The 72,089-nt window shown below is 32.7% G+C and overlaps 3 protein-coding genes and 1 long non-coding RNA gene across 5 annotated transcripts; 1 reads left to right on the top strand and 3 right to left on the bottom strand.

Annotated features, from left to right (window-relative positions):
- Positions 1-14,055: 14,055 nt before the first annotated feature.
- LOC143056519 (calmodulin-like) lies at positions 14,056-20,818 on the bottom strand. The gene is made up of 5 exons (XM_076229600.1): positions 20,761-20,818; positions 17,725-17,755; positions 16,683-16,826; positions 15,743-15,985; positions 14,056-14,379 (listed from the first exon to the last, which is right to left on the bottom strand). Exons 1-5 carry the CDS (start codon positions 20,761-20,763, stop codon positions 14,348-14,350), a joined length of 453 nt encoding a protein of 150 aa, XP_076085715.1. The 5' UTR covers positions 20,764-20,818; the 3' UTR covers positions 14,056-14,347.
- A 12,817-nt stretch (positions 20,819-33,635) lies between these two features.
- On the bottom strand, positions 33,636-57,318 carry LOC143055892 (uncharacterized). Of its 2 annotated transcripts, XM_076228935.1 has the most exons (15): positions 55,758-57,318; positions 53,843-54,187; positions 52,799-52,857; positions 51,506-51,736; positions 50,353-50,574; positions 49,611-49,647; positions 44,052-44,197; positions 43,412-43,478; positions 42,379-42,972; positions 41,181-41,534; positions 38,462-39,058; positions 37,604-37,957; positions 36,272-36,420; positions 35,259-35,436; positions 33,636-34,040 (listed from the first exon to the last, which is right to left on the bottom strand). In XM_076228935.1, the coding sequence occupies exons 1-15, from the start codon at positions 57,310-57,312 to the stop codon at positions 33,751-33,753; spliced, it is 5,178 nt and encodes a 1,725-aa protein (XP_076085050.1). In that variant the 5' UTR covers positions 57,313-57,318; the 3' UTR covers positions 33,636-33,750. The 2 variants fall into 2 exon arrangements, with proteins under 2 accessions (XP_076085050.1, XP_076085051.1); XM_076228936.1 differs by lacking the exon at positions 33,636-34,040 and having other exon boundaries at positions 35,329-35,465.
- Positions 57,319-64,205: 6,887 nt separating this feature from the next.
- Positions 64,206-65,975, top strand: LOC143056505 (uncharacterized). Its single transcript, XR_012972381.1, has 2 exons — positions 64,206-64,969; positions 65,458-65,975. It is a non-coding gene; the product is annotated as an uncharacterized LOC143056505 (long non-coding RNA).
- A 718-nt stretch (positions 65,976-66,693) lies between these two features.
- Positions 66,694-67,868, bottom strand: LOC143056504 (substance-P receptor-like). The gene has a single exon (XM_076229576.1). The coding sequence runs from the start codon at positions 67,777-67,779 to the stop codon at positions 66,751-66,753; it is 1,029 nt and encodes a 342-aa protein (XP_076085691.1). The 5' UTR covers positions 67,780-67,868; the 3' UTR covers positions 66,694-66,750.
- Positions 67,869-72,089: the final 4,221 nt, after the last annotated feature.

Here is a 72,089-nt window from a genome sequence, read left to right as displayed (position 1 = left end):
ATAATCTTTAGAAATTTTCAACTACTGGAAGCTATAATTGCTGTTCTTATTTTTTTTCTGTTTAATCATCTCAAAATTTGTTATCATACATTTTACCTATTCATGCTATCAGGGACATAGAACACATTTGTATTATATGTCTCGGATGATGATGTACATGTATCTATAAAAAAATAATAATACTTTTTTTTTATATTTTGTGTATTGAATTAAAATCATCTCAAAAAATGTATAGCAAATTTTACCTTTGTATTCTATTCATTTACAAAGGACAAGTATATTTTCATGTTTGTTAAATGGACTATTATGCATTAAATATTAATGCATTCAAATCTTTTCAACACTTAGATTGGAACAGTATATGGGATCATTACAAAATCTCAAATACCGATGTTGAGACAAAATTTCAACAATTTACACATACATAAAATGAAATAGTCAAAATAGGTTTTGTATTGCAGGTAACGCAATTGTCAAAGTACGAAATGACTGGCTACTACATTATAAACCAGAGTCATATAAAACATTATATCGTATGTCTGCTATAGAATGTTACAGTTATCTCAGATGAATAAGCAGTATAGTTGATCAAAGACTTTTAAAAGTAAAGGACCCAACTTTACTTTTTTATGCAACAATTTTGGACTATGTGATCAATCCGGATTTTAAAATATTTAAAAATTCTAAGCTTGAGATATTGCATGAAACTAATTACTTATTATAAGTATTGTGTTTATGACGTCCAGAAACATTGTATAATTCATGCATTATTTCCCCATAAAAAGATAAAGTATTGGTTAAACGTCTTCTTTTTTTTCAAATATAAACTTCTGTATAGCTCCTTTAAGGTACGAAGCTGTATTGTATTGTAACCAGACAATAACTCTATTAACGTAACACGTTAATTAAACTCTCATTTTTAAAGTTGAAAAATAAGTTTAGGACAATTTAAACCCTTCATACAAACATGTAGTGTAGTAAACTATCTTAGCGTCAATCTGCTGCTTCAGTAAACCTGTGAAATATATATTGAGAATAATAGTATAATAATAGTTCCGGATAAAACCAATTATAATCTTTAGAAATTTCCTACTAATAAAAGCCTTTAATTTTCGTATATCTTTTTAAAATTTTTATCATACGTTATATAACCTATTTTACCTATTTATGCTATCAAGGACATATAATACATTTGTATTATACGTCTCGAATGAAGATTTATCTATGAACAAATATATATCCAGTTTGTATAGATTATTAAATGGACCACTATGCATTAAATATTATTGCATTTGAACCTATTAAACACATATATTGGGGTAGTATGACGGGTCTTTACTTTCTTTATTTATGCATTTTTGTTTTACAAAGTCTTCAATATCAATGTTGGGTCATGATGTAAAAAATAAACACAAGCAAGAAATGAAAAGTAAAAATAGGTTTAGATATGTTCCTTACGTCGTAACTACAATCCCTTCCCTTTCATGAATGTGACCTACCGAATTAGACTATTTACCGGATTTGTTATAACATGAGCAACACGACGGGTGCAACATGTGGAACAGGATATGCTAACCCTTCCGGAGCACCTGATATCACCCCTACTTTTTGGTGGGGTTCGTGTTGCTTATTCTTTAGTTTTCTATATTGTGACAAGTGTAATATTGTTTGTCTGTTTGTCTTTTTCATTTTTAGCCATGGTGTTGTCAGTTTATTTTCGATTTATCGAGTTTGACTGTTCCTCTGGTATCTTTTGTCCCTCTTTTAGTCTATGAGTTAACGAAATCATCAAAGTACGAAATGACTAGCTACCACATTATAAACCAGAGACATATAAAACATAATAATATATGTCTGCTATAACACGTAATAGTTACCAGTATCTCAACTGAAGACCCAGTATAGTCGAGTAGGGTCCAACTATAATTTTTGATTCAGCAATTCTGGATCTATGTGATAAATGTGGATTTTGAAATGGTTCAGAATTGAGATATATCATGAAACTTGATACTGTTTTTATGACTTGCAGAACCTTGATACAGCATATTTTGTTGTTCTACTGTCAACCTTCGCATATCATTCTTGCCTTATTTCCCCTTAAATAAATAAAATATTGGTTAACATCTAATTTTTTCAGATATCCACGTGTTTATAGCTCCTTCCTAAATCAAAATTGATAATACTGAAATAACTGTTTAAGATAATATAGCTTTATTAGCACTAACATTTAAACAATAAATTAACACTAACGATTACCTTTAAAACTTGCTCATTAACACCACTTCTTGAATATGTCGACAAATAATTGGTCGAATTTAGGCAACCTTTCTTTGGGTGAAAACCTGCTCGTTCTTTTCGCAGTAGGTAATCAAAAGAGTATGCAGTTCGTCTTATAATACTTTAATATCAAATTTAATCAGTTAAAAAAGATTTTATCAGTATCTTTTGCTTGAATGGTGTAAATTACTGAATAAAATTCAATTGGTACAAGATTAAGTTTCGGAACTTATTAATCTTCGGATTTCAAACGTTAGTTTTGAGCGTTCCTGATGAAGGTATATCCAAAAAAGCGCTTCGGGCGCAAAAAATTATTAAACGTGTTGTTTTCAATTTTTTATTATTGATATCAAAGTTGATTTCCACACTCTTTTAAAATGCATTTATTAAATCTTTTCCCTTTAAAAGCATTGGGGGCATTTGGATTTTTAATCGCATCCACTGAAATGACAACCCTAGTAGGCCACAGTTAATACATTTTATATTAAACAATTGAATAATCTTATACACAATTGATGGTCACTTATTTGGTTTTGATGTAGTTACATTGTAGTGTTGTGTCGTTGTTCTCCTCTTATATATATGCGTTTCCCTCAGTTTTAGTTCGTTACCCCGATTTTTCTTGTTGACCATAGATTTATGAGTTTGAACAGCGGTATACTACTGTTGCCTTTATTTATTGAGATTAATAGTATATCTACTATAATCACTTTTGATCTACAGTTATACAACATGAACCATAGATATAAATAGGGCACTCTTAATTTTTTTTGCATCGTGGTTTAAAACCTGAAAATGGATTATAAAGATGCAGAGGTAAATTCACCAAATAAGATCTCTTATCAGGTATGCTTCAGGGTGTTATATTTTATTTGGTTTGTAAGGTAAAGAATAATAGAATAGAAAATTTCATGGTAAGTTGGGTAACTTGTAACATTACACACATAAGCTCTTGAGAGCTATTTGTCGACATTAATAACAACAATAAAACATAAAATACTAAGACATATATGACATATAAAACATACGCATTATACATACTAAGTAAGACAGCTATATTGCATAACCAAAAATTTTCATATATTAAAGCAAAGTAGAAGCAAGAAAAGACTTAAACTAGATTATCAGCAAATGCAATACAGAGGGATGTTCATGTTCACATTATGCAACTGAACGGATAGGGATGTACATGTGCTCCTGTCTGTCACTTAACAATGAAGGTTGATACAATAGAACATTAATAAGAGATGGTAATTATTATTTAAAAACTCTGTACAGTATATTTCCCACTATATAAAATAAACTCATCATAAATACCAGGATTAAATTTTGTATTTACACCAGACGCGCGTTTCTTCTACAAAAGACTCATCAGGGACGCTAGAATAAATTGTTTTGTGGCTTAATAATCCTGAGAAACTATTCCAATCAAGTAAAAGAAATTCACACATTATGAAGAAATCATGACAAACTTTTGCTTTCATGTTTCAATATTAACTGTTGCATTGTTTGTTATAAAATAAAATGTTCCAATCCATGTGTTTTTGTTAATCCAGTTATAATGAGCAACAAAATGTTATCAAAACAAACAAAATAACTTTACATTATTGCAGCTGCTTTGAAACACTCTAAATGATTAAAAGTCTTAATTTTGATTTTATCGTATTTTAGGTAGAATAATTGGAAGGCATGGACATGAAATTAAGGAAGTGAAAGAAAAATCCTTAGTGAAGTACATTTCAATAGATAACGAAAAGGCAAATGCTGTAAGATTATATAATGATATGCATAGTATTAAGGTTCATCTCCTGATATTAAAGTGTGGAAATTACAACATGGTTGTCTCATTAGTCTTAAGGTAGTATGCTCACCTCTAGAGAGAAGGTTGTGGTTAAGTTTCCTGGCTTAATCAAACTAAATACAATGGTATTTGGTGCTTCATCGATAATCATAGTGCATTGAATTAAATTAGCAAAGATTTGATGGCTTTCACTCAGAATAATGTTTCTTGATAAGGTGACATATATTCATAAAGACTGCTACCATATGAACTACCTATCTACCTATCCTCTTCGCACCTGGCATAGCATAAGACCGCAACAAGATTTCACCTTCCAACTCTTAAACTTTTGTTTTAGCTTCTCCCCAGGTCATGTTATGCTCCCTCAGTTCTGCTTCAATCGTTCGACGCCAAGTGGTTTTGGATCGTCCTCTTGGTATCTTCTCTTGGGCGTACATCTAAGAGCTATTCTGGTGATATATTGACACAGGCATCCTGAGAACATGCCCCAGCAAACTGAAGCTGCTCTGTCGAATTTCTTAAAAAAGACATGAGGACTGCTCATATCTTTTTGTGTTGGATCCTTTGTACTAACCACAGTTCCTAGATTAGTAAATTTATCTACCTGTTGGATTTTCTGTGCCTTCAGCTTTTATTCTTTAGTTTGATGTTGGGTTAAGTCGCATTTCTTGGGTCTTTTTTGCATTTATTTCAAGTCCAGTTTGGATTGCAAAATGGCTGAGCCGATCTGTCTTTTCCTGCATATGATCTTGTTTTGATGAAAGGAGTGCTATATTATCAGCAAAATCAAGGTCCTCTAGGATTGTAAACATTAACCATGGGCTGCCTCATTTTTTGTCACTGTTGGTATTTGAATGGCCAATTGCAACCAGGAATAAGATGGGTGAGATGAGACAGCCCTGTCTTACTTCAGATTTTACTTCAAACCAGCCAGTTTCGTTGTTGTTATGTTTCACAGCAAATTAAAAAAAAAACTGACCATGCAAGGGCTGTATAGCCAGTCAAGGTAGATAAAAACTTCCATTTGTTGTCGTTCTTCCAGATGGTTCCTTTTATCTTTTCTAGCTCTTTACTTTCTCTGCATATTCTTTCTGTGTTTGTTCTTTTAACCTTGAAGACCTAGTGCTAAGGACCTTTAGACCATATGAACTAGCATTTATATGATATTTTCTATCACCCATTAAACTGTAACCTGTTATCATCACCTCACTACATTTTTCTGAAAAATCGTCAAATCATTAAGCTTATGGCTATTTCCTTTGGTTCCTTTAAAACTATTCATGATCGAGGAGCAAACAGCTTAAGTGGTTGAAATTGTTGAGAATTACCTACCAGTACTGCTCATTTACACAAAAACTGTCTACTGCTTATAGCTTTTTGTGTAAACAGCAAAAATGATTACACGACGACATGGTGGTTTCAACGAGCTTGACTACCCATGAGAGTCAAACACCGCCGGAATGAAATAATACTGTATCCCTGGAATTTTCATTAAGCTTCTATATGTGTTATATTCCTTATTTTATTATTTTTACACACATGTCTTTTATATAATGCAAAATTATATAAATTTAAAAGAAATAGAATTTACTTCAATAATGATCAGAAATTTAAGATCAACATAATTATTGGTGCACGAGGTGAGCATAACCAAAAAAAAAACATCAGTTGAATTATCATTAGAGCTAATGCCCTCAAATTCAGATTTTACCTATTTTACATTTTATGTTTTAGGGGTAAGGGTCTTATGCTTCATTACTGTTTTATTGTGATTTTAGACATAACACTGTTATAAATCAGTTATCAAAGTATATCAGAAAATTAGGAAACAAGGAGGAATTTCAGTGGCTAGTATGGTCTCATTATGACTTATAATCTTTAATTCAAACTGAATCATTCAAACTGAATCATTCAGGCTGAATCATTCAAACTCAATCATTCAAACTCAATTTTCAAGCTGAATCATTTAAACTGAATCATTCAAACTCAATCATTCAAACTATATCATTTAAGCTAAATCGTTTAAACTGAATCATTCAAGCTAAATCATCTAAACTGGATCATTCAAACTGAATCATTCAAACTGAATTATTCAAACTGAATCATTCAAACTGAATCATTCAAACTGAATCATTCAAACTGAATCATTCAAACTGAATCATTCAAACTGAATCATTCAAACTGAATAATTAAAACTGAATCAATATGTATTGCATCTTACTCATTTAATTTTAGGTTGTAACATTCAACATAATAGGTCATACAGAAGCAATTGAACGTGCTGTATTTATGTTGAACAATAAACTGGATGCAATTGAGGTAGAAAAATAATATTTAATTATTAAGCTATTTAAAGGGTGTATAAATTATTATCCATATATTTTTGATATGTTGTTCTCCACTTCAAAATATAATAACAAATATTTTGAAATGTTGTTTTACAAAGCCGTAAACCTGCTTTTATCATTTTCTGAGAGAAAAAACAAATGTAGTTTTGTGCCTTTTTATTTCTGCTGGTCCTTAAAATTATATGTTCTGCATAATACAGCTTTGTCGTCCTCAAAATAAAACTCCCGAAACAAACTATTAACCAGTTGTTTTTGTGATATGTAATATGAAATGCACAAACTTTGTTTATAATCATGTTTGAGCTTTTGATATTACCATTCGAGTAGGGCTTAACTTCAAGAATTTATTCGGAGCCCAGTATTTTTGTGATTATGCTTTTTTCATATACAATAAGAAGGTGAGGTATGATTGCCAATGAGACGGTAACCAACCAGGAACAAATGAGAGGTCACTGTAAGTTCATAATAATAAGAATAGTCTACATTTTAGTCCAATTGCAACCATGTTGGAAATCGCTTAAAATATAATGATTGGCGTCCTACATATGGTAGGTTCTCAACATTTCAGGTTTATACAAAATCTTGTATATCATAAATAATATATTTAATACAAGGGAGAGGTAAAACTCATTTGATATTTGTACTAGAAAGTTATCCTACATTTTTAAGTCACACCAACTATCGGTAGCAAAGACACTGGTCATTAAAAAAAAACATGTATACCTTAATTTATCATTAAGGAATACAGGGGAAAACAATACTGAGACATTATAGGCACCTGTGATATATAGACTCAAATGTTGCATGGTGTTGGTTTTAAGAAGTTATCATTTGAATCAAAATGAATAAATTTTATTATTGTTCGATTGTCTAATTACAAATTTTAAATTCATGCATTTTTCCATATATTTCCATTGTCACATTATGCTTATGCTATTACATCACAGTATATTGGGGTATAAAGAATTCTTTTACTATTGATTATTAAATCAAAATGTTTAAATGTAAGATGACTAACATATAATAATAGACTGAGCTGCACAACATTCTGGTAACTGATGTTTTCTCTTAAGCATTTTCAGCGTTATGATGCCCCCGGAGATGACGACATATGATAATAGATTTAAGGTCAATAGGTGAAAAGTCAAATATTTAGCAAAAGTTGCTTTACTGAAATTATGACAAAATTTTATTCTCTTGATTATATCTGTTGATACATAGGTGCATATCATTGTTGTTGTAGAGGTTCACATGTCAAAAGCCGAGGTCGTAGTAAATGTATGCAAGAAGTTGGTTTGTTGGTAGTTAATCAAATACTTTATATGGAACTGCAATCTGCTCGGCCGTATATCATTCACACTCTTCGATTTTAGGATGTCTAAGGTCAAGGTCATCATATCTAAATATAGACCAAATTCGGCACACAAAAAATGGTTTACTGTAGTTTTTTACATACATATGGACACATTTAATGAGAACAATATCCCTATTTATTTACCAGGTCATAAGTTAATGTGGTTGCTAGCAACCGTATTTTATGAATTTACTGCTTAAAATGTATTTCAGAACTCAAAATCAAATATTTCATAAATGTTTTAAGTTGGAAAAATTAAAAAGAATCCCTTTTGAACTTGAAGGCACAATTTAAAAAAATAAGGTCTAAGGTACTGAAAAAGACCAAAATTTGTAAAAATGAGTGAATATAGGGAATGTGTCAAAGAGACAACAACCCTACCAGAGAACGGAAATCGACACAACGAGAAAAACTCGCACCCGGAGGCATGCTTAAGACGGTCACTAAACAAAAATGTATACTCCATGTTATAAAGGATGTCATTCTAAACTCCGAAGATATAAATGAACTAAAATTAAAAATCATTCAAGATTAACAAAGGTCAGAGGCTTCTGACTTGGGACAGGCGAAAAAATGTCGTGAGGTTAAACAGATTTGTGAGATCTCAAACCTCCCATTCACCTCTAGTCAATGTAGAAAAACAAAAGCACAGCAATACGCACAGTAAGACTGTTTAAATTGTTACGGCCAGAAATTACCTTTAAATTGTAGCCAACAAAAGACACAAATCAATAATAAAATTTAACAATATTTATTTTACAAGGAGTATTACACAAATTTTACTGTCAACTTAACTGTCAAAATATGAGTTCAATCTTTTATCTTTATCTGTATCCGAATATCTTTCGGAATCCAGTCTGAGTATTACAGTCACAATCCAGTATGATGTTGTTTGTAGAATAAAAGTGTCAATGCTATGAATGTTAATGTCTATCGATGTCTAAGTCCAAGTGCAAGAGTGAGTCTTTAACTTTAGTGTCTGTATATATATATATATATAACAACTATCAGGCCATACAACACAAATCAGGCCAACATAGATAAATACAATAATTACAATAATTACAATATCATAACACTTCCCCCCTTAAAAGAAGTTTTAGTGTAACAAAAACTTATCATGAATAAAATGAACAAAAATATATATTGTCTATGGGCAATCCTTTTATCATACATGAACTACAATAATTACAATATAATAGCAAAATGAAGTTCGAGTCCTATGTCCTCATAGGTAATAAAAGAAACTAAATATAAATAACATTGATACATGTGATACATACACTAACAAAGAACTACTAGCAGTTACTGATATACCAGCTCCAGGCCTCAATTAAACTGATTTATCATATGAATATCAAGCACACTCCCTCTCGTTAGGGTTTTAGGATAATACCATCATAAAATATATCCCGTATCATGCCAACAACTGGTTTTAAATAAATATATTTTCATTTCCGATACAAAGACCCTATAATTGTATCAATATTAAAACCAATACATGCCATCTTTAATGACATGACAACAGTATCCATTCTTAATGAGTCTGTTTGAAGGTTTGGTTAGCTTTTGTGGGGAATGCTGAAATGTTTGTGCTTTGTAAAGAATATTACCATACATGATTTTATGTGAAATACCTGATCGTATAATATGTTTGCACATATTGTGCACATATTTCTCCTATGGTTGCTAAATCAAATACTCCATACATATGATAACAACTTTCTTTAAGAAGAGCAATATCAGATGGTAGAAGGAAGAGCCTATTGATTTTGAAGTCATTAGTTCTGAAGCTAGGGTCATGGTTAATTATAATGGATTTTTAACAAACAATATTCCTGTCAAATATCCCAATTAAAAATGCTGAAGTTAAACATAAAAAGAGTATGCCAACAAGTCTCCCTTCATATTTGTGTTAAATCTGTGGAGAAACACATATTAAGCACCGTTGTATATATATATAATAAACTGTATTTTTTAAACTAGCTCACACATTGCTTTGAACATTCTCATTGAAAGCCTTTTCAATGCTTCATGCATAATGGTGCACCAAGAATACTAGTAGGTTTTGTATGAAGACACTTAAGGCATTATTGAAGCTTGTATTTTAGTATATATATCTTTGTGCTTTTAGTGTACCAACAAAAGAATTCGAAGACAACGTAATGAATCTAAAGCAGACAAAAAGAAATTATCTTCTAATGGTGGAAGAGGAAATTCTTTTAATGGAAGGAATAATGTGCACAGACGTCAAAAACAATGGAAAAAATCACCTCGCTCAAAAACTCCACCTGAGGATTGTTTTGTTTTTTTTTCTCAAAAACAAGATTTTTAGGAGAATAGATTATGATAAAAAACAAAAACAAAATCAGCGTACTCTCCAAAAGTCAAGTAGGTGTAATGTACAAATGCAGCTTCAAGGTCAAAGAAACTTGACTACACGAGAACTTCCCATTGATTTCCAACTACTCATTGCTGAAATTGTTTACCCCGATCCTCCTGTCATAGAGAAAATACAACGTGAAGATCAACATAACTGTTCTAAAAGGAAAACGGGAAAAGAAAAAGTTTATATTATTAAAACAGATCATGGACCAATAACCCTCACACAAGCTAGATTTTACGACAGTTGTCTTGGTAAATATATTGAGGCAGCCATTACAAAGAAAGGTTTAAATAGAGCATTGAAGGTTGCTACTTGGACAGACTGTGATGATGACAGAGGAACTTGTATAAGCTTGGAATCTCTTGAATTTTTTAATGAGGAAGGAGACATTTGCTTCGAATGTATGAAAAAGGAAAACAGAAGGGCTGAACAACAACAGTTCAGTGTACCTCAACAGGCAAAGGTAAAAGCAACAGTGAAAAATAAGACTATTGAAACAAATCATAGAAAAAGAAAATGTTGTAGTAGATATTTTGAGACAGCCATAAAAAATAAGGGTTCATTGAAGTTTGGTACTTCCACATATTGTGATGGTGACAAAGGAATCTGTATTCGCAGGGCTTTTCCTAGGATTTAAAATGAGAAAGGAAAAATTAGTTTAAAAAAATACACAGAAAATGAAAGCAACAGAGAAATGAACAATTTTGGTTAGAGCATCAAGAGATAAAAGATTCATGGAAAATGTGGTATTCTGACGAAGAATCTAGTGAATACACATAATTAGAGGAGTTTAAATAGGGTGAAATCACTGCAACTAGTAATTGTTTATCTAATAGTTAAACCAATCAATTATAAGCAGCTCATGATGAAATAGAGACTTTGGTTGCATATAGTCCGTTGATAGTACCATAGAGACAAGCACTTCAGATGTTGTTGAAAACATCTTATCAGTTGAGAATAGTGCCGAATTTTCAGAAAAAAGTAGTAAACATGACAGTTTATAATACAATCAGTTTACATTGAGAGCTCATTTGTCCTCTATGTGTTGAAGGGGAAGATTTGAAACTAGTTATTAATAAATAAATCTAATCTGGTGACAACATTTAAAATGTAAATAATTTATAGATTCAAACTTTTAAAATGTTTATTTTTGTAATGATAGTGTCATGAGAGTTATGTTGTGGAATGGTTTTTGATGAGTAATTTCCGTTAAGTAATTGTTAAAAATATACATTGCATTTATTCATTAAAGCTTTAAAGTTATTGATAGTATGATGTAATTGTATGTTAGAGTCTTTAACTTTTTTTTTTTTTTTAAAGCTATTGATACTTTTGATTTGTTTGTTAAAGTTTTTAATAGAATATTTGAACAAACAAAGTATGCATTTTGATATTTTCTGAAATGACGCCTATAGAAGAAACAGCTTATTAGAATTTAACATGAATACGGGTACTAGTTACAAAAGATTCACCAGTGACGTTCGAATAAAATAAATCAATAACCAAAAATGGTATGAAGTTTAAGAGCATTAAAGGCAAAAAAAAAAGAAATGTTCAAAGGAAAGAAAATCCTTAGTTTTCGGAAAAGTACGGGTTTTGTGAACGAGTTGTGAAGTCCGTATTTTGTACATGTTTGATACATGTCTTATAACAAGTTTTTCAATGAGTAAATATGTGGAATGCACCTAGAAATTGTCATACTTTTCTCATGAACTACTTAACAGAATCGATTCATGTTTTGGTTAACAGTTCAACAGTAATGAGTTATAACGTACAGTATATGACCTTTTTCGGATCATCAAACACCTACATGTAGTTACTTCTTTTTTCTCATACGTCTGGATTACCAATGTGGATGTTCTAACACAACTCGTACATAATTGCTATTTCTATTCTTGAATAAAAAGTCGTACATACAAAATGAGGTAAAGGTCAAATGACACCTGCCAATTGTACATATACACCCTATACAATCATTCCATACACTAACTATAGTAGACCTATTGTCAAAAGTATTAACGTACCTCATATAAGTTTGATTAACTTGTGTCTCATCCCTTTTGCACATTTTGGCAAATAAAATATGTTTAAACTAAACTACCTCATTTACTGATCCGTGATTGAGTTCGAGGGCAGATGAAAACTGTCTGACAGGCACGATGACCTTAAAACGTACGCACATACTAGATATTATATAGTTATCTTACGAAACTTAAGATAAAAATCAACATTACACAGAATCTTATTTTCTCAAGAAGTTATGCACTGAACATGAAAATGATGCCAAAGACACTGGACATCTTCATATTAAAGTATGAATCATCCAGGTTTTCAACCTTGTAGAATATAAAGCTTTCAAGTAGTTAGTAAACGCCACCACCAGATCACAATTGTTATACATTAGATGATGTTCTTTCACTAAATAATTCAAAATTTGGTGACTATGTTGAACGTATCTATCCAATCAAACTAGCGATAAAGGATACTACAAATACAGTTAAGTCGGTCTCATATCTTGACTTACATCTAGAAATTGACAATGAGGATCGGTTGGAAAAAAAACTTTACGACAAAAGAGATGATTTCAGTTTTCCAATTGTGAACTTTCAATTTCTAAGTAGCAACATATCAACAGCACCTGCATACGGGGTATATATCTCCAAATTGATACGATATTCCAGTGCTTGCATTTCCTATCATGATTTTCTTGATAGAGGGTTGCTGCTCATTAGGAAGCTATTAAATCAAGAATTCCAAATGGTGAAGTTGAAATGATCCCTTCGTAAATTTTACGAACGCCATCACGAGTTGGTTGACCGTTATGGAATAACCGTTTCACAAATGATATCGGATATGTTCCTTACGTCGTAATTACATACAACCCCCTTCCCATTTTTGAATGTGACCTACCTAATTAGATAACAAATCCCATAAGCAACACGACGGGTGTCACATGTGGAGCAGGATCTGCTTACCCTTATGGAGTACCTGAGATAACTCCTAGTTTTTGGTTGGGTTCGTGTTGCTTATTTTTTAGTTTTCTATGTTGTGTCATGTGTACTATTGTTTGTCTGTTTGTCTTTTTCATTTTTAGTCATTTTTAGCCATAGCGTTGTCAGTTTATTTTCAATTAATGAGTTAGACTGTCCTTCTGGTATCTTTCGTCCCTCTTTTATACCTGTGTCGAGTTGTACATGTTGTATGCACAAATGTTGCAGGCTCGAAAATAAAACTAAAGTTAATTTTGAACACATTTCGACAAACTAGATGTAATATACGTATTGATGCATGTTTTTTTTTTTGTATTCCAAATTTATAATCCTACAAAAGTGCACATGCGCAAGAAGATGAGTTGACAGCAACCAACGACAACTTGATTCTGACTTGAGATTTGGAAAGGTACTTAAAGAAAATGGCGGGGGCGCCGAAACAATAAAAAATAAATATAAAAAAGAAGATGTGGTATAAGTTTACGACCGATCACCACTTTCCTAACCCTTTGACAATGATGTAACAGAATATTAACATATGAACAATTATATATCAAAATCCTTTAGAAATGGGTTGACACGAATTATAAAAACAATAACTTACAAAGACAAAAGATTCGTAGTACCGTTCCGTACTCTAATCAAATTGTACGCTAGTTCAGTTATAATGATATTAAACTTATGTAACCAATCAGTATACATCCAACGGTTTACAACAAGACGTTATAAACTGTCCGAGAAAAGCATGACTTTGTTCAATGCTTAAATGTATACATGTATACTACTAACATATATTTTATTAGATGATCTTCCTGGATAACTATGATTAAAACAGTTACACAGGGAAACTTTATGTAACGCTGTAAGCTAAGTAAATTGTTTTAATAACAGCACATAGTGACATGTCGATTATTTAATTATCAGTACATAATATCAACAATGTATAATTTTATTCAATGACCGAAATGAAAACAAAGGGTATTTTTGTATCTATCTCCCTCTCACTTTTGTCGGTGTTTGCTAATTTTCCCGCCAAAAATATTCAAAACAAGAATAGTGTATTTGTTGTTCAACATTTGCGTTGTTCACATTTCTGTTTCGTTTCGTTGAACTTCACTTCATAATCAAGAAATATTGTTGAGTCATTTTCAAGCTAATGGTTTTGCATTACCAATCAATACAAAAACGACTTTACTCTGTCGTAGTAACTATTTTTATGAAATCTGAAAAGAGACGACTAATTCAATTAATTTAAAAAAGAAATTGCTTAAATAACTTAATACATGTATTGTTTTAATAAATATTGCTACAAATGTATTCCATAGAAATATCAAACCATAGGATTACAGATGAATATGACACACCAGCAGCTGCAAGATCGTGAATTTTAAACAAATCGCATAATTATAATCGATTTTTAAATGTTTGAGGTTTGATTTTCTCTTTTATACTACAACCATGGACATTTTGAATGTTCCTACATCGACTTTATATATACATGATTACCAAATAGAGGAACAAACCTTACACAGTATACAAATTTTGCTAGAATAAATCATACTTGGCGTCTGCTTAACACTTTTTTTTTTAAATCATCCTCTTTTTTTAAGAATTGTGTCACCATATTCAAGTAACCTAGGTTGGTGTGGTTTCGTGTTGCTCAATTTTTAATTTTCTCTGTTATGTTTAAAAACTTTTTATTTTTTTTTGATATTTGTCGACATAATGTTTTTAATTAATACATAGTTCAATTTCCCTACTCTTTTAATTGATTGCTTGAAAATTTTACAATTTTTCAATCTTTAACTAAGGCTTTGAAAAAACTAATTATTAAAGAGTCACCGTGCAAAGAAGGTCAAGACAAGGTGTTGTTGTTTAATTGAGTAGTTTGTAAAATTTTGCTTTATTGCGATACTAGGGTTATTAACCATTATTCCTTTTATATGATGGACATTTTATCCGTATGAAACATTGTCCTTTCTTTGAAGGGCACTTTTTTCACTTCTGTGGACATGATTTCATAGGGAAATATATTATTGTCCGGATGATATTTCATAATACCATTGTGTAGACATAACTCACTGTGAAAATGTGTCCGATGGACATAATTTCATAACGGACAATTTTTACCCCTACACCGTGTCGTAAATCCATCTTTCCCAAACATTGAAAGGAATTGATTCTTTATAGAGTTATTATTTTGGGCATTATTTCATTAAACATTTCTATTGATTGTACACCAGAACAGTAGAAAAGTTCAGACTTCAACTTTTAATTAGGCCAAATAAAATAATATGTGTTTTTTTTCTATTAACTCTTTGAAAAAATAGGGTATGTACAATGTAGCTACATGTACATTTATATAGGTACGGATTTTGTTTTATTTAACAAATTATGTTTTTTAGTCTATCGGTCCGGAGAGAAATTCTGACTTTAACAATGCTTATTGAAAAATGCCCCCCCCCCAAAAAAAAAAAAAAAAATAAAAATAAGATAGGCTGTTTCTCAGCTTAAAATATAGGGTAAATAGGGAAATAGGAAACACACATATTTTTTTGTTGGCCTTGCACAAGTAAATATGTGTACCGTCACAAGAAATTTTTCCATCACCATCCGTGTCGACCTCTTCTATCATCTCCTCCGTTTCTTCCCATGTCATTTTCTCTCCAAGATTTCCCATGATGTGCTGAAACTCTGATACTGTGAGATAACCTTTTCCGTCTTTATCGAAAACTCGAAAGGCCTCTCGAATATCCGCAGCGGTTTCTTTAGAGCATAACTGTTTTGTCATTATGGCCAAAAATTCTTCAAATGTCACTGTTCCATCACCTTAAAAATATGTGTGTTTCTTTGTTTTTTTTTAATATAATGAGACCTTAAGTTATTCAACTGTTCGCCAAGTGCATTTTTTAATTGAAACGATAAGCTACGCCTGAAACCAGTTATCTGAATAGCTTGACACATAGATTCTACTGGAGAAATATATAAATATATACAATACAAGTACATTGTAGGAAAATAATTATGTTTAGAAACGGGACGAAACGCGAGGCTGAGCTTTTCACTGGTTTCGGAGCGAGTATTTAAAGTACAAATAAAGTTTATGTTTTTCGACAAATTCAATGCACATATAATATATTGAATTGTAATGCACACCCGGCACTTTAAGGGTCAGTTGTTTAAGCAAAATAATTGTATCGCTTTCCCCCCCAGAAATCGACAGTTTAAATGCTGCCCCCAAAGAGGGCAAATAAAGCAATAACAATAATTTATCCGTCAGGCCAGTATACATATACTCTAAATAAAGTAAAATAAACCAAAATGATACAGAAGTTATCAGAAAAACAGATCTAGACATGATAAAAAAGGGGACGGACATCATTGTTGAAGGCCGAACTTTGACCATAATGGTTTACTTTTACAAATAGTGACTTGGCTGGAGAGTTGTCTCATTGGCATGCATACCACATATCTATCTTCGTATACATGTATCTATTATAGGGGCCCTCTATTTTATAGGTATTACCATCTATATCAATCTCATCTACAATTTTTTTCAGGTCTTCATCTGTTGGGTGTTTTCCTAATGATCTCATGACAACACCTATCTCATGTGTTGTAATAGTACCGTCGCCATCTTTATCAAACAAACGGAAAGCTGCCCTACATTCTGAAAATATAAAAGTCAAGGAAACAATCAGAGTTCTTATGACCACATGACAACCCCTATCTTATGTGTTGTAATAGTACCGTCGCCATCTTTATCAAATAGACGGAAAGCTGCCCTACATTCTGAAAATACAAAAGTAAGGGAAACTCTAAGAGTTTATAACCTACTGAAAATAAATGATTTTAACATATCTATACTTCTACAGGAAGATATATAAAAAAGAAGATATGGTATGATTGCCAATGAGACAACTATCCACAAAAGTCCAAAATGAAAAATACAGTATAAGAAATAGATAATTAATCATGATAATAAAATAAGTAGACAGCTCTCTCACAAGCAAAAAACCCCTAACTGTAAAAAGAGACCAATTTCATTGAGCCGTCACTTCTCTGAAACCTTACTAAGTCTAAAATATTTGTGATATGACGTATACATGTGGTGTGTTTTGTACTTCCTTCCTTGAAACAACCTTTTCCCACAGAAAACGCAAAATTTAGAGGAAATATCCAAATTCGCAAATATTCAAATTCGAAGAGTTATTGATCCGTGTCATATACGCTTTCGCGCATGATCAGTCCACGTACTACCGCAGTATTTAAAAACTCTTTGTATTTTAACACTTGGCATATTGTACCAAGATTTCGCAGGCATCTTCTAGTAAAATAACAATGAAACTAAAACCAAATAGAAAAAATACCAACACGAGTCTGAAAATCAAAGCTTTAATTTAATCCATGGAAGAAGCGATCTTGGTATAGAAGCGTTTGTCTAGATAAAGAGGGGTTTATTTAGCTGATAATTGTCAGTAATATCAAGGAAATGTGGATATCGTGTCACCTATTATATTTAAATCAACATTATTTGTTCAGAAACAAGTTGTGTTTTGGTAACTTACCTAGAATTTGCTCTTTGGTTAATTTGTCAACCTATAAAATATTTATTACACAAATAAAAGACATTCATAATACTACCAACACACATGTAGATAAATAATTATTTTGCTTCCATCTAATTAATAACTTGTAGAAAAATGATACGATAAAATTCAAATATTCAGCCACCCCATGTTTTTAAATTTGAGAGTGATAATCAGCGTTCAGGAAGGACTATCAAAAGCGGCCAAATGGGTATTTAGGATACTAGCTCTTCGAACGTACAAGATTTAAAAAGTAATTTTCATAGTTATAAAGGCTGTCTTTAAATTCAATACAGGCGACTAACTATAATTTTTATGATACACGAAATAAAATTGTAGTTGTACGTACGTACACAACCTTTATAAATTACTCATAACTTCATAAATTAAAACGAGGTTTTTGTTAATGGGTAAAGAACGACTTGAGTATAATGATAAGAACTTGCATTCTGATATCTGATACGATTGACTTTTCCTAAAATCGAAAACAACCCGACGTATGTTTACCATTACAACTTCAAAAAACCACAATGATAAATACTTGAATTGTTTTTGGAATTAACAGTAAAATAGAGAATGGAAATAATTAACAAGAGACAACAGACCGACCAAAAGAACAGTAACACAGGCGAAGGCCACCTCGGAGGCATGCTTCAGCTGGCCTCTAAAAAATTGTGTATACTTGTTCAGTGAAAATGGACGTCATTCTAAATTCCAAAACATATAAATGAACTAAAATTAAAAATCATACAATAAAATTGAGAATGGAAATGGGGAATGTGTCAAAGAGACAACAACCCGACCAAATAAAAAACAACAGCAGAGGGTCACCAACAGGTCTTCAATGTAGCGAGAAATTCCCGCACCCGGAGGCGTCCCTCAGCTGGCCCCTAAACAAATATATACTAGTCCAGTGATAATGAACGCCATACTAATTTCCAAATTGTACACAAGAAACTAAAATTAAAATAATACAAGACTAACAAAGGCCAGAGGCTCCTGACTTGGGACAGGCGCAAAAATGCGGCGGGGTTAAACATGTTTGTGAGATCTCAACCCTCCCCCTATACCTCTAACCAATGTAGAAAAGTAAACGCATAACAATACGCACATTAAAATTCAGTTCAAGAGAAGTCCGAGTCTGATGTCAGAAGATGTAACCAAAGAAAATAAACAAAATGACAATAATACATAAATAACAACAGACTACTAGCAGTTAACTGACATGCCAGCTCCAGACTTCAATTAAACTGACTGAAAGATTATGATTTCATCATATGAACATCAGGCACAATCCTTCCCGTTAGGGGTTTAGTATCATACCATCATAACATATATGAGAAGAACATAACCCGTGTCATGCCAATAACTGTTTTTAGAATAAATGTGTTTAGCTCCGATGCAAAGACCTTATCAGTGACTCAATATTAACGCCAAAATATGCAATTTGTAATGACTTGACAACAGTATCGTAATTATATCCCTTCTTAATAAGTCTATTCAAAGGTTTTGTAAGTTTCTGAGGTGAATACTGACACCTTTGTGCTTTATAAAGAATATTTTCATAAAAAATTGGATGTGAAATACCTGAACGTATTAGAAGTCGGCATGTTGAGCTATATTTACGAATGATGTCTTTATACCGATGATAAAATTTAGTAAAGGTTTTGACTAGTTTGTGATATCGAAAACCCTGGTGTAATAATTTTTCCGTAATACATAAATTTCTCTCGTTAAAATCTAAAACATTGTTACATACACGAGCGAATCGTACAAGTTGAGATATATAAACACCGTAAGATGGTGACAAGGGAACGTCACCATCTAAAAACGGATAATTAACGATAGGAAATGAAAAATCGTCCCTTTTATCATAAATTTTAGTATTCAGCTTTCCATTAGTGATATAGATATCAAGATCGAGAAAAGGGCAGTGGTCATTGTTAGTATTAGCTTTATTTAAAGTAAGTTCAACAGGATAAATTTCATTAATATACATACTGAAGTCGTCATTATTGAGAGCCAAAATATCATCCAAATATCTAAAAGTATTATTAAATTTGTTTATCAGATGTTGTTTCGATGGGTCTTTGCTTATTTTTGTCATAAATTGTAACTCATAACAATACAAAAACAGGTCCGCAATAAGTGGTGCACAGTTAGTTCCCATTGGAATTCCGATAATCTGACGATATACGGAATCCCCAAAGCGAACAAAAATGTTATCTAGTAAAAATTCAAGGGCATATATAGTATCAAAGCATGTCCAATTAACATAGTTTTTTTGTTTATTGCTACTAAAAAATGACCTAAAAGAGTTTGAACATATAAATTCACATTCTGATTTTTTGAATGCCCATTTAATTAGGTGTGTGAATTTTTTCTTAATGAGAATGTGAGGCAATGTGGTATACAGGGTAGAAAAATCAAAACTTTGAACAGATTCAAAATCACCAATATAAGCATGCAATTTATCAAGTACTTCCAACGAGTTCTTCACACTCCAAAAGTAATTTATTCCACTATTTTCGAAGGCCTTATTTGAACAATTTATTATCAGGTTTTTAATTGTACCAAGTGTGCTGGTAAGAAGAATAGACAATTTAGTAGTTGAACAATGGCTTGAAGACGAAATAAATCTATATTTGTAAGGGGTTTTGTGTAGCTTCGGCAGCCAATGCATAGTTGGGACTTTCATTGTATTTGGCTCTGCTTGTAAAGTCTATCAAATTAAGGAGTTAAACATGTTTTGTGAGATCACTAACCTCCCACTATACCTTTAGCCAATGTAGAAAAAACAATTACACAGCGATACGCACTGTAAAACCCGGTTTAAAGAACGTTCATGGACTTCATGCAGATATATTATATATATATATATATACCGTCAAATCCACAACAAGCACATAAGTTGGTGCAAAAATATTGTTAGTGCGTACATGTATGCAAATTATTTTAAAATTTGACATATTCTGATTTTCAAGACATTTAAAATAATCTATATTCAAAACTCACCATTATTGATTATCTCAAATAATCTAGTAGTAGGATACGTTGAAGCTAAGCGTTTATAATTTTGACGTCATCAAACAACTATTACTGACGTCACTAACAATAAGTTCACGTTACAATGACATTGTATCGCAAGAAGATTGTCTGCACCGTTTTATATAATATAAGAATAGATGAAACTATATGTGAGTGTTACTGTCACTGTATGAGGGTTTGCATGGGGTTAAATGATTAAAGAATAATGCCCTAAAAAATGAAGAATAGAGAATAACGGGTAAAAAAAGTTGAAGATTAGAGGAAAAAGGGGTTAATTTGTTGAAGATTAGAGAAAAAAGGGGTGAAAATTAAATGTTTACAGAATAACAGACACCCCCCCCCCCCTCATCCAGACCCTCCTGTATGATCCCGCTAAAATTCATCACTTCTTACACTAGTTACAGTCTAAAATATAGATCTTTTTTTTTTAATTTTTACAAGAAACTGAAGAAATATTCAAACTCATAAGTCGACAAACAAAGAAGAGGGGAGGTAGAACCTTTTCGGGACGTCGGGATCGCCTCTGGTTTTTTAAGCTCGGGATTTCGGGATTCATCCTTTTCAGTGGGTCCGGGAATTCTTTTGAATTTTGGGATGTCGGGATTTAAATTTCTTTAAATTCGGGACCCCGGGATTTCATGTTTATGAGCCCGGGATTTCGGGATCAGGACCCCTCCGCCCCCTCAATTAAAGAACGCCATGACAAAAACGGCGAAAAAAGTCTATAAAATATAACATAGAAAAACTAAAGACATAATGTGAACTCCATTAAAAAATTGGAGTTGATCTCAGTTTATGTTCTGGAAGGGTAAGCAGTTCCTGCTCTACATTTGGTACTTATCGAGTTGCACACGTACATTGTAAGTCACGATGTACATACACATCTCTTGATGGACTTATCTTGAACTGAATTTTAATGTGCGTATTGTTATGCGTTTACTTTTCGACATTGGCTAGAGGTATAGGGGGAGGGTTGAGATCTCATAAACATGTTTAACCCCGCCGCAATTTTGCGCCTGTCCAAAGTCAGGAGCCTCTGGCCTTTGTTCGTCTTATATGATTTTTAATTTTAGTTTCTTGTGTATAATTCTGAGTTTAGTATGACGTCCATTATCACTGTATTAGTATACATATTTTTAGGGGTCAGCTGAAAGACACCTACGGGTGCGGGAATTCTCGCTACATTGAAGAGTCATTGGTGGGCTTCGGCTGTTGTCTGCTCTATGGTCGGGTTGCTGTCGCTTTGACACATGCCATATTACCTTTCTCAATTTTACATAAATTTGGGAATACATTTTTTTTTTACTATTCAAATAAAAAAATATATTGAAGATTGCTCCCCAATATAACGATTCAACAGAAAGTGTTTAATTTATTTAAAAAGGTAGAATACAGCAACGACACAATACAACAAACATTAACAGTAGTGTTTTACATAAGAAAACGCAATTACCAAACAAAATAATTCCGTTAATAACAGTTGTAGGAAAAACGATTATAACTGTTACTATTACAGTAGAAAACTTGTAAATTAATACGAAACATACGGAGACATTTACAAAGAGTGACATATTTGTTACGGAAGGATATGATTTTCCTAAGTCACATTATGTGAGTCACAAAAAAGTACCTTTTTTTGTCTCAATACATGACCTTATTTTCTTGGTGCAGCTGCTGACGTAGTTTTCACGTCCGCCTCTTAATATTTGTTTATAAAAGCAAGTCGACAGAGTAGTATAGTCAAATGTCGTAATAGTATAGACAATTACCTTTAGTGATTTGATTGAATTTGTCATAAGGTAGCTATGGCGTTCCATATTTATTTAACTGCAATCACGCTAAGACTTAACGAATTCAAATAAAAACTATAATACTGAGACCATTTTAATAAAGGCGGGAAATCAATCTAAACTGAAACAAGATCTTTTCTCGTTATCACATGACATGTAAGTAACCCGAATAAACATTTGATTAACGTGTTATAGTTGTATGATGGTATATGGATTAACAACATAGGAGATATGGTAGTGATATGACTAAACACTATTTGTTTGGAAGAAATACTTGATCCTCAGTCGTTATCAAAGTCATGTAAGAAAACCGGATTGGCTTTCAACTTCAGTGTCGATATTTTATTATTTGGGGGCAGGGGTCCCGGACCCCCCCCTTTTTTTCGGAAAATTGATTTGTTGGTTTTATAGAGAATCACTGACGCATGACGGGAGCGGCACCCTCTTAGCCAGTCAGTGGGCCTCCACTTATGGAAATTTCTGGATCCGTCACTACATACACTAAAATGTCCTTTGTGAAAAAAAACCAAGTACATTGTAGTATAGTAATCTTAATAGTGAGCCAAAGTGAATGTAAGACTTAGTATAAAGTTTTCAGAAAATTGAGAACAATAATACTATTGTTAAACATGTTAATAAAACATAAATTAAGACTTCCATAAAATTTATATTTATATTAATACAACTGTTTATTTATAATAAATAACTTGTAATAAATCACCTGTTTGGTTAATTTATAAACAAACATTCTAATGCAACAACGTTTGTAACGTTCATTTTGATTGGATAACGTCACTTTCTTACATGGCACCAATTGACAATTGATGCTATGGGACGTACGCGCAAGCGCAGACGTCATATGACAGACTTTAAATACATGTTTTAAACGTTGTTTTCTGTCAGTTTCATTAGAATGGAGATAACGCGTCGCCAGTAAACTTAATTTGCGACCATCAAATCCCCAATTGATGCTGTCGGAGCTTAAACTACAATACAGTTATCTCCTAAATATAAACCTTCAGTATTGATAATACTTATGGGAACTTTAAGTATACAAAATTCAGTGAGTTGACCAAGTTAAATACTTCAAACAAAGAAAAGCGAATTTTTTTAACGAATTAATTATAACATTTTTATTTCCTTTTTACCGTCTTTAGGTCCTGTTACTTCGAATATTTGCTTAGTTATGCATAAACAAGACTAAGGTGTCGCTCTGTTATGGTGCATATACAATACTTAGGTTTCGCTTTGTTATAGTGTGCATAAACAACACGAAATTGTCGCTCTGTAATGGATCATGTGCAACACTACGGTGTCGCTCTGTTATGGTACATAAACAACAATTAGGTTTAATTTCCTCTGTGATAAATCATATACAACACTACGGCTTCGCTCTGTAATGAACAACACTAAGGCTTCGCTCTGTAATGAACAACACTAAGGCTTTGGTCTGTACATTGATGAACAAACAACACTAAGTCGTCGCTCTGTAATGATGCATAAACAAAACTTAGGTTTCGCTTTGTTATTGTGCATAAACAACAAAAAATTGTCGCTCTGTAATGAATCATATGCAACACTTCGGTTTCGCTCTGACATGGTACATAAACAACAATTAGGTTTTCCTCTGTAATGAATCATATACAACACTACGGTGTCGCTCTGTAATGAACAACACTAAGGCTTTGCTCTGTATTGAACAAACTAAGGCTTTGTTCTGTATTGATGAACAAACAAAACTAAGGCGTCACTCTGTAATGATGCATAAACACACGAATGAACAATACTACGGCTTCAATCTGTAATGAACATCACTAAGGCTTCGCTCTGAAATGAACAACACTGAAGTTTCGCTCTGTAATGAACAACACTAAGGTTTCGTTCTGTAATGAACAACACTAAGGTCTCGATCTGTAATGAACAACACAAAGGCTTTGCTCTTTAACGAACAACACTAAGGTTTCGATCTGTAATGAACAACACTAAGGCTTCCCTCTGAAATGAACAACACAAAGGCTTTGCTCTTTAACGAACAACACTAAGGCTTCGCTCTTTAATGAACAACACTAAGGTTTCGCTCTGTAATGAACATCACTAATGCTTCGCTCTGTAATGAACAACACTAAGGTTTTGCTCTTTAATGAACAACACTAAGGTTTCGCTCTGTAATGAACAACACTAATGCTTCGCTCTGTAATGACCAACTCTTAGGCTTCGCCGCTCTGTAATGAACAACACTAAGGTTTCTCTCTGTAATGAACAATACTAAGATTTCGCTCTGTAATGAGCTACACTTAGGTTTTGGTCTGTGTTGATGAACAACAACAATTAGGCGTCGCTCTGTCATGATGCATAAACACAACTAACGTTTTGCTGTGTAATGGCCAATACTGAGGGTAATGATGCAGAAACAACAATAAGGCTTAAAGTTTACTCCGTAATGATGCATTAACAAAAATAATGCTTTTCTCTGTAGTGATACACACACAACATGAATGCTTCGGTCTGTAATGACGGATACACATCATTAAGGCTTTATAAGTTACTTCTGTAATGATACATACACAATACTTAAGCATGGCAGTTTTCACACTTGAATAAATGTCATATACCATTAACATATCAAAGAAAGAAATAGTAAAAGAGTAAAACAGCTTTTAGGAAATGAATTCACATTGTACACTGCGTTTAAAAATACCATATTGAACGATCAGCGTCTTGGCGCATGTTGTCATGCATATTTCAACGTTTTCACACATTGCAGGACTGAATGAATTTATGTTGATAAGTTGTCTTTAAAAGATGTTCTTTCGAATAAACCACAGAAACCAATAAGTTCATTCGACTAGGGATCAAAACTAAAAGTTAATTGATAGTTTAATATGTTCAATCGTCATTGGTCATTGACGGAACGAGGAGGGAGGGGAAGTGTATGCTTGTTTTCTAAAAATTATTCTGATCCCATATTCTATGTTTTTTTTTTAAATTCGGAATCCAGATTGTTCCCATACCCTCAAGTCACTGGGGTAAAGCTGATGACCGTAACTGCATTCACGGTCATCCCAAGATGTCGGATGAAAAATTAGTTCAGTATCTTTATTGTCTGTTACAGTGTTTCTATATCATTTTCTTTACAAAGTATACATTGATACGATGTAAACTTATTAAAGATTCACACAGAAATCACAAATTATTACCGAAAAATGTTCAGGAAACGCGAAATTCAATTTGAAAAAATCGCTAAGATGTCCGTAAATCATTATCAAAATATTTTCAAGATGACCGTAACATAAAACAAGGATGACCGTGATTGGTAAACAGATGACCGTAACTTGTAAAAGATGACCGTAATTTGTAAAGAATGACTGTAATTTATAAAGGATGATCGTAACTTTTAAATGATGACCCTCAATTCAAAGAATATCCGTATTTGTATTCATAGCTTTTTGTTGTGTGTGTCTCAATAGGGGCTTAGTTAGCGGATATAAACATGTTTCATCAATTTATTTTTATTTGTTTGTCGTATTTTGGGTTCATGACAATGATAGTAAATTGCAAATTTCTCGTAAACAATGAAATATTTATTGATAACGACTTTAAAGTTTTAATACAAATTGACAGAGATACGACGAAAAGTTGAAGAAACATGAATGTGTTCCTCTGAGGTGTCTCTAGTACAAGCCTCATCTACACTATAATTTTCTATGTTCAGTGGACCGTTAAAATGGGGAAAAAACTGTAGTTTGGCATTATGATTTGAAAGCTCATATCATAGAAAACATGTGTACGAAGTTTCAAGTTGATTGGACTTCAACGTCATCAAAAACCTCCTCGACCAAAAACTTTAACCTGATGTGGGACAGACGGACGAACGAGCAGACGAACGGACGAACAAACGAACGGACGCACAGACCAGAAAACATAATGCCCATGAATGGAGCATAAAAACACTAATCAAACATATGAATATCCAGTAATCGAGCCTGTGTGTATGGTTCCAGAGGAAGCAGATTAAAATCTTTGTTTGTCTTTATATATATATGAATAACATTGCTGTTTATACAAAATGACAAGGTTCCCCTCAGTGGTGGATCCAACCAAGGAGGTCCGGGGGTTGGAATCCCCTTTTTATTTACCGATCAGTGCATTTGAATGGGGACACATAGTTTGAGCCCCCTTTACCCTGGGTTTGGACCCCCTTTTGTTAAAAAGCGGCTTAATCCCCCCTGCCCCTTGTGATACGCTATACGCACAAGACTATTTTAAGGATCTATTTTGCTTGAGCTCGCCTTCACTAGTTTGGTCGTAGTATTTTAAAAACAGGTTCTGTTATTTTACTTGCAAGACAAAATAGAAGACAAATCAAAGACGATATAATATCAATAGGTGTACATCCATTGGCACTTTAAAAAAAAGTGCATTTATTATATGTCATTACAAGGAATTCCAGAAATAAAAAAAAATCTTTTGGCTTTTAGTTGGAGGCTGTGCAGCACACTTTTTTTTTATTATACTTGTAAGGTGTCATTTAATCGCGCTTTGTTGCATGTTTTCCCCGCTCTTTCATGTGCATGTCTTGCTGTATGTTCATTTTAAAAATTATACCCTCTACCGTAAAAAAAGATATATATGGTGAACTTTGTATTTAAAGCACGTCTTATTTTCTCCTACCTATAGGATAATACTCTCATATAAATACGTTTTATATCAACACCATTAATCATTTGATACAAAAAAGTAGTCATACAAATACGGATATTTCTTAGAATTGACGATCATCCTTTAAAAGTTACGGTCATCATTTAGAAATTACGGTCATCCTTTACAAATTACGGTCATCTTTTAACCAATTACGGTCACCCTTGTTATGAATTGCTGATTCTGTTACGGTCATCTCGATTGTGATTTACGGTCATCTTAGCGATTTTTTTAAATCGAATTATCTGTTTCATGCACATTTCTCGGAAGTAATTTTTTGATTTCCGTGTGAATCTTTTATAAATTTACATCGTATCAATGTCTCCTTTGTAAAGAAAATGATATAGAAACACTGTAACAGACAATACAGATACTGATCTATTTTTTCATCTGACATCTTGGGATGACCGTGAATGCAGTTACGGTCATCAGCTTTACCCCAGTGTAAGTGTCAAATTTGAAGAAAAAAATTGATTGATGGCGTTAATAAACTAAATAGATTTTGTTCCCAACCCAGAAGATAAACGGTTGCCCCCTTATCACTGCATACCACACTATTGCTCAATGCACAGATGAAGCGTGATTGATTGAAGCAATGTGAGCAATTTTGCTCTATTAAAAACACCTTAGTAACTTTAAGATTAAAATAATTACATCCCGCTGTTTCCTTAATTTTGAGCATGTGAAATGATTAATGTTATGTATTATTATGATACGCCATAGATATGGAAGGTCTAGAGAAGATTTACAGAATTGTTAGAGAATAATGGACTAAATTTATAGACATATTGGCTAAAAAAAGAATAAAATTGAGAAAGGAAATGGGGAATGTGTCAAAGAGACACAAACCCGACCATAGAGACAACAACCCCACCATAGAGCAGACAACAGCCGAAGGCCACCAATGGTTCTTCAATGCAGTCAGGTTTCACAAATACGTACCAGAGATCAATTGTCATGCCAATAAATAACAGTAAAACAGTTGAAGTTATTATCGCCTGGTCATAAGATGATTATGGACTGAAATGCAGGGGATGGGTGGGAGAATAAAAGGAATGTTATCCCTTGAAAACTGGTGCATGAAACCTGTAAAGAATAAGCCTTAGAGATGAATTATATTCTTTGTTGATTTTGTTATACTTACAATTGAATTCTGCATGCTGTATTTTGAATACTAGTAAGTTAGTTGCAATTTGTGTGCAATGTGCAATATAGTTCTGATAAGTATTTTAGTTATTTTTTTTTTCATTTTGAATTATATAGCAAATGATCTTACTATGTTTAGTTGGCAAAGATTCCTCCCTAATTCTTTTTGCGTAATTTAAGAAGTTCGCCGTCAACTGAGGGAGATCTCAAAAGGAAAATCGCCATGTAAAATCTATTTGAAAATACTAACAGTAACAGTAACAGTACAGTTAAATAAATTTCAGCATGCCTTATGTTGACATTTTAACGCTTCACCGATTACAAGTGAACTCATTTACTTTACTAATATGCTAGAAGCTCTATTTGTTATGTTGACGAGTTGTATAAAAAGAAGAGGATCGTAGTTACCACCCTTTACTTCACCCCGTTAGATGTTTTTAAATAATTCAAAATACTGGAAACAATATAGCTAATTGAACAACAATTATAATAGGAATCGCAACAATTTAAATTTAAGCGAAAACAAAATGAAATAGATTCTCCTTTACAATTTAATTGCAAAATGTAAAATTTTAAAACACCGTTTAATATGTTATTTATAGTTATATACAATATAGTGTCTGTGTTTGCTATTGAATTTGTGCTCTTACCTAATGAAGGAAAACTGAAGGTAAGGGTATCAACCTTTCCCAAATAATGGAATGCAGTGGAGTTGTCCCCAAATGACTGTGGTATCCACAGCCCCGAGGGAGTAGAACCCCTAAACTGTCACATCCATTGGAATTCTCTATGCTTGCACCCGAACGGGCAAAGTGCTCATATCAGGGATGGTAACGCATGGAAGAGAACTCATTGGGAGAGTGCGAGTGGATGGGTCAACGCGAGTGGTGGGTGGGGTCGGTCAACGCGAGTGGTTGGGGTTGGTAAACGCAAGTGGTTGGGGTCGGTAGTTGGGGTCGGTGGTTGGAGTCGGTGGTGGCAGTCGGTGGTTGGAGTTGGTCAACGCGAGTGGTTGAGTGGTTGATGTCGTGTCGGTCAACGCCAGTGGTTGGGGTTCGTGTCGGTCAACGCGAGTGGTTGGGACGCAAGTGGTTTGGGACGTGAGTGGTTGAGGTCGGTCAACTCGATTGGTTGGGTGAATTGGGTGAATGAGAAAGTGAATGAGATAGTGAATGAGATGGGTGGGTGAATGAGAGAGAGGGTGGTGAATAAGGGTGGATGAGAAAGAAGGGTGGGTGAATGAGAGAGAGTGGTGGGTGAATGAGAGAAAGGGGTGAGTGAAAGAGAGGGGTGAGTGAATGAGAGGGGTGAGTGAATGAGAGGGGTGAGTGAATGAGGGTGAATGAGAAAGAAGGGTTGGTGAGTGAGAGAGGTGGGTGAATAAGAGAGGTGGGTGAATTAGAGACTGAGTGAGGGATGGTGAGAGAGAGGGGTGAGTGAATGAGGGTGAATGAGAAAGAAGGGTGGGTGAGTGAGAGAGGTGGGTGAATTAGAGACTGAGTGAGGGATGGTGAGAGAGAGGGTGGTGAATAAGGGTGGGTGAGTGAGAGAGGTGGGTGAATGAGAGACTGAGTGTGAGTGAATGAGAGTGAGTGAATGAGGGACAGAGAATGAGGGACAGAGTAAATGAGACACAGAGTGAGTGAATGAGAGACAGAAAGAGTGAATGAGAGACAGAATGACTGAATGAGAGACAGGGTGAATGAATGTGTGACAGAGTGAGTGAATGGGAGACAGAGTCAGAGAGAGAGTGGTTGCATAAAAGTGGGTGAGAGAAAATGACATGGGTGAGTGGGAGAGCGAGTGAGTGAGAGTGCGAGTGAATGGGAGAGAGTGGGTGAATGGGAGAGAGTGGGTGAATGGGAGAGAGTGGAGAGTGGGTGAATGGGAGAGAATGGGAGATGGGAGATAGTGGGTGAATGAAATTTGAGAGAGAGGGAGTGGGTGAATGAGAGAGAGTGAGAATGAATGGGAGCTACAGTGGGTGAATCAGTGAGAGTGAAAGTGAAAGTGAGAGGGAGTGGGTGATTGAGAATGGGTGAATGAGAGGGAGAGTTGTTGGTGCTGGGTGAATGAGAGTAACCTTGGATGGGTAAGTGAGATTGGGTGAATGAATGAGATTGGAAAGAGTGGGCAGGCATGTGCATTAATCAGAGTGGGTTGGTGAGTGAATGAGAGTGGGGGAATCTTACTTAAAAAAAAACCTGAGTGATCACTAGCCTCAGTTGTACAACATGATCTGCATGGTAGAATGAATTGATTCCTGGTGGTTATTTGTCTTTGAAAATTCAAACAATAGTCCCGAATCAAAATCCAAAGCTTTCTTTAACGCATCAAAAAAATTCCTTACTTGGTAAAGGTATTTTCTTATGTAGCAAATAGTGAATTAATCCTGGTTTTATAGCTAGCTTAACCTTTCACTTGTATGAAAGTCGCGTTAAATTTCTTCAAAAAAGGTTTATGTTATTATTCAAAACACGAGTTTTTCAACTTAGTAAAGTCTTTTCCAAGGTTTTCATGGTTTGAATGTGGATTCGATTGTCATCCAAATCTGATGCTAACCATGATAGAATTCTGGATCCAACCAGGAATTGACCATATGCTTTTTCTTATCACATTATGTTTGCTGTCACTCCTAACTTGCACATGTTGATCGAACATACACCATACACTAAAATTTTTGCTTGTGATGAATATAGTATAGCTTGTTTATTCTATCTGTAGATGACGTGATTAGAGACAAATACCAGATTTTCATAGATATTAAAGAAAAGTTAAAGTTCAATTACATCGGAATAGCGGACGAGGATGATGAACAGTTTTCAAGTCATGTAAGCATTTTGTTTAAACATTTATATTCAATAGATTTATATTTGACACTCACTTTTTTTTATTAAACATAATTCTTTCAACAGTTTTCACTAGAAATGCAGTAATAAAAGAAAAAATACAATAACAATACTAACGAGGCTATCTAAAAGATACATCGGAAAAACACTGGTAATATGTTGAAGTCGATGAAACAAAGACATTTTGATATCTTAAAACAAAAACACGCGTATGCAAACACAATACATAGACCCACAAATGTATGATAAATTGATATCAATTGAACGAACATTAATTCAGCAAATTCACACCAGCTTTATCATAGTATTTATCGGTTGTTTTTTTTTTACTTTTCAACGATTTATAAACAATGTTCTATAAATAGCAAAATCGATAGTTTTCGATTGCGACTAGAAGCTACATTGCATATTTTTTATTAATGTACAAGTGGCTATCATCGGTACCAAGAAATGTACGGTGGACGCAAAGACCCTGTTGGACTTTCAGTTAGGTCACACGAAGGTCTGATATAAATTCAACTATGATTAGCAACGCTTCTTGAAAAGGAAATATCAAAGTAATTCGAAGCCCGACTTTGATTGTTGATGTCAAATAGACTACTGTAAACCAACTTATTTTTGCGGATACTTTGTTATGCGTTTATCAATATCTAGTCCATTTCGCGGCAATTTAATTTCGCGATTTTATAATTTACTTGAAGTGGTTTGATAAGGAAAGACCAAAGCTAAACATATTCACGACGATTTAAATTTGCGTTATTTTTCTATTCGCAAAAGTCGCAAAAATAAATCGCTCGCGAAATCAAGTTGGTTTACAGTATCATAGTAAAATTGAAAATCAGTTTTGAGGTGTGGCATAACCTGTTATTTGTGCGCCCAAACCACCTGCTTTGTTAATCTAGAACATATTTCGCAAAACAAAGCACACAATAAAAAACCTGGGCACTGTAGCAACTAACCGATATCAACGTGTCTTACCCTTTTGTAGATTTTGCTCGCGCAAACTATTTAACCTCTAAATGTATAATTCATATATGTTCATGTCACACATTATGTGTATGTCCCTGGTAAATTTAACCAGCATATGTTTATTGCTAGAGCTTTATGGACATGCAAGTGTATTGCTACATGTCTTTGTGAAAATTTCCAAATATATATGGTTCTTCACTGCTTCATGATTTCAATGCCAAAAAAAAAACTGAACATTTGCTTGCAATTATCTTTATTCAGGTTATCTCTATTTCCCTAAAGTCAAAATAGTTATATATTCTTTATTGGTAATTCTGTATTTTTAAGACGGACCAAGATACAACTAGACGTTTTTACACTTGTAAGAAATTGTGTCTACCACTATTTAAAATCACACAAGTTCCTGCGAAATTTGAAATCCCAATTAAAAAACTTTAACGTCATAAGTAAAAGTGGCTTGACGTCGGAACTTTCAGCTAACTACCAGTAGTGTATGTGTGTTATTAATTTCATAAGACTATTATGCTGTTGTTACAGATCAAGTTCTTGAGCAAACACTTTTTACTCCCCAAAAAGAATTTGATATGCAAACTAGAAACGTTGCGAACATTCACTTTTCAGTTTTCTACTTTCCGAACTTTTTAGCAGTACAGAAAAAAACAAATTACATTTTTAAAAACCAATGGACATCTGATGAAAATTTGAAGTTGTGTGTTTGTTTTATGACATGTCGATATATACAATGATTTGTATAAATAAATACTTTTCTTTCTAGGTTCTAGCGATTAAAATATTCGAATTCAATTGTTTAGTCTTGAAATGCACTGGAAAGGCCATTATTTCTGTTTACGTTTATAGAAAGTAAATCGGTGTATCCAAGAAGAAAGACACATGTGCATATTGTTTACAATTAATCGTAAAAAAAATCTTGCAAATCTCGCAAATCACCAAAATGTGTTTAGTGACAGAAATATTGAAAACAAAAAATTAAACATATCACTTTAATAGACATCTTCATGCTTTCAGTCTGTAATTAGTAGCAGTTATGATTGTCCAGAAAAGTAAATAATATTTCACTGATTCCAGGGAATTTTTAATATAGAATACCCATACAATGTCTCAAAATAGATTCTTTTTTTTAAATGTACAAGTCTTAGGAACTGATAGAAAGGGAAGCTTTTCCGTGAACCTGTTTTGAGCTGAGTACAAATAAATATTTTATTTTGAGACAATCTTTACTGCATCTCCTACAACTGTTCCAAATGAACGTCAAAACAATGACATAAACAAATCAGTGAATGTATAAAAAAAAAATGATCATACGGTCAATGAAATAAAACCGTGGAAATATGACAGCTGCAATTACTATAACAAAAAATTACTTACACAATTCATCTATCGTCTATTTGTTTAATATTATCACAAAATAGTTGTATATACAGATTAATACTGTGCCATATGTTAAGTGCATCTAACTTTGTCAACCATTTTGCAACAATGTTTGATTATCGAAAAACAACGAGATACTCAGGATAAGCTTGCGCATCGTGAAATATGACAAAAATTCTTGGTGATGATGGCTTGTCAACAACGCTATCATATAAAATGTGTGATCCTGATGCCCCATATTTTGGTGGAGGAACTCTCATATCCTGTTGTCCTTTAACATACTCGCCGACGAGAACTTTGCATAAATATACCCTTTTACTCTTATCATGGTCAGGCGTTGAGTATTGTGACTTTGTTGAATATGATGAATTTACTGCAAAGTAAACTCCATTGCCATAGGAAGCAGCTGAAAAGAAATTTTACTTAGAATAAACACATGATTTTATAAATATATGTATACGTGTGATAAATATGTCACAGCTTATCAAATGATCCTACATTTATGGCAAGATTCTACTCTTTTATACATTTTACATAGAACAAGCAGCAAAAAGTACTTTATCAACAACACAGAATTTATCGATTATATAATATATATATATATATATATATATATATAAGTCTGAAAATTACACCAAACAGTGTTAGAGTTAGATTTTTTATACTGACAAATTTTTGTCCGTCCCTCAGCGGGATTCGAACTCACACCTTTGATACACTACAGCACCAATCGCTTAGCCTCATGTCCAGCGCTCTAGACCACTCGACCACATCCGCTATATTAAAATATAACTTCAATAGTCGTAGTGTTACCTTGTCACGGAAGGTGAATCTAGAGATAGACATGAGACACGTGTTTTTTAAGCGTGTGTAGATGTTATATTATTATTTTCATACACAATGTATTTATTATTTGTCAGCAATCTAACTCAACAATTTTTATATATCATATAGGATCATGATTCATTTCATTATACAGTCACTAGAAATAAGTATATTTTACAAACAAGTCTAAACAAGTGACAAACCATACAATATACATGTCCACTGGATCTAAGAGTGATATAGATACAAGGTTAATGCAAATATTTATATAAGTCTGAAAATTACACCAAACAGTGTTAGAGTTAGATTTTTTATACTGACAAATTTTTGTCCGTCCCTCAGCGGGATTCGAACTCACACCTTTGATACACTACAGCACCAATCGCTTAGCCTCATGTCCAGCGCTCTAGACCACTCGACCACATCCGCTATATTAAAATATAACTTCACATATATATGTCGTGAACATGTTATAACATATACAAAAATATTGGACATGTTATTACTTGTTTGAAGCTAAAATACAAGTAATGACATGTACAAAAGTACCTTGTACTTGTTTTAACACGTACACAATATTGCTTTTTATATCATGTAAAAATATTTTTGTACTTATAGAAATAACTCGTTATCATCCTTTTATTCTGTATTTTGCAACAACAAAAAAAAAACACATATTTCTGATAATATCATGAATAAAGTTGTGGAAACTTAATAAATTATATGAATACTAATATAAATACAAATTAATAAATTATATAATTACTAATATACATATAAATTATATAAATTACTTTACCATTTTTTCCACAATAACCTCTGTTGAAACCATATGTATTTATACCATTGACTGCTTGAAGTGTAGTGCCATGCCATAATTTTCGTTCATTGTTGAAGCAGGAGGGGTTAATAGAGTCCATTAGTTTCTTTCTGGCGTTATATTGCTGGTGCAAAGTTCTGTTCTGTATTCTTTCAACCTTTCAAGTTATACCACAAATAAATATTTCTTAGAATCAACAGATATGAAAAAGATAAAATCAAGAATTTTTCTGCTAATGATTTATCATATCAACTTCCCCGTTATCCAAATCATGCTTTTGAGTAATGTTACATCTACCTTTTAACTTTTTTTTTGGTTTCGAGCGTCACTGATGAGTCTTTTGTAGACAAAACGCGCGTCTGGCATAAATACAAAATTTCAATCATGGAATCTATGATGAGATTATTTACAACCACTGGATTGATACCACTGCTTGTGGCGTTTTTATTCCCCGATGATATTACCAGACCAGTAGTCAGCACTACTGTGTTGATATGAATTATCATTGATCATAATTATAAACTAACTGTTTACAAAACTTTGAATTTTTGGAATACTTACTTAAAGGCTTTTCTACATCATTGGCTTTCAAATATATGACTATCAAGGTTACTTCAATAAATGCGCTTTGGACACATGGAATTGATATAACGTGTTGTTTTCAATTTTTTGTGTCAATTGTATCCATAGGAGTATTTAACGCACAAAGAAGAATATGCAGAAGAACTAGCAGAACTTACCGAAAAAAACATTTTTGTAATTGTTTAAAACAAATAAAATGACTGACTGACTGGACTGTAGTCATGACAATTGAAAATATCTGTCGTCATCTATTGCATAACTCGCACTTGCGTCTGCAAAATGTTCGAAGTGAAAAAAGTGAAGTGGATTTATAATCTATATATATTCATTTTCTTGAATAACGCGAATTAAAGTACTGAGTAAACGAAAAAATATTATGTGTATTATCAAATTTTTAAAGAGTTTCATACCTTGATAATGTCATAATGTCTTTCAGATGTTTGTTTGAATTCGGCTACAACATCTTTATATTCCTGATCATATGGTTGTAAGATAACTGTTGTAATCATTTCATTTGCATCCATGTCTGTCCAGTTTGAAGGAACATTCTCGGAACTATCTATAGAAAATAAATTAAAAAAAAAAGCGTTTGTGTTATTACTTGAAAAAAAATTAAGGAGCACAAGTCTCTTTACAAAGCAATTATTGAATATGTATATGAGTTCCACAATGTATTTATTTTCCTCTCATAGGTTTTAGAAATTAGAAAACATTTTTGTAATTGTTTAAAACAAATAAAATGACTGACTGACTGGACTGTAGTCATGACAATTGAAAATATCTGTCGTCATCTATTGCATAACTCGCACTTGCGTCTGCAAAATGTTCGAAGTAATGACTTGTATTTAAACACATAAGATATTGTTCCTACATATCCCCCTTATTAACAGTGGTGTAACAGTACAACATAAGAACGAACTATAAAAATCAATTGAAAAAGGCTTAACTCATCAGATGGATTATACAAATACTACAAATACGAGTTAACGTGGCAGGGTACTTGTACATCGATCCCAACAACAAAAAAGACACTTGTGCACTGATCTGAGAGTACTCACAGTTACTGACAGCTAGTTCAAAGCCACTAACAACTAATGAAAAAAATCATGCATCTAAGATTACATTACAATCAGTACACATCCAACCTCCAATGGATTTAGTGTATAGACGTCATAAACAGTCAGAGAAAAACATGACCTTGTGCAATGCCAAGATATAGGTATCGACAGATTTTAGATCAATAAATGTGTGTATGTATATTACAAAAAAAAAATAGTTTGCTATTTATGTACTGATAACAAAATCAATATAAATACTTTCAATGATCTAATTACAGTGTTGAATTGGTAACCTTTTAGAATAAGTTTATTTAACGGATCGATAAGTTTACAAGGATAGTGTCTAAATGCTCATTTCAATATGACCTAAATTCGCTTATTTTCAAAATATTGAAACAATAATGATTAAGTTTTAAATTCAATTAACATTATTTCTAAAAGAATAATGTTAGTTTTAATAATCAATGGGACCAATTAATCCCCCCTCTTTTGACCGTGTTTACCATAATGTTTACGACATGTCACTTTAAAGAAATAAGGTATCAGACATGCTGTTTCATTAAAACTAATTTACACACTTATGAACATGTTTTAACTGATCTAATTATGTTTTTCTTGCTTTTATCAAGTAAATGCAATGTCCTTTAGTGATGAAGTATAAGTAGTGTTTTGTATTATACAAACCTGAAAATAAATCAGGCATCGATTGATACATTTTGAATTTGCTAGTCTTATCACTGATGGTATCGCTTACTGGCAATTTCGAAGTTTCAGTGTTAGTTGTAAATGTATGAAACTCATTCCTATCTGCATAACCCAAAGTTTCACTTGTTCTATGTTTTCTTTTAATGCGGTCATCAGCATAGCTATCGGGAATTGTTTGCAAAAAAGCCGAATGAATCGCCTCCACTTCTGACTGATCGGTATGCACAAAATGTATTTCTTTAATACTTGATCGCAAGCCAGCTGCTGTGCTGTATTTCATAACGTTTTCTGGGTATGCCTTAACTATACTTGTATTCAAAACGGTATCAAATCCTGCAATTAAATAAAACTAAACCAGTGTTCACATTTAAATGCCTCCTAATTTCCAATATTAAAACAAAAAAAATGATAATGAAAGTTTCTGTATTATACTCTTAAATGCCAATTTAGTGTAGGTCACAATATCGGACTAATTTATAATACATGTTTATTCAATTTGTTAAATCATTTTATTTACAAATTATTTGGTAATGCTACGTATTTTTACTTTCCCATGTCAACACTTTAAGACAATTTATTGAGGTAATGTTAGCAAGTTTTTATTCCATAAAGTAAGCGCTTTTGTTTGTCATGTTAGATATGCGTGGCTTGAGGATTGAGAGTCTTCTTAAATAAACAATATATGCTGAAAAAAATGTAGGTTGTTTTGCTGTGTTGGTTTTGCTCATATTTGTTAGGGGACAACATGGCATACATACAATTGTAGTGCTTTTACAAATGGCATAACATGTTTCAATTGGTTAGGAAAGGAGGTTACCCAGTTGTCTATATACTCACCTAATGTGATAAGAGGTGGAAGAGCTATTGAGGTCATATTATCCATGTTGGCTTGTGACAAGCAAATTGTTATTGCGGCCGAAACATTTTCTGAAATTGCATCTACTGTCAAATATTCATTCCATACTGGTGCCTTTACGTGAAGTATTTTCTTGTAGTGGTTCAACTTTCCAGCTGTCGTAATGCAAACACAATTTTCAGGTAATACTCCATGGTCTCTTATGTATTGTGAGCATTCTGTTTTTAATTTTTCTCCAGCTTCTAAGAAAATATTTGTTAAACCAACAGATTCATTCAGTTTACTACTGGACGGATTTACTATGCAGTCTACTTTACTAAGATAACATATATCCGCCTTATAGACAAATACTTTAACTCCTTCTTTTGTTATCGTTATAACCGAGTCTTGTCTGGGTCTATAAAGGGTTGATGATCTTACCCAGGACTGACAAGGTTCTATCTTGTGGTCGTTGATGAGTGGTGTGCCAGACGTATAGAGAGGATTTAAGGCATATGCCATGCTTTTTCTTTTATTAAACGAGCCAACATTTAAATCATCTGTTGCATTCATAAGACGCTGTTGATATTGTATATCACCTTGAAAAGAAACAATGATTATATGTTGGTAAAAAACAAAATGACAAAATAATCGTTTTGGTTCATCTTCTTGACATATTCTGTTGATAATCTTTAGTCAGGGGTACAATGTGTGCTACCAAGGATTAACAAAACTTATATTAGAAAAATAATTGAAATAAAAAAACTAGAGGCTCTAAAGAGCCTGTGTCGCTCATCTTGGTCTACTAGTATGTGAATATTAAAGGAAGCAGATGGATTCATGACAAAATTGTGTTTTGGTGATGGTGATGTGTTTGTACATCTTACTTTACTGAACATTCTTGCTGCTTAAAATTATCTCTATCTATAATGAACTTGGCCCATTAGTTTCAGTGGAAAATGTTAGTAAAAATTTACAAATTTTATGAAAATTGTTAAAAATTGACTATAAAGAACAATAATTCCTAAGGGGGTCAATTAACCATTTCGGTCATGTTGACTTATTTGTAAATCTTACTTTGCTGAACATTATTGTTGTTTACAGTTTATCTCTATCAATAATAATATTCAAGATAATGACCAAAACAGCCAAATTTCATTAAAACTGACAATTCAGGGTCAGCAACCCAACAACGGGTTGTCCGATTCATCTAAAAATTTCAGAGCAGATAAATGTTGACCTGATAAACAATTTTACCCCATGTCAGATTTGCTCTAAATGCTTTGGGTTTTGAGTAATAAGCCAAAAACTGCATTTTACCCCATGTTCTATTTTCAGCCATGGCGGCCATCTTGGTTGGATGGCCGGGTCACCGGATACATTTTTTAAACTACTAACCCAAAAGATGATTGTGGCCAAGTTTGGATTAATTTGGCCCAGTAGTTTCAGAGGAGAAGATTTTTGTAAAATATTACTAAGATTTACGAAAAATGGTTAAAAATTGACTATAAAGGGCAATAACTCCTAAAGGGATCAACTGACCATTTCAGTCATGTTGACTTATTTCTATTTCTTACTTTGCTGAACGTTATTGCTTTTTACTGTTTATCTCTATCTATAATAATATTCAAGATAATAACCAAAAAACAGCAAAATTTCCTTAAAATTACTAATTCAGGGGCAGCAACCCAACAACGGGTTATCCAATTCATCTTAAAATTTCAGGGCAGATAGATCTTCACCTGCTTAACAATTATATCCCTGTCAGATTTGCTCTAAATGCTTTGGGTTTTGAGTTATAAGCCAAAAACTGCATTGTACCCCTATGTTCTATTTTTAGCCATGGCGGCCATCTTGGATAATTGGCCGGGTCACCGGACACATTTTTTAAACTAGATACCCCAATGATGATTGTGGCCAAGTTTGGTTTAATTTGGCCCAGTAGTTTCAGAGGAGAAGATTTTTGTAAAAGTTAACGACGACAACGGACGACGACGGACGCCGGACGCCAAGTGATGAGAAAAGCTCACTTGGCCTTTTAGGCCAGGTGAGCTAAAAAGGACAATACAATACACAAACAAAACAGCTTGGTGCAGACCAAGCAAAACATGTAAAGATAAGAATACTGTTAACGTGACGTAAAATAATTTGCACAATTCACAAAAAGGTAACGCGCGCTTAATCTAAATTAATTTCTGTATAAACATAATAATATAGGGTACATTGCTTATGAGAAAACTATCTACCAAAGTTCATAAAAAGTTGATGTAAGTTACTATATAGTACAACCGTACGGCCTTAACCTATGAGAAAGAAAAGAAATACCGCATAGTCAACAACCAAAAGCCCCGCCATAAAATTTTTTTTGAAACAATTCAATTGAGCAAAAAACGGGTCAAATTTATAATCAAACTTTTCGCGAAAAAACAAATATGATGGACACGAACCATCTACAGGCAGCTGATTTGAGACAGACGTATACAGATAGAGATATGTTAAACTAATTTGCTGGCGCCAAACACTCCGATAAACTTTGACAGAGATATGACAGTTCAAAATAAAAACAAACTATTTACAATCAGTTGACAAAGGCTAATTTATGATAGGAATTGATAAACCAATTCCTTTCTTTAAAAAATCAAGGTCGGCACTAAACGTTACCCGGCAACCTTATTACAACTATATAATGTGAAAACAGCAAAGTTTTAATGTTATACCAACCTGAAAATGAACCAGGTATTGGTTGATACATTTTTACTTTCTCAGTCCTGTCACTTATGTTTTTGCTTGCTAGGAATGTCACAGGTTTAGTGCTAGTTTTAAGAGTATGAAACTCATTCATTTCTGCATACCCCAAAAGTTCATTTGCTGTATCCTTCTGTTTAATGTATTCATCGACATAACTATCAGGAATAGTTTGCAAAAAAGCCGAATGAATCGCCTCCATTTCAGCTTGATCGGTATGAACAAAATGTATTTCTTTAATACTTGATTTCATGCCAGCTTCATTGCTATATTTCATAACGCTTTCTGGGTATGTTTTAACTATATCTGTATGACAAGCTGTATCAAATCCTACAAACGAATTTAAAAACAAATAAGTGCAACTTGAAAACTATCAAGCCAACATAAAAAATCTATATATTGATATAATAAAGCAAAGGTCATTTTAGAATTGAAATGATATGTATCTGTTCTCAAAAGTTCTCTTATCATCAAAATAACGGTGGTTCACGTATTGTATCATAATAATGATAATATGATAAATGTTGATTTTTTTTAAACATTTAAACAGTCATTTTGTTTCCATGTTATGTGGTAGCTATATATACGTATTTAACGATTCTAATTAAAAATTGGGAATAGGTTATTGGCATTTTTTGAAACAAAGTTTTGTTCCATAAACTAGGCGTTTTTGTTATAAACAAATGTACCGGGTTAAAACATGTAATGTCTTCTAAATAAAACATTTTATGCTGAAGTATTCATTGGTATCCATGCTGAAGTCGTTTTGCTCATTATATTGGAAGGCCATACGATCACGTTTAGTTGTCTACGTCTAATAGATATAGGAAGATGAGTGCCAATAAGACAACTCTCCAACTTAGTAACAATTTATGAAAAGAAAACCATTATAGGTCAAGGTACGGCCTTCAACACGCAGCTTTGGTTCACACCGAACAGCAAGCTATAAATGGCCCCTAAAAATTACCAGTGTAGAACCATTCAAACCGGGAAACCAACGGTCTAATCTATATAAATTTTTCATTTAAGTCATTTTGCTCTGATTAGCAAGCATATCACATGTACATCTCCTTATTAATATTAAACCTAATTATGCATATTGTAAACTCAAATGTCATGTATACTAACTACTCTTGGTTAAGACAAGAGGTGATTTTTTATTTCTTTAACTTACCTAGTGTGGGAAAGGGTGAAAAGGCTATTGAGGCAAAATTATTCATGTTGGCTCGAGATAAACAAATCCTTATTGTTTTTGTAATATTTTCTGTAAGTGCAGCAATTGTCGAATTTTCATTCCGCGCAGGTGACTTTACGTGAAGTATTTTCTTATAGTGGGTAAAACTTCCAGCTGTCGTAATGCATAAACGCTGCTCACATATTCCATGCCTTACGATGTACTGTGTGCATTCATTTTGCATCTGTTCTCCGGCTCTTGCAACAATGTTCGTTAAACCATCGGTTTCATTCATTCTTCTAATAAATGGGTTTACTATGCAGTCTACCTTACTTAGATAACATATATCCGCCTTATACACATATACTTTAACTCCTTCTTTTGTAATCATGACTATCGCGTCTTGTTTTGGTCTGTAGAGGATTGATGATCCCATTGGTGTCAACTGAGGAATTTGCAACTTTTTGTCATTGACACATAATGTGTCAGGCTTCGAAAAATTGTTTGATGAATTATAAGCCATGTTTATATCAAACGAATCAGAATTTATATCTTCTGTTGCGTTCAAAAGATACTGTAGATATTGAATATCACCTTAAAATAGAAAAAAAGATACGTTCAAGATTGTAAAAAAGTGTGACAAAATCACAACGTATTCGAATCTTATCTTCTTGACATATTCTTTTGATAACATGCAGGCAGGGATACAGGGTGTCCTACAGTGAGTTACAAATCTTACATTAGAAATATAGTGACTTTAAGAAAATAGTCAATTTATTTCTTTTACACAGCTGGTTGTAAACCAAACATAGTTTGATGTGCAGTAGATACCGCGTGTAGAGTAACTTTTGAGATAAGTTTACTAAATTTGAATCTATTCGAATGTTCAAATGTGACTATAAAATCGTAAGGTATTAATTATCATAAGTATTTGGTAACCGAAAGATACAGATAAGTAACGACATACATACTACATTTCAATCACCAAAAATGTACGAAGCACAGATTTTAAATCTTATATAAAATTTTACACCTTTAGGATATTTGCTATCTTGCTTGTCACTTGCTTCCAGCTTGGCTAATCTGTTAGTTTGAATTCCCTAAAACAAAACATATTTTGCCCGTTAATATCACTAGTAGAATTACTTCTACAACTTTTTTAGAAATTATATTTGCATATTAAGTGAAAGCGTATCAACTGGCAAACAATTTTAAACCACGGACAAAAAGTGAGGAACAAAACATGGAATAGTATCGTTTTTAACCTAAAATGCTATACTCTAAGTATGTAACAAGTCTTTATTTTAAGCCTGCTTAATAAAACATGAAATATAGCAAAATGAAATCAATAAAACAGATCCAATTATCATAAGACATCGTCTTTCTGAGTTATTTCTTTATACTATTGAATGACTTTCATCTTTTCTTTGGAGCTTAAAACTCATTGAATTAAATGCAGCTAGCTATAGTTCACTGTATTAGCAATTATACTATATATAGTAACACTCTTTTCTTTCAATTGTAAATGAAACAGGAAATCTCTTTCAAATTTCAATAATTTAATCTAACGCATGAACAAGAATGTAAAAAATGACTCCTCAAACACATTTGAAAAGAAATTACTCATTACTATAATAAATAATCTTCTGGCAGTATAAACCGATTATCCATACCTCGTCCGTTATTCCATTCGTATTAAATGACTCTTCTATCTGTTTAAAAGTGTCGTGTACCAATTCATCACTAGGACCAATTACTTGCACAGTGCATGTTGTAAAATCAGGGCCAGCAACAACAGAATCAACAAACATATTACCCACTGAAGCAAAAAGTATACAATAAGAGATTGTTTCTTGAAAAACAAAATGAATTTGTTATCTACGTCATTAGGTACAGATAAGAGATTGTTTCTTGAAAAACAAAATAAATTTGTTCTCTACGTCGTTAGGTACAGATAAGAGATTGTTTCTTGAAAAACAAAATAAATTTGATCTCTACGTTATTATGTACAGAGTGTTTGTGATTCCTAGTACGATATTCGTGGTCATTAAACAAAAACATCGAAACACTATCGTTAAAACTTTTTCGCATGTTGAGCGAGCTCTTGAAAAAATGTGATGCTATATTGTACCAATTATTCGTCAAATAAATTCTTGTGTTTTATAATTAGTACTGCTGCCCTTAGGGAAATGTGCCTAAATAGCAACAACTCAAACATTAAATAAAACAGCATAATAACGACAACAAAGATGCTTGATGAACTTAAATATTGACGAGATACAGTCGATTCTCTCTATTAGTACGGCGGCTTTGTGAAAAATTGTGCACATCCTGCTACAAGCATGACATTTGGCATAGACCTTCCTCATCTATTACTCTTTTATTTCAGATAGGGAGGCATTTGAAAAAAATGTCGCACTTTCGGTAAAATCAAAAATGGCGGACTTCATACTTAAATCAGCTCAATATCGAAAGCTAGTATGTGAAAAGGTGTTAGAATCATGCTACTATCATAATATTTGGTACAAACCTTTGTCTTTTACTACCTTTGGATATATTATATAGATTAGATGTCTTGAAAAACCCTACTTCCGGTAAAATCTAATATGGCGGACATTGTACTAAAATAAGCTTATTTTTTAGGGAGGGTAATTGAAATATGTTTAAACATATTGCTACTATCATTACATTGTGCAGGAACCATTTCTTTGGTACTTCTCATGGATACAATGTATAAGACATATTTCTTTAAAACCCTTACTTCCGGTAATATCCAAAATGGCGGACATAGAAATATCAATTTATTTTTTCATTTGTTCAACTTTTTTCAAAATGTAAGGAAAATGTTGTTTATTGTGCTGGCTTTAAGTTATCCTCAAAACCCCTAATTCTACTCTGCTGTAAATGTTTATCACTTCCGGTAAAAAAAACCAATCTGGCGTAAATATCAAAGATGAGTCCTCAATCCATATCTTCGATGTAGAGTTTTGGATAGGTTGATTAAAACAAAATAAAATTACTTAAGTACTAAAACATTTTTAAAACTGCTACTACAATTCGGCCAAAAAGACATGTTCATTCACGATCACCACCTCATGCACACAAGGCAGTCTACGGGAGACACGATTTTTCACATTATCCTTTCTAACATCCACATGTACAAGCTTCTGACAAAATATTGAGGCCTCAGAAAGAGTTTTTTTTTAAAGGGATCCTCTTTGTCCCTTCGCGATCCATTTGCGCCTGGACTGGGTAGCATAACAGCCAATTCCAAGCTCGCCCCCCTAAATACCTGTCTTAGTATCTTGCACGTTTTACATGCTTGGAAAGACAAGATCAAGTTGAGGGAATAGCCTCAATTAGCCTTCCCTTTTGCGCAAACAGTTATTTTCTTGCTTTGTTAACCATGTTAACCCCATCTGTTAAATTTGTGGTGCGATCTTATAGTAAAACCCCGGTAATTTAGGTTGATCAATCATCATTCTTTATGTTAAAGTCACATTTGCAAATGCCATCAATGTCTCACACGCAGTCTTTTTTTTTCAAGCAAAGATAGAACTGTATCACAACTGGTAAAGGCATGGATCACAATAAGTGTGTGTGTGATCACTCATTGCCTAGTGCATTTGAAAGGTCATTGATAGATATTAATTCAAAGTTTTTTGCCCTCCCAAACACAATCCATAGTTAGTCTACCCCTATGTCACGGAGAAGCGAAAAAGTAATGACAGCATCATCAGTAACGACTGTTCGAATCATGACTCGTTTAAGTTCGTGTTTCACTGCATCAGACACATGCACCATGATTCTAGTGTCAGCCTCTTAATGTGAACATGGTGCTAAATTTGAAATACATCACGTGGTGGATAACACTGAAAATCATGAGCATTTGTTGCTACAACTACCATACTCATAAAATATTTCATCCACTCTTTTCAGTATTGTTTATGTATGTATCCGAGACTACATCCACTATTGTTACAGTTTCAAGGTATTTTATTAAGGTTAGGACATAATAATCAGCATACTCGTTAGGAAACACCTTGAAACTGTAACAATAGTGGATGTAGTCTCGGATACATACATAAACAATACTGGTAGTTTTGATACATGCACCATGATTCTAGTGTCTTCCTCTTAATGTGAACATAGTGCTAAACTTGAAATATATAACGTGGTGGATAAGATAGAATATCCTGAACATTTGTTGCTACAACGACCATACGCATCCGATAATTCATCCACTCGTGTTACAGTTTCAAGGTATTTTATTGAGGTAAGGACATAATACCCAATCAGCATACTCGTTAGCCCGCAAAAACATGTTTATTCACAATCGGAGAGCTAAATTTCCACATTTACAAAGACTGGTATTGTTTCTTACATCCATAATGTACAAGCTCCTGATAAGATGAAGAGGCCTCACTAAGAGTTCAAAAGGGTTCCCATGGTGTTTCTTCGCCATTCATAAGCGTCTGGACTAGTTAGCATAGGAACCAATTCCAAGCGTGTTACTCATTCATAGCCGTCATGGTATATTGCACGCTTTACATGCTGAAAAAGACTAGACCGAGTCGTGGGAATAGCCTCAATAAGTCTTTCCTCTTTCACAAACGCATGTTTTCTTGCTTTGTACTCATTCTAAATGCTTAAGTCACATCTTCAAACGCCATCCATGTCACCAACGCAGTTCCTTTTCCAGCAAACGTGTAATCTCTCAATGCCTAGTGCATTTGAAAGGTCACGTATAGATATATATCTAAAGTTTTTCCCACTTCCAAATGCAAACCAAAGTTCGTCTGCCCCTATGTCACGGAATAGCGAAACAGCAATGACATCAGTATCTACTGTTCGATAGTGTTAAACTTGAAACATCATCAAGTGGTGGATAACATTGAACATCCTGAGCATTTGTTGCTACAACTACCTTTTCCTTAAAATTTTATTGAGCAAGCTGCTATGAATGAAAACTAAAAATTTCGTATTGCCGTCATCTCTCAGAACACTTTGTCAATTTTGAGGAATTTGTTTTGACCCTGGATTCGTTTGTGTATTCTCTTTCCCCAAAATGTAGCTCTTGTTTCTTGTAGCAGCCTTCAAACTACCAGTATTGTTTATGTACGTATCCAAGACTACATCCACTATTGTTACAGTTTCAAGGTGTTTCCTAACGAGTATGCTGATTATTATGTCCTTACCTTAATAAAATACCTTGAAACTGTAACAAGAGTGGATGAAATATTTTATGAGTATGAGTATGGTAGTTGTAGCAACAAATGCTCATGATTTTCAGTGTTATCCACCACGTGATGTATTTCAAATTTAGCACCATGTTCACAGTAAGAGGCTGACACTAGAATCATGGTACATGTGCCTGATGCAGTGAAACACAAACTTAAACGAGTCATGATTCGAACAGTCGTTACTGATATGATGCTGGCATTACTGTTTCGCTATTCCGTGACATAGGGGTAGACGAACTATGGATTGTGTTTGGGAAGGCAAACCACTTCGGATTACTGTCTATAAATGGTCTTTCAAATGTACTAGGCAATAAGTGATCACACACACTTATTGAGATCAATGCCTTTACCGGTTGTGATACGGTTCTCTCTTTGGTTGGAAAGAAAAAAGACTGCGTGGGAGTCATTGATGGCATTTGAAGATGTGTCTTTAACATAAAGAATGATGATTGATCAACCGAAGTTACCGGGGTTTTACTGTAAGATAGCACAAACTTATCAGATGGGGCTAACATGGTTAACAATGGTTAACGAAGCAAGTAAATAACTATTCACACAAAAGGGAAGGCTGATTGAGGCTATTTCCTCAACTTGGTCTACTCTTTTCCAGCATTTAAAACGTGCAATATACTAGGGAATGTGTTTAGAGGGACGAGCATTGGATTGGCCCTTATGCTACCCAGTCCAGGCGCGAATGGATGGCGAAGGGATAAAGATGATCCCTTTTAAAAAACTCTTTCTGAGGCCTCATCATTTTGTCAAAAGCTTGTACATTGTGGATGTAATAAAGGATGTCTCGGTCGTTGTTAATGTGGAAAATCGGGTCTCCAGTGCACTGCGGTGTGTGCATTTGGTAGGAACTTTGTATAAACATGTATGTTTGGCCAAATAGTAGTAATTTTAAAAATGTTTTAGTATTATCTGTTTTTTTTTAATCAATCTATCCAAAACTCTAAATCGAAGAAATGGACTGAGTACTCATCTTTGAAATTTACGCCACATTTTTTACCGGAAGTGTCAAAACATTTAACCATTTACAACAAAATAGAATTAGGGGTTTTGAGGATAACTTAAAGCCAAAATATTAATGACCAGCACAAAAAACAACATTTTCTTTACATTTGGAAAAAAAGTTGAATATTTAAATAATGAATTGATATTTCTATGTCCGCCATTTTGAATATCATCGGAAGTAGGGGTTTTAAAGACAGATTTTTTTATACATTGTATCCATTAGAAGCACCAATGAAAGGTTCCTGCACAATGTAATGATAGTACATTGTAGCAATACGTTTAAACACATTTCAATTACCCTCCCTAAAAAATAAGCTTATTTTAGTACAATGTCCGCCATGTTGGAATTTACGGGAAGTAGGATTTTTGAAGACATCTAAACAATATAATATATCCAAAAGTAGTACAAAACAAAGATTTGTACCAAATATTATGGTTGTAGCATGATAATAACACCTTTTCAAATACTAGCCTTCGATATTGGGTTGAATTAAGTATGAAGTCCGCCATTTTGGATTTTACCGGAAGTGCGACATTTTTTTCCAATGCCTCCCTCTCTGAAAAAAAAGAATAATAGTTGAGGAAGGTCTTTGCCAAATTTCATGCTTGTAGCAGGATGTGCACAATTCGTCTGAAATATGCTTGTAGCCGCCGGACTATATCTGAAAAAATGCTTTATAAATTCTCATAGAATTGACTTAGCGATACTGAATGTAGCACAGAGGATACACATGAAAATTGACAAAAAAGACGAAAGAGAACTTGATAATGCATTTTTTAGTCTGGTCATATCAACATGACCGTTCGTTTTGAAATGATTTGTTAAGTAAAGACAGTAGTGTCTTATTAACTTAATAAAAACTTATCGTTTAAACTTTTCTTGATTTCTTTATTTCTCCAAATTCTTTATTGAAGTTTAAGCAAAATGGTAAAAACAATATTTAGATGATTAATCTTTATGTCATGATATCTCACCTGTTTTCTTTCTGTTTTTTTCTACTGCTTCAAAAACCTTTCACACAAAATAGGAAAAAAATGGTGATAAAATAACGTATACAGGTACAAATATGTTCGTATATTTACATATTAAATATTGCAAGAAAATCATTCTACATGTATTTAAATGTTGAAATTACACAAAAAGGGCATGCTTGTTGCAAGTATACCCATAAATCGCTTACAAACTATTGTCGTCTGGCCACAAGTGATATATGCTTAAAACATTTGCAAAACTGTTCTCGAAATAATCCGTCAAGTTCAGTATAGGATTGACGTCAAATGATACATACACTAAAGAATATTGTAAATAGAAAGAAATTGAGGGAAATGCAATTCAATATTCGAAAATAAACTGTCAACGACATAGCTAAAATGGAAGACGACGAACAGACACACAATTGTACATAAACTAAAGACTGAGTAAAACGAACCACATCGAAATCTTAGGTGGTATCAGGTGCTCCAGAAAGGTAAACACATCCTGTTCCACACGTGGCATGCGTCGTGTTTCTCATGTTAGTACATGCATTAAGTATAGCTACGCAAATATAACTCCTTGTTGTATTTGGCAATTGTTTTTAATTCCACTATAGGTCTAGGCTATACAGTGCCTCTTTTTTCAGATCTGAACTTTTTGCAGTTGATGAAAACTGTCTTCCTGATGTATTAAAAAAGGAAGTAATTATGAAAATAAGTTATAATCTGCAATGCTACATACCTGTAATACGCCTGTATCAGCTGGATATATGACAAAGTTTATTTCAGTAAGAGATCCTATGTTGTTAGCAGAGATAAATTTGTCCGCTACCAGAAACATCGAAGAGGCGACAAGGTTTGATGGATAAATGAGGTTTCCTGTTCCAAGAGCAGGAAATGCGATGCTTCTCATGTTTAAGTTAACCGCTGTGTTCAGGCAATTCTTGATGAAATATTCAAACTGCTGAAGTTAGAATTAAATGAATACCTTTGAGAATTGTGTATTATTTATAAATGTATTGTTTGTCGAGAAACATCAGGATCTGGTATAATATAGCTTGTGTTGAATAGACGGAAAATGGTTATCTTTAAACTGATATCTTTGTCATTTGTTCTCTAGTGGAGAGTTGTGTCATTGACAATACCACATCTTCTTTTCTTATATGTTAGTATTCAAAAGATATATAAATTCATCCTAGACAAAGGCATCATTGTATTCGAAATTCACATCTCATAAATCGACAAGAAAGAGAAAAATAAAGGTTTTTAACAAACATTGCGGAAACTATGAACCCACACAGGAGCCGGATCAGGTTTGGAATAAATGCAAGAGTCTGCTGATATGTATTCACCGCGCCTTCCAAATCTTTATTTAGTAAAAAGTCCCCAATCAGCATAAGGAAACATTTGTTAAATTGTAGACCATTTGTCTAGACTAGTATCTGGAGATTTTCGACCACTCAAACATGACGCGCGTGAGACGATATACCCACACAGTTATCAGCCAACTAATTCGTGAAATCATCATAAACAAGCTCAACTGAGATTAATATATACGTTAGGGCAGAGGTAATGGGAAGTTAATAATTGGACTGTTTAAACCATTGCGTTTGTTTTATGTTATAATTTTATATCGTAAAACATTGTCGAGGAACAGAACAACCTTGATGAAGTAGACCTTCTACATATTCCACTTTCGGTACTTCACAGAAGTTGTATGTTAACTACTAATAATGGTGATCAATGCCATTCAAACCATTATTGGCGAATGATATGTAAATAAGAACTACGTTTTTCAGCTATCATGAAATTTTGATTTTATTAACGAGATAATACTTCACTAAAATAGGTATGCAGATTACAAAAACTAAAGTTGAAAGATATGTTTGTTGTACCTGCATACTGCTCTCTGATTTATATCTTGGAAGAACCCCATGAAAAATCTTTTTCGCTGATAAATTGTATCCTCCTGTTACAACTACTTCAGGGAACTTTATCTGTCTACCTTTAAAGGTACTTTTGCAATCATGCTGTAGTTCAACACCAGCAGCTTTGAGTAATGCCTTAGAAACCATTCCTCTTGATAAATCAAATTCACGATTGGTGGCATTCACAAGGACGTCACACTGTTTGAAGAATATATTAATGAAAACATACTTTTAGTCTTTAAACAGTTAAATATTGAACTAAAATGATTCATCCCTTACAAGCAAAGTAGTTTGATAACAAGGGATCAAAATTATTTGTTTTCATAGACTTTATCTTATAAAAATGTTTGTATCCATTGTCATTTCTTAATTATTATCATGGAAGTACAAACATTTTTAAAAACACAAATTAATTCAGCTGTTTTTATATTTCCTTTATGCTTTTAACTTCAATCTTGTTTAAATCTTTATCAACGTTACAAGATTATAGTGCACTAATGGTTTGTGTGATATTATTTAGCAATTGATTTTTTGTCAGATTTGTTTGGCAGTTTACATTACCAATTTTGAATATTGTTAAATGATTCATTCAACAACTACAATTCTCTTTTTGGTACTTTTTGGTATAGTATATACTATTAGAAAAAAAAATGAACAAAATATGTTTTTGGAATGTTGTTATCATAAACATGTAACAAACTTACACTGCAAGATAGAATCTTTATACATGTATTGACCATGATTGTATATACATTGTAATATTGACGTAATGCGACCCCTAATGAGAGGAAGTAAATAACTGGCAAACAGTCCCGCGTTTCATTTCAAAATTGAGCGATATATAATGGGAATTGGACATGAAAAAATAATACTTCAAGCAATATTATTTTAATAAAATCATGTGTTCATCATGTTAAGAATTCGAAACTTCGCTGAATGCCATCCAGCCATACATGTAACTCGTTGTTATTGTAAGCAATTAAACCTGTGTTAAACGAACATAAAATATATGATATATATTTCTCTTTATAAAATGTGAAGACTAAGTTGGGTAAAGTGTTCATAACAAAGCGAATTCGTAGATGTCGCAACTGTATACAACATCAGACAAACTAAACAAATATCGATACATCAACATGCTCCTCAAATCTAGATTTCCGTGGATAATGTCTATATTAGGTTCCTTATCGTAATGAGCTTATAACAGTGATATATTCTTTAAACCCTCGTTCATTTTTATGATAAAACAAACCAACTTACTCTCATTTGGGCCAGTTCGCCTTTCACTATATTTATCTTAAGTTTTTGCTTCGAAGATCCTGAAATAAGATGAAATAGATGACTAAGGTTTCGGAGTTACGCTAGCCATACAATCAGATTCAATGCATCATTTTTTTCGTAATATGCCTGTATGTTGTAAGGGATATAAAAATAGTTCCTGGTCGTTGCATTGTTTGATATAATAGATAGTTAGATTTGCCAATGTTTATTATTCAAAAGATCAAACTGTTAAAAATAGTTAGGAAAACCAACTAGTTGATCCTTCGAAACTGAATAAATGAATAAAATTATAAATCTAAAGAGTTTTTTATTCTATTTTCTTTTATTATATTGATTTGAATATTTGTTAGATAAAAGAAAAATGACGAATTTAGAAATACGGGATATAGCTGTATTGTCACAGTCAATTTTTTTAATTCTTTTTTCACTATTCACCGCTTCAAGTTGAATAATGAAACATAAACTATTTCATTAGTCATTATTCATTTCTTAACATTGAATAGTGAACTATTTCATTATTCATTATTGAATTTTGAATAATGAACTATGAATAATGGCCTTACTTCAGCGCGGTGAATATTTTACTAAGATTGGTACGTTTCTATCATGAGCAGATATAAAATGAAAAAGTCAATGCATATTTGAAATAATAAATCGGTAACAAAGACAATATGCTGTATTTTTTCTCATGATAATTATAACGGATCTATTAAAGAATAGTTGAAACAAGTTGAAGAGTATAAATGATTATTTTCTGCTTACAACATGTATGCGTAGTGGTGAAACAAAACACAACACATATCTTACAGACAGTATCGTCATTAGATAGTTTTTGGTTCATTTTAATTGACGTTATACATGTAAGCATCATACTCTTTCTTTCAACCATATGTCATATTTTAAGATAATGTTTGTAAATATAAAACAGATAGATGGAAGTAACTAAATAAATTAGCAAACAATACCATTTGGATGTTGGAATACATATATTAATTGAAATATGTCTTAATAATAACAATATACCTTTTTTCAACTGACACCATTGATTTATAATGTCGGAACTTGGCTCAAATATGTCGTCTGATGGTGCAAAGAACTGAAAACATGTTGGTCTGCTGCAATTTAGAGATAATAAAATAGCTCCTAGAGATCGAACGACAGGCCATCCAACTTTTTCAACTATAGACAAATCCAACGACATAACAGTATGTTCTTGAAGGTTTGCTGATTTAAAATAATCTTTCATTTCTGTCATCAATTTACGCAGGTTATCATTTTCTTTCGCTATCTTCCAGATAGGTAGGTAAATAGTAGCATGGTCATGTTGAAATGCATTTACCATACATTTGATAGTGGATGTATCACCACCTTGACAAGTAAAAGAGTAGATAAAGCATAGTTAATATGAATTATATTCATAGTGAATATGAATTATATTCATAGTGAACTAAATTATATCTATTGTATTTTGTTAATTTGAAACAATCAAAGTTAAAGAAGAGAACAAGAGTCTTCCAGCAATCTGAATCGCTCACTTAAAAAAAACAACATTTCAATTGCAACTAACCCTTAACTTTGCCACTTTGAATAATTAAAATAAAATATGCAAACCAAAACAAATCAATATAAAATATGCAGAATGCATTTCGGATACAATAACTCTTCACATGGTAAAACGAAAGGCTCAAATATAAAAACAAAACCAATTGTTATACTCCTGATTTGGTACAGGAATTCCTTCTTTTATATAAAAAGATGGATTTAACCTGGTTTTGTAGCATGCAAAACCTTTCACTTTAATTACAGCATACTACAATTCCCCCAATAAAAACAGAAGTAGATTTGAACATACAACATTTTTGCCTTTTATATCTTCCATTTTTCATTATTTTCCAGATATGCTTTTATGGTATAATTAGTAATCATGTTTTTGTCTATTTAAAAGAGGGACGAAAGATACCAAAGGGACAGTCAAACTCATAAATCTAAAACAAGCTGACAACGCCATGGCTAAAAATAAAAAAGACAAACAGAAAAACAATAGTACACACGACACAACATAGAAAACTAAAGAATAAACAACACGAACCCCACCAAAAACTAGGGGTGATCTCAGGTGCTCCGGAAGGGTAAGCAGATCCTGCTCCACATGTGGCACCCGTCGTGTTGCTTAAGTGATTACAAATCCGGTAAATAGTCTAATTCGGTAGGTCATATTCATGAAAGGGAAGGGGATTGTAGTTACGACGTAAGGAACATATCCGATATCATTTGTGAAACGGTTATTCCATAACGGTCAACCAACTCGTGATGGCGTCCGTAAAATTTACGAAGGGATGATTTCAACTTCACCATTTGGAACTCTTGGTTTAATAGCTTCCTTGTGAGCAGCAAACCTCTATCAAGAAAATCATGATAGGAAATGCAAGCACGGGAATATCGTAACTATGCAAGGAAACAGGCGTTTGATTTGTAATGCCAGATAAGCTTTTCGTATATATTAGACTTAGAATAATTCGATCCAATAAAATAGCCAAATCAAATAAGAAGTTAAAGAACATTGATGTTTGATTCGACTGATAATATTAGGACAGATAGAACTTAACCTATTTAATATATATGTTTACCAGTTTTTAGATTTGCCCTTAATGCTTTAGTTTTAGAGATACAAGCCATAAACATTTTACCTCTTTGTTCTATTTCTAGCCATGTCGGCAATTTTTGATTGGTTGGCGGGATCAGCGGACACATTTTTTATAACTAGATATCTCAATGATTATTCGGCCCTGTAAATTCAGGGGAGAAGATATTTGTAAAAGTTAACGAACGACGAGGGACGACGAGGGATGACGGACTTCAGGTGAAAAGCACACATGGCCTATTAGGTCATTAGGCCAAGTGAGCTTAAAAAACGTTTCGTTATTTTATAGCAACTTACCAGCATTATGTCCAACATTCAGAATCAACGTATTCTGTCCTAGCCAATAATTATTTTGCAAACTGCACTTGTAAATCTTCACAGTAAAACCATCATCTACTGTAATACTTCGACATCTAGTATGTTCTCTAAGGTCAACTGGTATTATTTGCATTTCGGATGGCGCTACTTTGGCTGATGAAAGAGAAACACTACACCCGCAGCTTTCTGCGATATTCTTCACCCTTAATTCCAAATCTGTTACTTTATCCTCAATAATGTACGTCTTGTCTTGACCATGCAGCATTTGTTGTAGATTCAACAGTTCTTGATAAGCAGCTTCCACCGCTGAGTCTTCTCCTTTAACAGTCAATTTACATAATGGCTCGTCTTGTTCGTATACATTTACTGAATAGTGATTCTCAATGAAGGATTTGTAGTTACTCAATAGCTTTTTCATGGTTTTCTGTTTTTGGTTTGGAATTAAAAGTCTCTTCGATGTGTACATATATTCAATTTGAGTTGGATTGAACCAGAAGTCATCCGTTCTTGATACACTTACTGTTGACAAGTCTGTGCTCAGTTTGATTAACAGTTTTCCGTTACCCTTTTCTTCTAAATTGGCTATTTTTTGTTTTGCGTCCTCTCTACTAAAAAAACGAGACGGCACAGCAATGATGTCTTCTTTGAACGCACCTTTAATCACCCCGTATGCTTCATTAAGTTTTGATTGGTTTTCAGCATATAATGTCATAGTATTTTGGCTGTTTTTAAACCATACACATTTATGATATCGTAATCTAAATAGCAGAAATGCATGTATAGTATCCCTTTGAATCAACTGATATAGACAATCACTGAATGAATAGTTATTGCAGGACACAGTGAGATTACTAGTTCTGATTGTACTCTTTAACTCATTCTCAATTAACAGTTTTGTACTAGAATCAGGAACTAAGATCTGTAATCCGAAATGTTGATGACTAATGGCAACATTGTCTGTCCTGAAACATTCTAAATTTAATAAGTCATAAATCCATACAATTGCTTGGTCCTCTTCTGATAATTCGACAAAAACCTGTGTTGTTTCCTTTTCTCTAGAAATATTTAATCCGTCAAGTTTTGCATAAATACTAGTTGTTATACTACAACGAGGAATTTTGTCTTTCAAACATTTAACAACTTCGTCTAAAACTAGCGTATGTCCGACAACCCACACAGAGTTTTTGCAATACTCATTAATATAAACTCCCACTTTATGTTGTGCAAATTGTTTAGAAGTAGCGTCTATCTGATTTTGTACGATTGAAAGTTCAATTATTGGTCTGATTTCTAAATTCTCTTTTTCTATCAATTCAAAAAATGCTTTTTTAATAGTCGTATGCACATCCACATCAGTTCCAAAACTAAAGGCTATAGGATCAGAAGTGTCATAGTCGCTTGAAATACTTATCTTTTCAATATCCAAATATTCTTGAATGTTCGTTTCAAAATTCACCCATACGTGTTTCCATAGACATTTTGATTGCTGGTCATTACAGAGATCAAGGACATGTACAGCAGGTCTTAATGACATGTTTTCTGAAAATTATTAATATAATTAAAGAATAAACTACTGTACTTGAAATATGAAATACAACTTTATCTTAGATAAATCAATATGAGCCATTAGTATGACATGTGTAATAAAATAAACGATTATTTTTGTAATAAAATTAACGGTACCAATTTTCTTGCACCAGATGCACATTTCGACAATACATGTCTCTTCAGTGATGCTCGTGGCCAAAATATTTGAAATCCAAAGCTTATATAAAAGATGTAGAGCTGTAAACTATGAGTGATACTTTCAGAAAATACTTTAAACAAGAGTAAAACAAACTTCAAACTTCGGCATTTGTTTTACTAGTTTTATGATCCTTTTAAACAAAACCATAGTAATAAGATCTGAAAATCAATTATTTCATGTTCACTATTCTTATGTGTTGTGGCTAAATGTGTATTTGCATAGCAGATAATGCAATAATCAAATATATGTAAAAGGAGCTAAGGTATGAGCTGGTTGACCGTAATGGAATAACCGCTTCACAGATGATATCGGATATGTTCATCATGTCGAAATTACAATTCACTTCCCTTTTCACCATGAATACTGTGGATTCATTTATTTTTGTTGGTATAGTTTTCTTTCGTGGATTGCGGAAAGCTTGCATGTTCGTGGATATCTGATTTCGTGGTTTTGCCGAAGTCTGCATAGAAGCTTATCGAAATTTTTTAATCGTTAAACATGTAATTTCGTGGTTAACCTATACCCACGAAAGCCACACAAATCGGTATCCAGCTAATAGTAATGAATCCATAGTATGAACTACTGAGGTAGACTATTTACCGGGTTTGTAATAACATTGAGCAAAACGACGAGTGCTACACGTGGGCCAGGATCTGCCTTCCCTTCGTTAGCACCTGACATCAGCCCCAGTTTTTGATGGGTTGCGTGTTGCTCAAAATTAAGTTTTCTATGTTGTGTCTTGTGTAGGTGTAATACCACCAAATCATGGTACGTCACATCCGGTTGTATACGAAAGTACGTCTAAAAATATATTCCCTTGAATTTGACAGTTGTAGGTAATTAATCCTACATTTTATTGCAGTAAAAACATTTCTGTGTCATAAACATATGTCTTGGGTATTTCAAAACACCAAAATTTTTTATTTAGGATTTCTATAGAAAATTTTGTAATCATGAGGTTGCATGGTGACTAAACCTTGTACACAGATAAAATAAGGGGAGACATTTGATCGGTTAACTTCCAACGATGGTTATTTTCTTATATGCAATGAAATGTTATGTGAATTTTTTTCTATAGTACTGGACAGGATAAAACTTTACTCATGCCAAGTATTTCTTTATTTGAAACAAAGATAAATTCTGCACATTTTTTTTAAAAGTGCAAATTTAACAAAGACCAATAGGGGACAATCAATTGTGGTATTACACCTGTACTTTTATTTGTCTGTTTGTCTTTTTATTTTTTAAGCCATGTCATTGTCAGTTTATTTTCAATCTATGAGTTTTACTGTCCATCTGGTATCTTTCGCCCCTCTTTTATAGCTCAATGCAACAATGCTTTTGATACACTGACACATACTTTATCTTTGCGTTATGTTGGTCAAGTAAACAATAATACCATTTATTTTTGTAGATATTACTTAACATAGGTGTTTGGTGACCAAATTAATATTTATTTGTTTGAAGGCATCTTTGTACTTGATTTATAGTTATTATAAGGTAACTGAGCCTTTGAGATCGACTATACATGGTATTAGATATTCTCATTATTGAAGGTAGTACAGTTGTCTATAAATGCTTTTATCCTTTTCATTTAAATTTCGTGAAGAACTGTCACGTTTGCAATCATCTAGGAATGTTTAACATTGCCATAAAGATGGCCGATTTGGCTAGCTTAAAAACCAAGTCCCTCCCCTATGTTCTTAAAATGTCCTGTACAAAGTCAGAAATGTGTCAGCTGTTTTCAAGTAATCTGTTTCTTTGTATGCTGGCGGTTGTTTTGTTGTTGCAATTCAGTGTTTCAATCAACTGTTAATGTGTTTTCGATAATAGTAGATTTGTTTTCCTCTGTTTTGGTATGTTACCCGGATTTGTTTTCGATATTATCTAGTATAAATAAATTACAAAATTCAATCAATTCTATATAACAACAATAATGATTTCTGTTTCAGGTAAAATGATTGACTTTGTGAACAAATCCCTTTTACGAGGATCAACTGAATTCTCCTTTATTATTTATATAATTTTATGTACTTCATTTAAAGAAATCTCTTATCTGTATTTATAAAATCAATAGATGTAATTGATAAGAAAAAAATATTTTAAAACTACATCATGTACGTCATTTCATTGGTACCATTATTTAGTTGGCTCTAACAATGTTTGTCTACAAGGTTTCATGAAAGACATGCCAAAACGGTACTACTTTGTTGTCTCAAATTGAACAAGGGCTACTTTTCTTTTAGCTATTAAGTCTTCATGCACTATTCTTTCATATTGTTTCATATTCCTGTCAAAATCCAAATTGTTAAAATAACCGCTAAACTTTGGTTTTAAATTTCTTGTAACAAAACTATGTTCATCATTTCGATCTTGTAAGCATCTTTTCTCACTCTTGATTGAATTTGTTTTTTTTTTAATTTGAAATGTAAAACAAGCAAATAAAGGGTTCAACCTTCCAATATAACAACAATAGACATAACTTAAACTCAAATAAAGTCACAATAATACCATTAACAAATCTAACCTCGAATCTTTTTATTCGAGAAAGGTCCTCAGACATACACAGGATAACCGAAACTATACCTAACATATATGGATGTTTTAAGCGATATAGTACAATGTAGATAAATAAATCACGATATTTAATTTAAAAGGATTTAAATTTAGAAAATCAATATTTGTAATAACGGAGTGTTAATCAGGTCAGGTCAAGGACATAATAATTTCAAAACAAAAAGGAACGAAAGCGTTTTTTCAATTATTTCCTATAACTTTAGGTCGATTTGTTTTAAAATGATTATTCGTTAATTGTATTAATCATTATACCCAATGTGTGTTTGTTTGTCAAATGTTTATGACTTCTATTTCTAACAAAATTATACTAATTTGATAAAAAAAAATAAGATATTATTAGTTCATGAAATTATCAATAGAAGTAAAATTAACGGAAAAGTTGTTATTTTTCAATCAAGCGCACAATACTATAATATTTGCGTGTATTTGTTTTTATACACAGTTGGCACAGTTATCGATCCGTAAATAGTTTTTTTTTTTAATTCAGGTAAGTGTGCTTAGGTTTTTTCATAAGGTTCGATGGAGTAATCGTGATTTTGAATAATAATTATTTAATCTGCAAAAATTAAATGTTTAAGATATTTACAGTATTGAGCGCTTACCCTGACTACGTACACAGCAATGATAACGAAAGTAGAAACAATTACGAGCATGCGTATCTAAATATCTACATAGATATTTCTATAGTGTTAAAGTACTGCGCTTTATTGTACATGTATATAGTTTTGTCTGCTTATACTGGATAATAATACTCTCGTAGTGTTTTGTTAAATGTATTCATTTTGTGTGACAATATAATAACATATCATTTTATATTATTTAATATTAATTGTACAATTTTTTAATTGTGTTGTGTGTCTTTGTCAGCTATTCTACGTCGTTTTAAAATCCTCCCTAAGTTCTTATAAATCCCTTCCAATATGTGTCATTTATTTTCTTACAAGTACAAAGTTGAAGGGCATTGAGGACCCAAAATAGATTATCTCATCCGTATTTGGTACAACCTTTTGGAATTTTGGATCCTTAATGCTCTTCAACTTTGTATTGTTTGGCATTTTAAATATTTTGATATGAGCGTCACTGATGAGTCTTATGTAGACGAAACGCGCGTCTGGCGTACTTAATTATAATCCTAGTATCTTTTTTTTAATTTAATAACTATTGACACCACTGGGTCGATGCCACTGCTGGTGGACGTTTCGTCCCCGAGGGTTTCAACAGCCCAGTAGTCAACACTTCGGTGTTGACATGAATATCAATAATATCTGAATATGGTCATTTTTATAAATTTTCTGTTTACAAAACTTTGAATTTTTCTAAAAACTAAGGATTTTCTTATCCCAGGCATAGATTACCTTAGCTGTATTTGGTACTACCTTTTAGAATTTTGGATCCTGAATGCTGAAAAAACAACAAATCAAAACGGTCGAATAAGGCGATATTAAGTAAGTAAAAAAGTATGATTGCAAATGAGACATAGTCAGCATTTTGATGTTCACTTTTAAAGAATATTACCTAGAATGCATTATACTTTGAAACAGCGAATTTTCAAACAAGGAATGCATAGTTTGTGTCGTCAAATAAGAAAATCACAGCACTTATTTCAGACACACACAAAACATTTCATTATGTTGTCTCGTAGTATAAAAATAGAGACTAATTAATAATGAAAAGCTAATTTAAACGAAAGATTATCATATTGACTCATTATCTTCCAACATTGATGTACTTTTGTATATGGATACTCTCAAAACCAAGTAAAACATTACATTTAACAAAAGTATTCACTATACCGTACATTTGACATTAACATGCATTTAAATATAGATACTTTTGTGTACGACATTCGGATACGTAGAAAATGTTCGCTGTGTTGACATGAGTCATCGGATATGTAGGAAATTGATATGGTAATAATTATAAATGTACTGTTTACAAAGGAAGGACGAAAGATACCAAAGGGACAGTCAATCCTTCGAAAATTTAAAATTCTAAGGCGTTTCTACTATAGAGAATAGTCGTGAAAGTCTGTGTACGTCTGGTGCAATTTCTATTATGAATTACAACATACGTTGAACCACAAACGTCAAAATCATTCAGTCGCGTAGTGGAATTAACTTTTTTTGGAATCTTATAAATTCTATATATAACTTTTGGACTAGTTTAAATCTCGGTCTATTTCTGAAATTTATTCTTACATACTTTTGATTTTTTAACCCTGTATGCTAACATTCCTATGTAAATTTTAAAATTGTATGTATGCGCATTGAACGACAAATTTATGTGACGTATAAAATTTTCTGACGTCAGACACTCAAATCAATGAATGTGTTCGTAGATAGTAGATGTTTTTGTGTTCTGTTAAATTGTTCCTTTTAAAATTATTTTACGATGATGACTGATGTACCCATATTTTGACCATTTTATTTATTGTCTGTTTATTTAACGCATCCATGTAAATATATCGAAAATTGATGAGACTGTCATTAAAGTGAGAGGGTTAGCGCTATAGAACCAGGTTTAATCCACCATTTTCTACATTTGAAAATGCCTGTACCAAGTCAGGAATATGACAGTTCTTGTCCATTCGTTTTTGATGCGTTTTGTTATTTGATTTTGCCATGTGATTATGGACTTTCCGAATTGATTTTCCTCTAAGTTCAGTATTTTTGTGATTTTACTTTCTACCTCAGGAATAGATTCCCATATCAGTATTTGGTAAAACGTTCAGGAATGTTTGGTCATCAATGCTCTTCAACTTCGTACTTTATTTGACCTTTTTTACAGGCGTCACTATTGAGTCTTTTTTGAAGATGAAATGTACGTCTGGTGCAAATACAAAATTGCAATCATGGTATTTAATATGAGTTGATAAACAGCTATGTGCATTTTCAAAACATCCTACTGATTGACCAATTGAAAAGAGTGTAACTGCGAAGAAAGAAAAAAATAAATACTAATCAAATTTATCATCTATATTCCAAATAAAGCATGGACAAGCAAAAGCATCATCAAAAGAAAAAAAACTAATAGTCCATAAAAAAATGAAAGATCCGGACGGTTTTATAGGATTTTCGCTTTTTAAAGTACTTGTTAGATCAAAACAAACCTTGTACATACCGTCACGGTAGTTGTTTACCACATCCTATTTACGACAAAAAAATACTGTTTGTTTACTTATAGATATATATTTTATATACCTTTTACACTTTTAGTTTAACAGTACACCCGTTTCACTGAATTTGTGGGTGAGTTTTTCAATTCAAGTTATCTTTTCATGTAGATATTTTAATTCTACATTTGAATAATATTTTTGAACTACTGAGATTAATCTTCCTAGAATAATGTTTCAAACAAGAACCATTTTGAACATGTTGAATTTTACAAGAAAACCACCGTATATCAATCTCGAATATATTATTGACGTTTGACGTTTGATATTGATATCGTTTCTAGATATCCTACATTGGTGAATGAAATAAAACATTATGTAACATCAAGAAGAAAACTTTATAAATCTTGTTTACATCCGCATGTAAATTCAATGGATCAGCGATGTTTGATGACCCCCTTTGATACCATTGTAACACGAGCCGGTTAATTGTTATACTTCTATATCTTGTCAGCCAACATTTTGTGAACATGTTTTGTTTTTTATGATGAACATAGATAAACTCGATAACACATTTATATTTGCAAACACTTTTTTCCGTTTGCCGTAAATTGGTCTATGTAGCTGCTATGTTTAAACATTTTCCCCCGAAATCAGACACAATCAGTTAGAGATTTTTCTCATTGACAGCATACACAATTTGCTTATCACTACTCGATTTCTAACAATATTGTGTTGGTTCTCAAATGAAGGCCTTATTTGTAATAATGGGTAAATATAAAGTTTAAATGCCACTTGAAGGTGTGAGTACTTTCTCATGTTTTAAGAACATAATTATATAACCCTTGGCAATGCTGTTGTCTTTACATTAAACATGACCACGTATTGTTCGTCATATAATCCAACTGTCAACAACATGTATGTATGAAGATTAAAAAACATATCAAAGAACATATCTACGCTGTCACTATAACAAACACAGTAAGTTAAAAACATATGTTGTTTTATTAACAGCCTTCAATTTTTGTTGTGTTTCTTAATTTAAATTACTGCCCCAGAATAATAAATGACAAGTCTATTTTGCTATTTTTTCGAATCATCTTAGCTATATAAAATATTTTTAGGATGACATTAAAGTAAAAATTGTTTCCATCGTAAAATGAATTAAACATATCAGTTTGCATCGACAAATGTATTTTAACATCCCATAGCATTAACGTGACGATAACGTACATGAGTTGTGGGATGAATTGTCTATATCGACCCTGTATTTCGACCCTGGCAACGCTCTTGGTTTCGTTGATTTTGTGTATATATTCGATTATCTCGGTTGTTGTGTTTTATCTGGATTTGTCTCTTCTTATTCGATGTACGGATATAATACGAATCTTTTCACGACTAAACTTTAGTGACGTCACATTCAAAACGAGTCATCAAGGACTGACCAATACTATTTTGATTTTCTAAAAACCTTGGTAAATTATGCTATAAAATGAGACTATTTATGGCATCATAACGTGTTACATTTTGAAAAAAATTACCAAAACTAAATACGCCTCAATATTCACATTCTAACTTCATTGTTATTGCCGTAAGCCGGAATCTTTGCAAATAATCTTTGGCAGGTTGTAAATGTTGTTTTTTCTTTTCTTTCCAAAACTGATGTCAAGTAAGAGAGCTTGGAAAAACTCAAATTTAAAATTACTTTGATTTTTTTTAGGTTGTTGAAATCAAAGAAAACATTGAATATGTCAAGTAAGTATCAAAGGGGGCCAAAAGAAACCAGAGGGACATTCAAACTCATAGATCGAAAATAAACTGACAACGCCATGGCTAAAAAAGACAAAGACAAACAGACAAATAATAGTACACCACACACAACATAGAAAATCCTTTTTTTTGCATTCCAATTGTGTTAAATTGAACGCCTCTGATGAGTTTACTTAATATAAGAGGAGACGAAAGTTGTACGTCTTAAATTATAAGCCTGGAATAGGGAATGTGCCAACGACACAAATAACCCGACTAAAGAGTAGCGGAGTCATTGTCAATATCAAGTTTAACATTCTCAAGTTAATAACAGGAAAAAAATGAAATAAGAAATTATATGAATTTCAAAATGCATATAGTTACTGTTATCTTTATACTGTTGACATCATTATCAGTTTAAATAACCAAAACGAATGTAAATATAAATATATATGTATCATGTGTATATAGTCACGTTTTTTTGTCATCTTTAGGTGAAAATTTTGACAAGATAAAAAAAGAATCTAGTAAAAAATATAAGCATGCAGATAAAAGGGAGTTTAGGAAAGTTGGCAAGAGCAAATATTTTTTGTCCAGGGATATGGCTGGCCACGGTACCTCATTTTGCAAGCTATACGTAGAAAAAGGAAGTTCTTTGGATTTTGAAGGATCTGTATCCAAACAGATTTTCAAAGATGAAGTTATCAAAAGTGAGTCACGCTTAAAAGATGCATTTTCTAAACCAGACCTTAAAGATTTTGATATAATTTCGAAGCATGAATCAAGAGAAGATACTGTTATAAAAAAGAAAGACCTCAACGGATAATGCAACGCCTGTACATTGTATTTGCCACATGAAGGATGCTGTAAATTCTAGGCTGTGTATAAAATATGCTACTCATGTGATCAATGCCTGATGTGCATACTGCTTAATAAACATCAGCAAGCAACCTTGCTCGCTTTATTTTAGCTGAAACATTATTTCATTTGTTACAATAAAGATCAAACAATATAGCGTTTTAATTTACTTAAAAAGTTGAATTACTTCGTCATTGTATACAAACATTTGATTATAATTTGATATTGCAGCGGCAAATATTACAGTAACACTATTTATTGATGATTGATGTTTAACGCCAATCAATATGACCCAAAGACGAGTGCATCTTTGACATACTTTGAGTTCGAACTAAGCAATGCAGCGACATTGTTTTATTAGAAAAAAAATCCTTTGTATTTTAATCTATACAGCTTTCGATCTGTATGTAGTTTTGTTATTCATTATATACATTGAAGATGACAAGATCTGCTCAAAATTAAAGAATCGAGGGAGAAAAAAAACCAAATTGATCTATAATAGGCTGCAGCATTAGCCAGGTGCATTGTTTATTCAAAGCTTCTTTAAACTATAACTCCACAAAATTTTGGTAATAATTTTTAAATCGTGTTTTGTTGGTTATAAATCAGCATGTTTGAAAATTACAATTTATATAATCAAATTCATTAATACATTTAGTTCTACATTAATTATTTCATTTCGTAAAATTGCGTCTAATCATAAAATGTAAAGTCGATGTATAAATTGTTGAGTTCATTTTTGTGCTTGTAGTTAACAGCAAATTTCAAATGTTTGAAAAGTAAACTATGCATGTTCTTCAATGATAACAGTGCTTCCTTCTTTTATCCATAAGCATGCGAAGCGACAAAAGCTGTTATATATATAAAAAATATTGACACACAAGCTTTCATTTTAATAGCCTCGTTTTGATCAAATGATTTTATACTTTTTAATGAGTAACACCTGAATCCGACTCTATTGATTTGGTACCTCTAGTTTCATCGTCGGTTTTCTTTTGGAGCAATCTGTTAAAAACGATTTTCATTTCGCGCCTAAATTTCGTGTCCAAAAAACCATATATGAAAGGATTGACAGCGTTATTCAACAAAATTGAGAATACAAATGTATAATACGCAAATCCTTCTGAAAATGTCATTTTACAGTTAAAGTCCTTCTGAATCCGAGTTGTTACAACCATGCTGTAATGTGGAATAGCACTCAATAGGAAAGCTGCCGACACAGCTAAAAGTGTGACCGTTGTTTTCTTAGTTTTTACGTTGACGCCGGTTTTTCCATGTCTATGTAGAAACCGTAGAATCTGTGTGTATACGCCAAACAAAACAGGAACAACTAGAAAATTGAGGACGTACAGTAGAATATAATAAACGCTCGGGTACACAGTGTTTTTGTAGGCGTCATCTGTCCAGCACCGAATGCCTTTAACCCCGGGAATCGCCGTATTGACAGTGTAAATCCCGTATAAAACCAAGCATGGCCATGACGTCAAAAGTCCTAAAATGGTTGCAATAATACAACACACTTTCGTATTTTTGTAGGAAAGCTGCCATTTCAAAGGCCTGCATACTTTTCTGTATCTATCAAACGCTATCACCATTAAAATATAGGCGGAACAATTCGTTGTAAAGACATTTATAAATCGACCGAATTTACACAGCCCATATGACGGAAAGATCAAGTAATGGCTCATGTAGTAAATGAGGAAAGGCATTCCAATACATGAGTTTGCAATGTCCATGACGGCCAGCCATATTGTGTAAGTCCTATAATTCGATACTTTGAATCTATGAACATAAATCCAAAGAACAACAAAGTTACCGAAGACACCAATTATCATTAAAATTGCTGTAAAAACTATTCCTCCTATATGCCGCTCTGTGAACTGGTTGTTCAAGTCTGTAAGCGTTGTAGAGTTATCGACTTCAAGCCATGTAAAACACTGTTTTCCAGTTTTGTTCATAATGGCTATTTCTGTGGAGGCAATTCAAGAAGAATTCTTCTCGTTATAAAACTTATACTTAAATTTACGTTGTAAATATTTATGATTTTAATACTTCCCTCTTCCGTATGCGTTTGTTATTTATATTACTTAGGTTGAAATTTAATAGACGCTTCGGAACAATACACATATTCAATAAAACCATTAATCTTTTATCTATTGAGGAATATTCGTTTGAAATACATTTATAGATGTACTGTTATGCTAACTTCCCAGTGTTTTCCCATTTACATTTTAACGTCCTGTTAATTTATCAGTATCTTTGGCACTTCTGTGTTGACATGATTTATAAATGATAAGGTCATGTACTTATAGATTAACTTTTTACAAATTGAATGTAAAAACTTCGAAACTTTTGTAATTCGAAAAAAAAAAAATCAAGTTAGGGATAAATTACCTTAGCGGTATTTGTGGTATTTTTTTTTATAAATTATGATGTGTCAACTTTGTTCTTTATTTGACTAGTTTATTGTTTGATTAGAGCTTCACTGATGAGTCTTTTGTAAACAAGACATGCGTCTGTCGTACAAACTTTATAGCCTTGCATCTATGATAAGTTTATTTAGCTTAAAAAAAAAAAAAAAAAAAAAAACACGATTAAAATTGATAATGTACAAAAAAAATAAGTTGAATATCAACAGACGAAAACGCCAAAAAGCAGATTTGTTTAAACTTGCTTAAAGCCCAGTGGCAAATATTTCATTCATATTACGGACGATAACCAATGAATCAATTAATACAACACTTATTGCTAAAATTTGTAAAATATGTGAATATGGACGAAGGACGAAAAATTGGGACGGTAGCAGGGAAGTGAAGATATTCCGGTCTGGATACTGGCAGCGGTTAAATAAATGTCTCATGCATACTCAGAACGGGAATCAATCATGAATCAGTTGATACAACAATTGTCTATATGCTTTGGAATGGGGTTGGACATGGACAAAAGATGAAAATTTTGAATGATTGCTGAAAAAATGACAGAGGTCTACTGGATACTGAAAAAAACATTGGCTTTAGTTTTTACCAACAGCCTCCATATGATTGTAGATTTAAAGTTTAAATTATACAAAAAATATCAAAAAATAAAACTGCGGTCTGTGTTGTCAGTGTTTTTACAACAAAACATTCTATAGCGAGTATTTATAAACACTTCGTACAATTCTGAGGAAAATGCATCAAATTGGAACCATGCAACCTGCCTTATAAAAAACACATGTCAATAAAGCAGATTATCCTTAACTTGCCTTAAGGCTTGTTTACAATAAAAATTAAACCTCAAATACGCTTTAGTAAAAATAAAGCATAAAATGTTTATTTTGTATTGTTATTCATCACAAAAGTCGATTGTTTTAATTACACCTTATATAAGAAAGCCAGGTTTTGATTAGTTGATAGCCAGTGTATTTTTCGCATATTCTAATATTTTTTCCTCATTTCAAACGAATTTGCCTCTTTTTCACCACTCCCGGTGGTGAATTTGCCTCAAATACCATGATCCATTTTGGGCTTTTTACCCTCTCTAGCATCTTCCCGCCAACTTTTTTTGGATATGTCGTTACACAAAAATGAAAGCTAACGCGTATTAGTACATGCACAATTCCTGCGGTTCTATGATAATATCCTCAAAATTATGCATGAACAATTACAGCTTTCAAATAATTATTATTTATCTTCAACTGTATATACAGAGAGTTTCAATCAGAATCTTTTCGGTGTAATTAAACAAATATATCATATTATGGAGGGGTATTTGCGAAAAATATCAGTCTTGGGACCGAATTTCCCCCTTCATAACATGATATATATGTTCATAATAATAAGCTATACTATTACAGGTAGACATCCCGTTAAGAAAAGAAGATAAAAACGAAAAAGAACTACGGAAGTTTTTACAAATTTGACTATCTTAATGTGTACATAAAAAAAAGTCATATAGATGGCAATTACTGCGATAATTCGACGCGGAAACATTGTTGATGAAATTTAAAAAAAAAATTGAAAGTCGCCTTAAAATTTCCTTCTTAATGTACCAATCGATGGAGAGTTACATTAGTTTACAGGTATATGTAGCACGTATACCATTGATTTAAAAGGATGTAAGGGGAATACATTCCTCGTGTATTAACCCATTGTTGTTTTATTTTCGCTGTGTACAATGTACGTGAGTGGAGAATGCTTAACTAAGTTTGCCGTTTATTTAAGCAAGTAGTTCAAAGAAATTCATAAATAAATTAACACAAAATTGATTGATATACAGTAAAATAATAACACTCATAAGGACACTATCAAACCAAGAATTCAAAATGGTGAAGTAGAAATCATCACTTCGAAAATTTTACGGACGCCATAACGAGTTGGTTGAACGTTATGGAATAATTTTCACAAATGATATCGGATATTTTCCTTACGTCGTAACTACAAAGTTTAACCCTTCCCTTTCATGAATGTGACCTACCGAATTAGACTATTTACCGGATTTGTTATCACATAAGAAACACGACGGGTGCCACATTTGGAGAAGGATCTGCTTACCCTTCCGGAGCACCTGAGATCACCTCTTGTTTTTGATGGGTTCGTGTTGTTTATTCTTTAGTTTTCTATGTTATGTCATGTGTATTATTGTTTGTCTGTTTGTCTTTTTCATTTTGATCCATGGCGTTGTCAGTTTATTTTCGATTTATGAGTTTGACTGTCCCTCTGGTATCTTACGTCCCTCTTTTTTAATTTTTAAAAGACTTATATATAAAAGGCAAATTCACCAAACCCTTATTTTGATATGAACATGTTAAGGAGTGTAACTGTGCATTTATGAACAAAAATCGAGTTTATGAAGTTCTTTCAAAAATGGTGAAATCTTAAACGGATCAGCATTATTGAAAAATATTGTCCTTTTGAATCGTTATAATCAGAGAAACACAATAATTCATATTGAATGTTTCCGTAATTTGACACTTTATACATTGATAATTTATTGAAACAAAATACGAAAAGTAAGAAGAAACCCAGAAGGTAATTAAATGTAGTTATTGGGTTTAAATATCAGATAAAATGACAAACAAAAGCTTACCTCCTCCACACACACCTAAAAAAAAAAAAATAATTAAAAACCAATTGTTCAGAGAACAATTGAAGGTCTTTCCACCAAAAATCATGTATTCAAATATGAAAGAAGTAAAATTAGGTTTAAAATGTAATTTCAATCGTCAAATGATAGCATATTGTACCCTGATTAAAAATATATATGGTTTCTTTTCAACATTTTTTTTTAAATAAGGGAGATCATTTGTTGCTTCCGGTCTGAAAAATGTAACTTCCGACACTATTTGCATATTTCCTTGACACTGATTCCAAAAATATCTGATTCTATATATTTATTTTAATAAGGTCTGAAAAATAGCTACTTCCGGTTTACACAAGGTCACTTCCGTTTTTTTTTAAGGTTACATGGTTTCAAAGCTGTTGCAATAAGTCCCATGGCTTTATCATGTATACATATGAGATAAAAGCATATCTTGAAATAAACCAGTCAAAACTTTATTGTCGTTATACATGTCGTTTTACTTTAAGCACCTTTTAAATTTGTTTTAGTTAACATGTTATGTTAACATGTTATGTAGAGAATCATCAATTCAAGGGCATTTAATATCTTAAATAAAACTATTCTTATTAGATATATTTTCATCTATATTGGACGAAAGATGTTGGCCTTTGTGTAATATAAGTTACGATCATTTGAAAATGGTTAATAAACAGCCAAATGGATGCACAAAAGTAAAAATATGAGTCACAGATCCGATTCAATACAATTATCTGTCCAATTGTATTACTTTGGAAGCATTTGTTTCAAATATGACCAACTTTTTATCCAAAACCACCAGCACCGTATCAGGACCCAACAGCACAGTATCAGGACATGAATAAACTGAGAAAATGCAAAATATTGATAAATTGAACGGATTTTTCACAAAATAATTTTGTCGTGTAGATTTGTGTATAGAAAGCGGACTCCAGGAGCATTTTTGTTCTATTTTTTTAGTTCTAGATTTTCTAAAAATGAGCATTTTTGTGTTACGATTACTGAAACATTTTAGAGCGTCACATCTTTAATGGATTGCCTATGAACCCATAAGAAACGAAAATTAAAAAATCCCAACTGTTTTCTTCCATTCTTTATGAGAAAAAACGTCAAAAATCATAATTTTCGTATTTGTTTACATATTTTCGATGATCACCAGCACCCGTCAGGACCGAATCACCAGCACAGAACA

This window comes from Mytilus galloprovincialis, chromosome 13, assembly GCF_965363235.1.
Source record: "Mytilus galloprovincialis chromosome 13, xbMytGall1.hap1.1, whole genome shotgun sequence".
Taxonomy (NCBI): domain Eukaryota; kingdom Metazoa; phylum Mollusca; class Bivalvia; order Mytilida; family Mytilidae; genus Mytilus; species Mytilus galloprovincialis.
This window is presented reverse-complemented; position numbering and strand designations above follow the sequence as displayed.

Coding starts and splice junctions, on each gene's coding strand:
- LOC143056504 (XM_076229576.1), bottom strand. CDS start 67,779: ATGAACAAAACTGGAAAACAGTGTTTTACATGGCTTGAAGTCGATAAC.
- LOC143055892 (XM_076228935.1), bottom strand. CDS start 57,312: ATGTCATTAAGACCTGCTGTACATGTCCTTGATCTCTGTAATGACCAG. Junction 51,737..52,798: donor GCGAACTGGCCCAAATGAGA/GTAAGTTGGTTT, acceptor TTCTTCAAACAG/TGTGACGTCCTTGTGAATGC. Junction 41,535..42,378: donor TTCACCCTTTCCCACACTAG/GTAAGTTAAAGA, acceptor ATTCGTTTGTAG/GATTTGATACAGCTTGTCAT.
- LOC143056519 (XM_076229600.1), bottom strand. Junction 16,827..17,724: donor AACCAAAGAGCAAATTCTAG/GTAAGTTACCAA, acceptor TTATATTTTCAG/AATGTAGGGCAGCTTTCCGT. Junction 14,380..15,742: donor TGGAAAAATTTCTTGTGACG/GTACACATATTT, acceptor GTCTCTTTTCAG/ATTTCATAAAAATAGTTACT.